This window comes from Vigna unguiculata, chromosome 8 (assembly GCF_037176805.1).
Source record: "Vigna unguiculata cultivar grain cowpea cultivar isolate G323 ecotype 2 chromosome 8, ASM3717680v1, whole genome shotgun sequence".
In the NCBI taxonomy this organism is placed as follows: Eukaryota; Viridiplantae; Streptophyta; class Magnoliopsida; order Fabales; family Fabaceae; genus Vigna; species Vigna unguiculata.
Window position 1 is genome coordinate 14,674,785 of NC_140799.1, and position 72,089 is coordinate 14,746,873.

General features: G+C 35.5%; 4 protein-coding genes and 1 pseudogene across 5 annotated transcripts; 1 reads left to right on the forward strand and 4 right to left on the reverse strand.

Annotated features, from left to right (window-relative positions):
* Positions 1-25,904: 25,904 nt before the first annotated feature.
* On the reverse strand, positions 25,905-27,023 carry LOC114172509 (uncharacterized). Its single transcript, XM_028056961.2, has 3 exons — positions 26,882-27,023; positions 26,581-26,683; positions 25,905-26,490 (listed from the first exon to the last, which is right to left on the reverse strand). Exons 2-3 carry the CDS (start codon positions 26,607-26,609, stop codon positions 25,923-25,925), a joined length of 597 nt encoding a protein of 198 aa, XP_027912762.1. The 5' UTR covers positions 26,610-26,683; positions 26,882-27,023; the 3' UTR covers positions 25,905-25,922.
* Positions 26,867-27,949, reverse strand: LOC146884186 (uncharacterized). The gene is made up of 4 exons (XM_085665885.1): positions 27,823-27,949; positions 27,485-27,659; positions 27,280-27,409; positions 26,867-27,205 (listed from the first exon to the last, which is right to left on the reverse strand). Exons 1-4 carry the CDS (start codon positions 27,947-27,949, stop codon positions 26,867-26,869), a joined length of 771 nt encoding a protein of 256 aa, XP_085522011.1.
* LOC114172512 (uncharacterized) lies at positions 27,053-32,046 on the reverse strand (annotated as a pseudogene). The gene is made up of 7 exons (XR_014984060.1): positions 32,019-32,046; positions 31,367-31,535; positions 31,190-31,289; positions 29,858-31,089; positions 29,619-29,772; positions 29,474-29,524; positions 27,053-27,659 (listed from the first exon to the last, which is right to left on the reverse strand). The product of XR_014984060.1 is annotated as an uncharacterized LOC114172512 (transcript).
* A 113-nt stretch (positions 32,047-32,159) lies between these two features.
* Positions 32,160-33,931, reverse strand: LOC114172508 (uncharacterized). Its single transcript, XM_085665886.1, has 2 exons — positions 32,449-33,931; positions 32,160-32,221 (listed from the first exon to the last, which is right to left on the reverse strand). Exons 1-2 carry the CDS (start codon positions 33,929-33,931, stop codon positions 32,160-32,162), a joined length of 1,545 nt encoding a protein of 514 aa, XP_085522012.1.
* A 1,129-nt stretch (positions 33,932-35,060) lies between these two features.
* LOC146884187 (putative disease resistance protein RXW24L) lies at positions 35,061-37,875 on the forward strand. The gene is made up of 2 exons (XM_085665887.1): positions 35,061-35,202; positions 36,977-37,875. The coding sequence occupies exons 1-2, from the start codon at positions 35,061-35,063 to the stop codon at positions 37,873-37,875; spliced, it is 1,041 nt and encodes a 346-aa protein (XP_085522013.1).
* Positions 37,876-72,089: the final 34,214 nt, after the last annotated feature.

Genomic DNA, 72,089 nt, shown 5'->3' on the forward strand with positions numbered 1-72,089 from the left:
TGAAAGCTTGTTGGTAACTTGAGTTTCACCACCAATCTTTGGCTTACAACATTGTTGTTGCTTTCGTAAACGAATGCAACTAAACATGGGTGGCCTTTGATTAAACACCTTGTTCTCTACTACCTTTTCCATAATCTTTTTCTTTACTTCCTTTTCTTTTTCTTCAATTTCCCTTCCTTCTACAGTTTATATTTCTTCTTTTTCTATTCTTTCTTTTTCTATTTTCTCCTTCAACGTATGTTGATCCTTCATGGCTTGTCTTGGTGTCATCAATTTCAAATTCATTTTATTTTCCTCATGCCTCAAATAAAGGGAACGTTCATCAAGATTGAGCGTTTTAAAATGAACCCATGCCCATCTGAAAAGAGGATGACAAGAGTTCGTGGGAGCAATATCACATAATACTTTTTTCACACATTGTCCTGTACTGAATTTGATGCTTGCCTGATTCGGATGAAAGCTTGTTGGTAACTTGAGTTTCTCCACCAATGTTTGGCTTACAACATTGTTGTTGCTTTCGTAAACGAATGGAACTAAACATGGGTGGCTTTCGATTAAACACCTTGTTCTCTACTACCTTTTCCATAATCTTTTTCTTTACTTCCTTTTCTTTTGCTTCAATTTCCCTTCCTTCTGCAGTTTATTTTTCTTCTTTTTCTATTCTTTCTTTTTCTATTTTCTCCTTCAACGTATGTTGATCCTTCTTGGCTTGTCTTGGTGTCATAAATTTCAACTTCATTTCATATCCCTCATGCCTCAAATAAAGGGAACGCTCATCAAGATTGAGCACTGTAAAATGACGCCATGCCCATCTCAAAAGAAGATGACAAGGGTTCGTGGGAGCAATATCACATCATACTTCTTTCACACATTGTCTTGTACTGAATTTGATCCTTGCTTGATTCAGATGAAAGCTTGTTGGTAACTTGATTTTCTCCACTAATCTTTGGCATACAACATTGTTGTCGCTTTCGTAAACGAATGCAACTAAACATGGGTGGCCTTTGATTAACACCTTGTTCTCTACTACCTTTTCCATAATCTTTTTCTTTACTTCCTTTTCTTTTTCTTTAATTTCCCTTCCTTCTGCAGTTTATTTTTCTTCTTTTTCTATTCTTTCTTTTTCTATTTTCTCCTTCAACGTATGTGGATCCTTCTTGGCTTGTCTTGGTGTCACAAATTTCAACTTCATTTCATATCCCTCATGCCTTAAATAAAGGGAACGTTCATCAAGATTGAGCATTGTAAAATGAAGCCATGCCCATCCCCAAAGAAGATGACAAGGGTTCGTGGGAGCAATATCACATCATACTTCTTTCACACATTGTCTTGTACTGAATTTGATCCTTGGTTGATTCGGATGAAAGCTTGTTGGTAACTTAAGTTTCTCCACCAATATTTGGCTTACAACATTGTTGTCGCTTTCGTAAACGAATGCAACTAAACACGGGAGGTCTTCGATTAAACACCTTGTTCTCTACTATCTTTTCCATAATCTTTTTCTTTACTTCCTTTTCTTTTTCTTTAATTTCCCTTCCTTCTGCAGTTTATATTTCTTCTTTTTATATTCTTTTTCTTTCTATGTTCTCCTTCAACGTATGTTGGTCCTTCTTGGCTTGTCTTGGTGTCATAAATTTCAACTTCATTTCATGTCCCTCATGCCTCAAATAAAGGGAACGTTCATCAAGATTGAACGTTTTAAAATGAAGCCATGCCCATCTCAAAAGAAGATGACAGGAGTTCGTGGGAGCAATATCACACAATACTTCTTTCACAATTTGTCACGTACTGAATTTGATCCTTGCTTGATTCGGTTGAAAGCTTGTTGGTAACTTTAGTTTCTCCACCAATCTTTGGCTTACAATATTGTTGTCGCTTTCGTAAACGAATGCAACTAAACATGGGTGGCTTTCGATTAAACACCTTGTTCTTTACTACCTTTTCAATAATCTTTTTCTTTACTTCCTTTTCTTTTTCTTCAATTTCCCTTCCTTCTGCAGTTTATTTTTCTTCTTTTTCTATTCTTTCTTTTTCTATTTTCTCCTTCAACGTATGTTGATCCTTCTTGGCTTGTCTTGGTGTCATGAATTTCAAATTCATTTCATTTTCCTCATGCCTCAAATAAAGGGAACGTTCATCAAGATTGAGCGTTTTAAAATGAACCCATGCCCATCTGAAAAGAAGATGACAAGAGTTCGTGGGAGCAATATCACATAATACTTTTTTCACACATTGTCTTGTACTGAATTTGATCCTTGCTTTATTCAGATGAAAGCTTGTTGGTAACTTGAGTTTCTCCACCAATGTTTGGCTTACAACATTGTTGTTGCTTTCGTAAACGAATGCAACTGAACATGGGTGGCTTTCGATTAAACACCTTGTTCTCTACTACCTTTTCCATAATCTTTTTCTTTACTAACTTTTCTTTTTCTTCAATTTCCCTTCCTTCTACAGTTTATATTTCTTTTTTTTCTATTCTTTCTTTTTCTATTTTCTCCTTCAACGTATGTTGATCCTTCATGGCTTGTCTTGGCGTCATGAATTTCAAATTCATTTCATTTTCCTCATGCCTCAAATAAAGGGAACGTTCATCAAGATTGAGCGTTTTAAAATGAACCCATGCCCATTTGAAAAGAAGATGACAAGAGTTCGTGGGAGCAATATCACATAATACTTTTTTCACACATTGTCTTGTACTGAATTTGGTCCTTGCTTGATTCGGATGAAAGCTTGTTGGTAACTTGAGTTTCTCCACCAATGTTTGGCTTACAACATTGTTGTTGCTTTCGTAAACGAATGCAACTGAACATGGGTGGCTTTCGATTAAACACCTTGTTCTCTACTACCTTTTCCATAATCTTTTTCTTTACTTCCTTTTCTTTTTCTTCAATTTCCCTTCCTTCTGCAGTTTATTTTTCTTCTTTTTCTATTCTTTCTTTTTCTATTTTCTCCTGCAACGTATGTTGATCCTTCTTGGTTTCTCTTGGTGTCATAAATTTCAACTTCATTTCATATCCCTCATGCCTCAAATAAAGGGAACGTTCATTAAGATTGAGCGTTTTAACATGAAGCCATGCCCATCTCAAAAGAAGATGACAAGAGTTCGTGGGAGCAATATCACATAATACGTTTTTTAACACATTGTCCTGTACTGAATTTGATCCTTGCTTGATTCGGATGAAAGCTTGTTGGTAACTAGAGTTTCTCCACCAATCTTTGGCTTACAACATTGTTGTCGCTTTCGTAAACGAATGCAACTAAACATGGGTGGCCTTCGGTTAAACACCTTGTTCTCTACTACCTTTTCCATAATCTTTTTCTTTACTTCCTTTTCTTTTTCTTCAATTTCCCTTCCTTCTGCAATTTATTTTTCTTCTTTTTCTATTCTTTCTTTTTCTATTTTCTCCTTCAACGTATGTTGATCCTTCTTCGCTTGTCTTGGTGTCATGAATTTCAAATTCATTTCATGTCCCTCATTCGTCAAATAAAGGGAAGGTTCATCAAGATTGAGCGTTTTAAAATGAAGCCATGCCTATCTCAAAAGAAGATGACAAGAGTTCGTGGGAGCAATATCACATAATACTTCTTTCACACATTGTCCTGTACTGAATTTGATCCTTGCTTGATTCAGATGAAAGCTTGTTGGTAACTTGAGTTTCTCCACCAATCTTTGGCTTACAACATTGTTGTCGCTTTCGTAAATGAATGCAACTAAACATTGGTGGCCTTCGGTTAAACATGTTGTTCTCTACTACCTTTTCCATAATCTTTTTCTTTACTTCCTTTTCTTTTTCTTCATTTTCCCTTCCTTCTGCAGTTTATTTTTCTTCTTTTTCTATTCTTTCTTTTTCTATTTTCTCCTTCAACGTGTGTTGATCCTTCTTCGCTTGTCTTGGTGTCATGAATTTCAAATTCATTTCATGTCCCTCATTCGTCAAATAAAGGGATGGTTCATCAAGATTGAGCGTTCTAAAATGAACCCATGCCCATCTCAAAAGAAGATGACAAGAGTTCGTGGGAGCAATATCACATAATACTTCTTTCACACATTGTCCTGTACTGAATTTGATCCTTGCTTGATTTGGATGAAAGCTTGTTGGTAACTTGAGTTTCTCCACCAATCTTTGGCTTACAACATTGTTGTCGCTTTCGTAAACAAATGCAACTAAACATGGGTGGCTTTCGATTAAACACCTTGTTGTCTACTACCGTTTCCATAATCTTTTTCTTTACTTTCTTTTCTTTTTCTTCAATTTCCCTTCCTTCTGCAGTTTATTTTTCTTCCTTTTCTATTCTTTCTTTATCTATTTTCCCCTTCAACATATGTTGATCCTTCTTGGTTGTCTTGGTGTCATAAATTTCAACTTCATTTCATGTCCCTCATGCCTCAAATAAAGGGAACGTTCATCAAGATTGAGCATTGTAAAATGAAGCCATGCCCATCTCAAAAGAAGATGACAAGGGTTCGTGGGAGCAATATCAAATAATACTTCTTTCACAGATTGTCTTGCACTGAAGTTGATATTTGCTTGATTCGGATGAATGGCTGTTGGTAACTTGAGTTTCTCCACCAATCTTTGGCTTACAACATTGTTGTCTCGTTCGTAAAAGAATGCAACTAAACATGGGTGGCCTTCGGTTAAACACCTTGTTCTCTACTACCTTTTCCAAAATCTTTTTCTTTACTTCCTTTTCTTTTTCTTTAATTTCCCTTCCTTCTACAGTTTATATTTCTTTTTTTTCTATTTTCTCCTTCAATGGATGTTGATCCTTCTTGGCTTGTCTTGGTGTCATGAATTTCAAATTCATTTCATGTCCCTCATGCCTCAAATAAAGGGAACGTTCATTAAGATTGAGCGTTTTAAAATGAACCCGTGCCCATCTCAAAAGAAGATGACAACAGTTCGTCGGAGCAATATCACATAATACGTTTTTTAACACATTGTCCTGTACTGAATTTGATCCTTGCTTGATTCGGATGAAAGCTTGTTGGTAACTTGAGTTTCTCCACCAATCTTTGGCTTACAACATTGTTGTCGCTTTCGTAAACGAAAGCAACTAAACATGGGTGGCCTTCGGTTAAACACCTTGTTCTCTTCTACCTTTTCCATAATCTTTTTCTTGACTTCCTTTTCTTTTTCTTCAATTTCCCTTCCTTCTACAGTTTATATTTCTTCTTTTTTCTATTCTTAATTTTTCTATTTTCTCCTTCAACGTATGTTGATCCTTCTTGGCTTGTCTTGGTGTCATAAATTTCAACTTCATTTCATGTCCCTCATGCCTCAAATAAAGGGAACGTTCATCAAGATTGACCGTTTTAAAATGAAGTCATGCCCATCTCAAAAGAAGATGACAGGAGTTCGTGGGAGCAATATCACATAATACTTCTTTCACAAATTGTCACGTACTGAATTTGATCCTTGCTTGATTCGGTTGAAAGCTTGTTGCTAACTGTAGTTTCTCCACCAATCTTTGGCTTACAACATTGTTGTGGCTTTCGTAAACGAATGCAACTAAAGATGGGTGGCTTTCGATTAAACACCTTGTTCTCTACTACCTTTTCCATAATCTTTTTCTTTACTTCCTTTTCTTTTCCTTCAATTTCCCTTCCTTCTACAGGTTATATTTCTTCTTTTTCTATTCTTTCTTCTTCTATTTTCTCATTCAACGTATGTTGATCCTTCTTGGCTTGTCTTGGTGTCATGAACTTCAAATTCATTTCATGTCCCTCATGCATCAAATAAAGGGAAGGTTCATCAAGATTGAGCGTTTTAAAATGAAGCCATGCCCATCTCAAAAGAAGATGACAAGAGTTCGTGGGAGCAATATCACATAATACTTCTTTCACACATTGTCTTGCACTAAAGTTGATCTTTGCTTGATTCGGATGAAAGCTTGTTGCTAACTTGAGTTTCTCCACCAATCTTTGGCTTACAACATTGTTGTCGCTTTCGTAAAAGAATGCAACTAAAGATGGGTTGCCTTCGGTTAAACACCTTGTTCTCTACTACCTTTTCCATAATCTTTTTCTTTACTTCCTTTTCTTTTTCTTCAATTTCCCTTACTTCTACAATTTATATTTCTTCTTTTTCTATTTTCTCCTTCAATGGATGTTGATCCTTCTTGGCTTGTCTTGGTGCCATGAATTTCAAATTCATTTCATGTCCCTCATGCCTCAAATAAAGGGAACGTTCATTAAGATTGAGCGTTTTAAAATGAAGCCATGCCCATCTCAAAAGAAGATGACAAGAGTTCGTGGGAGCAATATCACATAATACGTTTTTTAACACATTGTCCTGTACTGAATTTGATCCTTGCTTGATTCGGATCAAAGCTTGTTGGTAACTTGAGTTTCTCCACCAATCTTTGGCTTACAACATTGTTGTCTCGTTCGTAAAAGAATGCAACTAAACATGGGTGGCCTTCGGTTAAACACCTTGTTCTCTACTACCTTTTCCATAATCTTTTTCTTTACTTCCTTTTCTTTTTCTTTAATTTCCCTTCCTTCTACAGTTTATATTTCTTTTTTTTTCTATTTTCTCCTTCAATGTATGTTGATCCTTCTTGGCTTGTCTTGGTGTCATGAATTTCAAATTCATTTCATGTCCCTCATGCCTCAAATAAAGGGAACGTTCATTAAGATTGAGCGTTTTAAAATGAACCCGTGCCCATCTCAGAAGAAGATGACAAGAGTTCGTGGGAGCAATATCACATAATACGTTTTTTAACACATTGTCCTGTACTGAATTTGATCCTTGCTTGATTCGGATGAAAGCTTGTTGGTAACTTGAGTTTCTCCACCAATGTTTGGCTTACAACATTGTTGTTGCTTTCGTAAACGAATGCAACTGAACATGGGTGGCTTTCGATTAAACACCTTGTTCTCTAATACCTTTTCCATAATCTTTTTCTTTACTTCCTTTTCTTTTTCTTCAATTTCCCTTCCTTCTGCAGTTTATTTTTCTTCTTTTTCTATTCTTTCTTTTTCTATTTTCTCCTGCAACGTATGTTGATCCTTCTTGGTTTCTCTTGGTGTCATAAATTTCAACTTCATTTCATATCCCTCATGCCTCAAATAAAGGGAACGTTCATTAAGATTGAGCGTTTTAAAATGAACCCGTGCCCATCTCAGAAGAAGATGACAAGAGTTCGTGGGAGCAATATCACATAATACGTTTTTTAACACATTGTCCTGTACTGAATTTGATCCTTGCTTGATTCGGATGAAAGCTTGTTGGTAACTTGAGTTTCTCCACCAATGTTTGGCTTACAACATTGTTGTTGCTTTCGTAAACGAATGCAACTGAACATGGGTGGCTTTCGATTAAACACCTTGTTCTCTAATACCTTTTCCATAATCTTTTTCTTTACTTCCTTTTCTTTTTCTTCAATTTCCCTTCCTTCTGCAGTTTATTTTTCTTCTTTTTCTATTCTTTCTTTTTCTATTTTCTCCTGCAACGTATGTTGATCCTTCTTGGTTTCTCTTGGTGTCATAAATTTCAACTTCATTTCATATCCCTCATGCCTCAAATAAAGGGAACGTTCATCAAGATTGACCGTTTTAAAATGAAGCCATGCCCATCTCAAAAGAAGATGACAGGAGTTCGTGGGAGCAATATCACATAATACTTCTTTCACAAATTGTCACGTACTGAATTTGATCCTTGCTTGATTCGGTTGAAAGCTTGTTGGTAACTGTAGTTTCTCCACCAATCTTTGGCTTACAACATTGTTGTGGCTTTCGTAAACGAATGCAACTAAAGATGGGTGGCTTTCGATTAAACACCTTGTTCTCTACTACCTTTTCCATAATCTTTTTCTTTACTTCCTTTTCTTTTCGTTCAATTTCCCTTCCTTCTACAGTTTATATTTCTTCTTTTTCTATTCTTTCTTTTTCTATTTTCTCATTCAACGTATGTTGATCCTTCTTGGCTTGTCTTGGTGTCATGAACTTCAAATTCATTTCATGTCCCTCATGCATCAAATAAAGGGAAGGTTCATCAAGATTGAGCGTTTTAAAATGAAGCCATGCCCATCTCAAAAGAAGATGACAAGAGTTCGTGGGAGCAATATCACATAATACTTCTTTCACACATTGTCCTGTACTGAATTTCATCCTTCCTTGATTCGTATGAAAGCTTGTTGGTAACTTGAGTTTCTCCACCAATCTTTGGCATACAACATTGTTGTCGCTTTCGTAAACGAATGCAACTAAACATGGGTGGGCTTCGATTAAACACCTTGTTCTCTACTATCTTTTCCATAATCTTTTTCTTTACTTCCTTTTCTTTTTCTTCAATTTCCCTTCCTTCTACAGTTTATATTTCTTCTTTTTATATTCTTTCTTTTTCTATTTTCTCCTTCAACGTATGTTGATCGTTCTTGGCTTGTCTTGGTGTCATGAATTTCAAATTCATTTCATGTCCCTTATGCGTCAAATAAAGGGAAGGTTCATCAAGATTGAGCACTTTAAAATGAAGCCATGCTCATCTCAAAAGAAGATGACAAGAGTTCGTGGGAGCAATATCACATAATACTTCTTTCACACATTGTCTTGCACTAAAGTTGATCTTTGCTTGATTCGGATGAAAGCTTGTTGCTAACTTGAGTTTCTCCACCAATCTTTGGCTTACAACATTGTTGTCGCTTTCGTAAAAGAATGCAACTAAAGATGGGTGGCCTTCGGTTAAACACCTTGTTCTCTACTACCTTTTCCATAATCTTTTTCATTACTTCCTTTTCTTTTTCTTCAATTTCCCTTCCTTCTACAGTTTATATTTCTTCTTTTTCTATTTTCTCCTTCAATGGATGTTGATCCTTCTTGGCTTGTCTTGGTGCCATGAATTTCAAATTCATTTCATGTCCCTCATGCCTCAAATAAAGGGAATGTTCATTAAGATTGAGCGTTTTAAAATGAAGCCATGCCCATCTCAAAAGAAGATGACAAGAGTTCGTGGGAGCAATATCACATAATACGTTTTTTAACACATTGTCCTGTACTGAATTTGATCCTTGCTTGATTCGGATCAAAGCTTGTTGGTAACTTGAGTTTCTCCACCAATCTTTGGCTTACAACATTGTTGTCGCTTTCGTAAACGGATGCAACTAAACATGGGTGGCCTTCGGTTCAACACCTTGTTCTCTACTACCTTTTCCATAATCTTTTTCTTTACTTGCTTTTCTTTTTCTTCAATTACCCCTCCTTCTACAGTTTATATTTCTTCTTTTTTCTATTCTTTATTTTTCTATTTTCTCCTTCAATGTATGTTGATCCTTCTTGGCTTGTCTTGGTGTCATAAATTTCAACTTCATTTCATATCCCCCATGCCTCAAATAAAGGGAACGTTCATCAAGATTGAGCATTTTAAAAAGAAGCCATGCCCATCTCAAAAGAAGATGACAAGAGTTCATGTGAGCAATATCACATATTACTTCTTTCACACATTGTCTTGTACTGAATTTGATCCTTGCTTGATTCGGATGAAAGCTTGTTGGTAACTGGAGTTTCTCCACCAATCTTTGGCTTACAACATTGTTGTCGCTTTCGTAAACGAATGCAACTAAACATGGGTGGCTTTCGATTAAACACCTTGTTCTCTACTACCTTTTCCATACTCTTTTTCTTTACTTCCTTTTCTTTTTCTTCAATTTCCCTTCCTTCTGCAGTTTATTTTTCTTCTTTTTCTATTCTTTCTTTTTCTATTTTCTCCTTCAACGTATGTTGATCCTTCTTGGCTTGTCTTGGTGTCATAAATTTCAACTTCAATTCATGTCCTTCATGCCTCAAATAAAGGGAACGTTCATCAAGATTGAGCATTGTAAAATGAAGCCATGCCCATCTCAAAAGAAGATGACAAGGGTTCATGGGAGCAATATCACATCATACTTCTTTCACACATTGTCTTGCACTGAATTTGATCCTTGCTTGATTCGGATGAAAGCTTGTTGGTAACTTGAGTTTCTCCACCAATCTTTGACTTACAACATTGTTGTCGCTTTCGTAAAAGAATGCAACTAAAGATGGGTGGCCTTCGGTTAAACACCTTTTTCTCTACTACCTTTTCCATAATCTTTTTCTTTACTTCCTTTTCTTTTTCTTCAATTTCCCTTCCTTCTATAGTTTATATTTCTTCTTTTCTATTTTCTCCTTCAATGGATGTTGATCCTTCTTGGCTTGTCTTGGTGTCATGAATTTCAAATTCATTTCATGTCCCTCATGCCTCAAATAAAGGGAACGTTCATTAAGATTGAGCGTTTTAAAATGAAGCCATGCCCATCTCAAAAGAAGATGACAAGAGTTCGTGGGAGCAATATCACATAATACGTTTTTAACACATTGTCCTGTACTGAATTTGATCCTTGCTTGATTCGGATCAAAGCTTGTTGGTAACTTGAGTTTCTCCACCAATCTTTGGCTTACAACATTGTTGTCTCGTTCGTAAAAGAATGCAACTAAACATGGGTGGCCTTCGGTTAAACACCTTGTTCTCTACTACCTTTTCCATAATCTTTTTCTTTACTTCCTTTTCTTTTTCTTTAATTTCCCTTCCTTCTACAGTTTATATTTCTTTTTTTTCTATTTTCTCCTTCAATGTATGTTGATCCTTCTTGGCTTGTCTTGGTGTCATGAATTTCAAATTCATTTCATGTCCCTCATGCCTCAAATAAAGGGAACGTTCATTAAGATTGAGCGTTTTAAAATGAACCCGTGCCCATCTCAAAAGAAGATGACAAGAGTTCGTGGGAGCAATATCACATAATACATTTTTTAACACATTGTCCTGTACTGAATTTGATCCTTGCTTGATTCGGATGAAAGCTTGTTGGTAACTTGAGTCTCTCCACCAATCTTTGGCCTACAACATTGTTGTCGCTTTCGTAAACGAATGCAACTAAACATGGGTGGCCTTCGGTTAAACACCTTGTTCTCTACTACCTTTTCCCTAATCTTTTTCTTGACTTCCTTTTCTTTTTCTTCAATTTCCCTTCCTTCTACAGTTTATATTTCTTCTTTTTTCTATTCTTAATTTTTCTATTTTCTCCTTCAACGTATGTTGATCTTTCTTGGCTTGTCTTGGTGTCATAAATTTCAACTTCATTTCATGTCCTTCATGCCTCAAATAAAGGGAACGTTCATCAAGATTGACCGTTTTAAAATGAAGCCATGCCCATATCAAAAGAAGATGACAGGAGTTCGTGGGAGCAATATCACATAATACTTCTTTCACAAATTGTCACGTACTGAATTTGATCCTTGCTTGATTCGGTTGAAAGCTTGTTGGTAACTGTAGTTTCTCCACCAATCTTTGGCTTACAACATTGTTGTGGCTTTCGTAAACGAATGCAACTAAAGATGGGTGGCTTTCGATTAAACACCTTGTTCTCTACTACCTTTTCCATAATCTTTTTCTTTACTTCCTTTTCTTTTCCTTCAATTTCCCTTCCTTCTACAGTTTATATTTCTTCTTTTTCTATTCTTTCTTTTTCTATTTTCTCATTCAACGTATGTTGATCCTTCTTGGCTTGTCTTGGTGTCATGAACTTCAAATTCATTTCATGTCCCTCATGCATCAAATAAAGGGAAGGTTCATCAAGATTGAGCGTTTTAAAATGAAGCCATGCCCATCTCAAAAGAAGATGACAAGAGTTCGTGGGAGCAATATCACATAATACTTCTTTCACACATTGTCCTGTACTGAATTTCATCCTTCCTTGATTCGTATGAAAGCTTGTTGGTAACTTGAGTTTCTCCACCAATCTTTGGCATACAACATTGTTGTCGCTTTCGTAAACGAATGCAACTAAACATGGGTGGGCTTCGATTAAACACCTTGTTCTCTACTATCTTTTCCATAATCTTTTTCTTTACTTCCTTTTCTTTTTCTTCAATTTCCCTTCCTTCTACAGTTTATATTTCTTCTTTTTATATTCTTTCTTTTTCTATTTTCTCCTTCAACGTATGTTGATCGTTCTTGGCTTGTCTTGGTGTCATGAATTTCAAATTCATTTCATGTCCCTCATGCGTCAAATAAAGGGAAGGTTCATCAAGATTGAGCACTTTAAAATGAAGCCATGCTCATCTCAAAAGAAGATGACAAGAGTTCGTGGGAGCAATATCACATAATACTTCTTTCACAGATTGTCTTGCACTAAAGTTGATCTTTGCTTGATTCGGATGAAAGCTTGTTGCTAACTTGAGTTTCTCCACCAATCTTTGGCTTACAACATTGTTGTCGCTTTCGTAAAAGAATGCAACTAAAGATGGGTGGCCTTCGGTTAAACACCTTGTTCTCTACTACCTTTTCCATAATCTTTTTCTTTACTTCCTTTTCTTTTTCTTCAATTTCCCTTCCTTCTACAGTTTATATTTCTTCTTTTTTCTATTCTTTATTTTTCTATTTTCTCCTTCAATGTATGTTGATCCTTCTTGGCTTGTCTTGGTGTCATAAATTTCAACTTCATTTCATATCCCCCATGCCTCAAATAAAGGGAACGTTCATCAAGATTGAGCATTTTAAAAAGAAGCCATGCCCATCTCAAAAGAAGATGACAAGAGTTCGTGGGAGCAATATCACATAATACGTTTTTTAACACATTGTCCTGTACTGAATTTGATCCTTGCTTGATTCGGATCAAAGCTTGTTGGTAACTTGAGTTTCTCCACCAATCTTTGGCTTACAACATTGTTGTCGCTTTCGTAAACGAATGCAACTAAACATGGGTGGCCTTCGGTTCAACACCTTGTTCTCTACTACCTTTTCCATAATCTTTTTCTTTACTTCCTTTTCTTTTTCTTCAATTTCCCCTCCTTCTACAGTTTATATTTCTTCTTTTTTCTATTCTTTATTTTTCTATTTTCTCCTTCAATGTATGTTGATGCTTCTTGGCTTGTCTTGGTGTCATAAATTTCAACTTCATTTCATATCCCCCATGCCTCAAATAAAGGGAACGTTCATCAAGATTGAGCATTTTAAAAAGAAGCCATGCCCATCTCAAAAGAAGATGACAAGAGTTCATGTGAGCAATATCACATAATACTTCTTTCACACATTGTCCTGTACTGAATTTGATCCTTGCTTGATTCGGATGAAAGCTTGTTGGTAACTTGAGTTTCTCCACCAATCTTTGGCTTACAACATTGTTGTCGCTTTCGTAAACGAATGCAACTAAACATGGGTGGCTTTCGATTAAACACCTTGTTCTCTACTACCTTTTCCATAATCTTTTTCTTTACTTCCTTTTCTTTTTCTTCAATTTCCCTTCCTTCTGCAGCTTATTTTTCTTCTTTTTCTATTCTTTCTTTTTCTATTTTCTCCTTCAACGTATGTTGATCCTTCTTGGCTTTTCTTGGTGTCATAAATTTCAACTTCAATTCATGTCCCTCATGCCTCAAATAAAGGGAACGTTCATCAAGATTGAGCATTGTAAAATGAAGCCATGCCCATCTCAAAAGAAGATGACAAGGGTTCATGGGAGCAATATCACATAATACTTCTTTCACACATTGTCTTGTACTGAATTTGATCCTTGCTTGCTTCGGATGAAAGCTTGTTGGTAACTTGAGTTTCTCCACCAATCTTTGGCTTACAACATTGTTGTCGCTTTCGTAAACGAATGCAACTAAACATGGGTGGCCTTCGATTAAACACCTTGTTCTCTACTATCTTTTCCATAATCTTTTTCTTTACTTCCTTTTCTTTTTCTTCAATTTCCCTTCCTTCTACAGTTTATATTTCTTCTTTTTATATTCTTTCTTTTTCTATTTTCTCCTTCAATGTATGTTGATCCTTCTTGGCTTGTCTTGGTGTCATAAATTTCAACTTCATTTCATGTCCCTCATGCCTCAAATAAAGGGAACGTTCATCAAGATTGACCGTTTTAAAATGAAGCCATGCCCATCTCAAAAGAAGATGACAGGAGTTCGTGGGAGCAATATCACATAATACTTCTTTCACAAATTGTCACGTACTGAATTTGATCCTTGCTTGATTCAGTTGAAAGCTTGTTGGTAACTGTAGTTTCTCCACCAATCTTTGGCTTACAACATTGTTGTGGCTTTCGTAAACGAATGCAACTAAACATGGGTGGCTTTCGATTAAACACCTTGTTCTCTACTACATTTTCCATAATCTTTTTCTTTACTTCCTTTTCTTTTTCTTCAATTTCCCTTCCTTCTACAGTTTATATTTCTTCTTTTTCTATTCTTTCTTTTTCTATTTTCTCCTTCAACGTATGTTGATCCTTCTTGGCTTGTCTTGGTGTCATGAATTTCAAATTCATTTCATGTCCCTCATGCATCAAATAAAGGGAAGGTTCATCAAGATTGAGCGTTTTAAAATGAAGCCATGCCCATCTCAAAAGAAGATGACAAGAGTTCGTGGGAGCAATATCACATAATACTCCTTTCACACATTGTCATGTACTGAATTTCATCCTTCCTTGGTTCGTATGAAAGCTTGTTGGTAACTTGAGTTTCTCCACCAATCTTTGGCTTACAACATTGTTGTCGCTTTCGTAAACGAATGCAACTAAACATGGGTGGCCTTCGATTAAACACCTTGTTCTCTACTATCTTTTCCATAATATTTTTCTTTACTTCCTTTTCTTTTTCTTCAATTTCCCTTCCTTCTACAGTTTATATTTCTTCTTTTTATATTCTTTATTTTTCTATTTTCTCCTTCAACGTATGTTGATCGTTCTTGGCTTGTCTTGGTGTCATGAATTTCAAATTCATTTCATGTCCCTCATGCGTCATATAAAGGGAAGGTTCATCAAGATTGAGCATTTTAAAATGAAGCCATGCTCATCTCAAAAGAAGATGACAAGAGTTTGTGGGTGCAATATCACATAATACTTCTTTCACACATTGTCCTGTACTGAATTTCATCCTTGCTTGATTCGGATGAAAGCTTGTTGGTAACTTGACTTTCTCCACCAATCTTTGGCTTACAACATTGTTGTTGCTTTCGTAAATGAATGGAACTAAACATGGTTGGCTTTCGATTAAACACCTTGTTCTCTACTACCTTTTCCATAATCTTTTTCTTTACTTCCTTTTCTTTTTCTTCAATTTCCCTTCCTTCTGCAGTTTCTTTTTCTTTCTTTTTCTATTTTCTCCATCAACGTATGTTGATCGTTCTTGGCGTGTCTTGGTGTCATGAATTTCAAATTCATTTCATGTCCCTCATGCGTCAAATAAAGGGAAGGTTCATCAAGATTGAGCATTTTAAAATGAAGCCATGCTCATCTCAAAAGAAGATGACAAGAGTTCGTGGGTGCAATATCACATAATACTTCTTTCACACATTGTCCTGTACTGAATTTCATCCTTGCTTGATTCGGATGAAAGCTTGTTGGTAACTTGACTTTCTCCACCAATCTTTGGCTTACAACATTGTTGTTGCTTTCGTAAATGAATGGAACTAAACATGGTTGGCTTTCGATTAAACACCTTGTTCTCTACTACCTTTTCCATAATCTTTTTCTTTACTTCCTTTTCTTTTTCTTCAATTTCCCTTCCTTCTGCAGTTTCTTTTCCTTTCTTTTTCTATTTTCTCCATCAACGTATGTTGATCCTTCTTGGCTTGTCTTGGTGTCATGAATTTCAATTTCATTTCATTTTCCTCATGCCTCAAATAAAGGGAAAGTTCATCAAGATTGAGCGTTTTAAAATGATTCCATGCCCATCTGAAAAGAAGATGATAAGAGTTCGTGGGAGCAATATCACATAATACTTTTTTCACACATTGTCCTGTACTGAATTTGATCCTTGCTTGATTCGGATGAAAGCTTGTTGGTAACTTGAGTTTCTCCACCAATGTTTGGCTTACAACATTGTTGTTGCTTTCGTAAACGAATGCAACTAAACATGGGTGGCTTTCGATTAAACACCTTGTTCTCTACTACCTTTTCCATAATCTTTTTCTTTACTTCCTTTTCTTTTTCTTCAATTTCCCTTCCTTCTGCAGTTTCTTTTTCTTCTTTTTTTATTCTTTCTTTTTCTATTTTCTCCTTCAACGTATGTTGATCCTTCTTGGCTTGTCTTGGTGTCATGAATTTCGAATTCCTTTCATGTCCCTCATGCCTCAAATAAAGGGAAGGTTCATCAAGATTGAGCGTTTTAAAATGAACCCATGCCCATCTCAAAAGAAGATGACAAGAGTTCGTGGGAGCAATATCACATAATACTTTTTTCACACATTGTCCTGTACTGAATTTGATCCTTGCTTGATTCGGATGAAAGGTTGTTGGTAACTTGAGTTTCTCCACCATTCTTTGGCTTACAACATTGTTGTCGCTTTCGTAAACGAATGCAACTAAACATGGGTGGCCTTCGATTAAACACCTTGTTCTCTACTACCTTTTCAATAATCTTTTTCTTTACTTCCTTTTCTTTTTCTTCAATTTCCCTTCCTTCTGCAGTTTATTTTTCTTCTTTTTCTATTCTTTCTTTTTCTATTTTCTCCTTCAACGTATGTTGATCCTTCTTGGCTTGTCTTGGTGTCATAAATTTCAACTTCATTTCATATCCCTCATGCCTCAAATAAAGGGAACGTTCATCAAGATTGAGCATTGTAAAATGACGCCATGCCCATCTCAAAAGAACATGACAAGGGTTCGTGGGAGCAATATCACATCATACTTCTTTCACACATTGTCTTGTACTGAATTTGATCCTTGCTTGATTCAGATGAAAGCTTGTTGGTAACTTGAGTTTCTCCACCAATCTTTGGCTTAGAACATTGTTGTCGCTTTCGTAAACGAATGCAACTAAACATGGGTGGCTTTCGATTAAACACCTTGTTCTCTACTACCTTTTCAATAATCTTTTTCTTTACTTCCTTTTCTTTTTCTTCAATTTCCCTTCCTTCTGCAGTTTATTTTTCTTCTTTTTCTATTCTTTCTTTTTCTATTTTCTCCTTCAACGTGTGTTGATCCTTCTTGGCTTGTCTTGGTGTCATAAATTTCAACTTCATTTCATATCCATCATGCCTCAAATAAAGGAAACGTTCATCAAGATTGAGCATTGTAAAATGACGCCATGCCCATCTCAAAAGAAGATGACAAGGGTTCGTGGGAGCAATATCACATCATACTTCTTTCACACATTGTCTTGTACTGAATTTGATCCTTGCTTGATTCAGATCAAAGCTTGTTGGTAACTTGAGTTTCTCCACTAATCTTTGGCATACAACATTCTTCTCGCTTTCGTAAACGAATGCAACTAAACATGGGTGGCCTTTGATTAAACACCTTGTTCTCTACTACCTTTTCCATAATCTTTTTCTTTACTTTCTTCTCTTTTTTTTTCAATTTCCCTTCCTTCTACAGTTTATATTTCTTCTTTTTCTATTCTTTCTTTTTCTATTTTCTCCTTCAACGTATGTTGATCCTTCTTGGCTTGTCTTGGTGTCAAAAATTTCAATTCATTTCATATCCCTCATGCCCTAAATAAAGGGAACGTTCATCAAGATTGAGCATTGTAAAATGAAGCCATGCTCATCTCAAAAGAAGATGACAAGGGTTCGTCGGAGCAATATCACATCATACTTCTTTCACACATTGTCATGTACTGAATTTGATCCTTGCTAGATTCTGATGAAAACTTGTTGGTAACTTGAGTTTCTCCACCAATCTTTGGCTTACAACATTGTTGTCGCTTTCGTAAACGAATGCAACTAAACATGGGTGGCCTTCGATTAAACACCTTGTTCTCTACTATCTTTTCCATAATATTTTTCTTTACTTCCTTTTCTTTTTCTTCAATTTCCCTTCCTTCTACAGTTTATATTTCTTCTTTTTATATTCTTTATTTTTCTATTTTCTCCTTCAACGTATGTTGATCCTTCTTGGCTTGTCTTGGTGTCATGAATTTCAAATTCATTTGATGTCCCTCATGCGTCATATAAAGGGAAGGTTCATCAAGATTGAGCATTTTAAAATGAAGCCATGCTCATCTCAAAAGAAGATGACAAGAGTTCGTGGGTGCAATATCACATAATACTTCTTTCACACATTGTCCTGTACTGAATTTCATCCTTGCTTGATTCGGTTGAAAGCTTGTTGGTAACTTGACTTTCTCCACCAATCTTTGGCTTACAACATTGTTGTTGCTTTCGTAAATGAATGGAACTAAACATGGTTGGCTTTCGATTAAACACCTTGTTCTCTACTACCTTTTCCATAATCTTTTTCTTTACTTCCTTTTCTTTTTCTTCAATTTCCCTTCCTTCTGCAGTTTCTTTTTCTTTCTTTTTCTATTTTCTCCATCAACGTATGTTGATCGTTCTTGGCGTGTCTTGGTGTCATGAATTTCAAATTCATTTCATGTCCCTCATGCGTCAAATAAAGGGAAGGTTCATCAAGATTGAGCATTTTAAAATGAAGCCATGCTCATCTCAAAAGAAGATGACAAGAGTTCGTGGGTGCAATATCACATAATACTTCTTTCACACATTGTCCTGTACTGAATTTCATCCTTGCTTGATTCGGATGAAAGCTTGTTGGTAACTTGACTTTCTCCACCAATCTTTGGCTTACAACATTGTTGTTGCTTTCGTAAATGAATGGAACTAAACATGGTTGGCTTTCGATTAAACACCTTGTTCTCTACTACCTTTTCCATAATCTTTTTCTTTACTTCCTTTTCTTTTTCTTCAATTTCCCTTCCTTCTGCAGTTTCTTTTTCTTTCTTTTTCTATTTTCTCCATCAACGTATGTTGATCCTTCTTGGCTTGTCTTGGTGTCATGAATTTCAATTTCATTTCATTTTCCTCATGCCTCAAATAAAGGGAAAGTTCATCAAGATTGAGCGTTTTAAAATGATTCCATGCCCATCTGAAAAGAAGATGATAAGAGTTCGTGGGAGCAATATCACATAATACTTTTTTCACACATTGTCCTGTACTGAATTTGATCCTTGCTTGATTCGGATGAAAGCTTGTTGGTAACTTGAGTTTCTCCACCAATGTTTGGCTTACAACATTGTTGTTGCTTTCGTAAACGAATGCAACTAAACATGGGTGGCTTTCGATTAAACACCATGTTCTCTACTACCTTTTCCATAATCTTTTTCTTTACTTCCTTTTCTTTTTCTTCAATTTCCCTTCCTTCTGCAGTTTCTTTTTCTTCTTTTTTTATTCTTTCTTTTTCTATTTTCTCCTTCAACGTATGTTGATCCTTCTTGGCTTGTCTTGGTGTCATGAATTTCGAATTCCTTTCATGTCCCTCATGCCTCAAATAAAGGGAAGGTTCATCAAGATTGAGCGTTTTAAAATGAACCCATGCCCATCTCAAAAGAAGATGACAAGAGTTCGTGGGAGCAATATCACATAATACTTTTTTCACACATTGTCCTGTACTGAATTTGATCCTTGCTTGATTCGGATGAAAGGTTGTTGGTAACTTGAGTTTCTCCACCATTCTTTGGCTTACAACATTGTTGTCGCTTTCGTAAACGAATGCAACTAAACATGGGTGGCTTTCGATTAAACACCTTGTTCTCTACTACCTTTTCAATAATCTTTTTCTTTACTTCCTTTTCTTTTTCTTCAATTTCCCTTCCTTCTGCAGTTTATTTTTCTTCTTTTTCTATTCTTTCTTTTTCTATTTTCTCCTTCAACGTGTGTTGATCCTTCTTGGCTTGTCTTGGTGTCATAAATTTCAACTTCATTTCATATCCATCATGCCTCAAATAAAGGGAACGTTCATCAAGATTGAGCATTGTAAAATGACGCCATGCCCATCTCAAAAGAAGATGACAAGGGTTCGTGGGAGCAATATCACATCATACTTCTTTCACACATTGTCTTGTACTGAATTTGATCCTTGCTTGATTCAGATCAAAGCTTGTTGGTAACTTGAGTTTCTCCACTAATCTTTGGCATACAACATTCTTCTCGCTTTCGTAAACGAATGCAACTAAACATGGGTGGCCTTTGATTAAACACCTTGTTCTCTACTACCTTTTCCATAATCTTTTTCTTTACTTTCTTCTCTTTTTTTTCAATTTCCCTTCCTTCTACAGTTTATATTTCTTCTTTTTCTATTCTTTCTTTTTCTATTTTCTCCTTCAACGTATGTTGATCCTTCTTGGCTTGTCTTGGTGTCACAAATTTCAACTTCATTTCATATCCCTCATGCCCTAAATAAAGGGAACGTTCATCAAGATTGAGCATTGTAAAATGAAGCCATGCTCATCTCAAAAGAAGATGACAAGGGTTCGTGGGAGCAATATCACATCATACTTCTTTCACACATTGTCATGTACTGAATTTGATCCTTGCTAGATTCTGATGAAAACTTGTTGGTAACTTAAGTTTCTCCACCAATGTTTGGCTTACAACATTGTTGTCGCTTTCGTAAACGAATGCAACTAAACACGGGTGGCCTTCGATTAAACACCTTGTTCTCTACTATCTTTTCCATAATCTTTTTCTTTACTTCCTTTTCTTTTTCTTTAATTTCCCTTCCTTCTGCAGTTTATATTTCTTCTTTTTATATTCTTTTTCTTTCTATTTGCTCCTTCAACGTATGTTGGTCCTTCTTGGCTTGTCTTGGTGTCATAAATTTCAACTTCATTTCATGTCCCTCATGCCTCAAATAAAGGGAACGTTCATCAAGATTGAGCGTTTTAAAATGAAGCCATGCCCATCTCAAAAGAAGATGACAGGAGTTCGTGGGAGCAATATCACAGAATACTTCTTTCACAATTTGTCACGTACTGAATTTGATCCTTGCTTGATTCGGTTGAAAGCTTGTTTGTAACTTTAGTTTCTCCACCAATGTTTGGCTTACAACATTGTCGTTGCTTTCGTAAACGAATGCAACTAAACATGGGTGGCTTTCGATTAAACACCTTGTTCTCTACTACCTTTTCCATAATCTTTTTCTTTACTTCCTTTTCTTTTTCTTCAATTTCCCTTCCTTCTGCAGTTTCTTTTTCTTCATTTTTTATTCTTTCTTTTTTTATTTTCTCCTTCAACGTATGTTGATCCTTCTTGGCTTGTCTTGGTGTCATAAATTTCAACTTCATTTCATATCCCTCATGCCTCAAATAAAGGGAACGTTCATCAAGATTGAGCGTTGTAAAATGACGCCATGCCCATCTCAAAAGAAGATGACAAGGGTTCGTGGGAGCAATATCACATAATACTTCTTTCACAATTTCTCACGTACTGAATTTGATCCTTGCTTGATTCGGTTGAAAGCTTGTTGGTAACTGTAGTTTCTCCACCAATCTTTGGCTTACAACATTGTTGTCGCTTTCGTAAACGAATGCAACTAAACATCGGTGGCTTTCGATTAAACACCTTGTTCTCTACTACCTTTTCCATAATCTTTTTCTTTACTTCCTTTTCTTTTTCTTCAATTTCCCTTCCTTCCGCAGTTTATATTTCTTCTTTTTCTATTCTTTCTTTTTCTATTTTCTCCTTCAACGTATGTTGATCCTTCTTGGCTTGTCTTGGTGTCATAAATTTCAACTTCATTTCATGTCCCTCATGCCTCAAATAAAGGGAACGTTCATCAAGATTGAGCGTTTTAAAAAGAGGCCATGCCTATCTCAAAAGAAGATGATAAGAGTTCGTGGGAGCAATATCACATAATACTTCTTTCACAAATTGTCATGTATTGAATTTGATCCTTGCTTGATTTTGGTGAAAGCTTGTTGGTAACTGTAGTTTCTTCACCAATCTTTGGCTTACAACATTGTTGTCGCTTTCGTAAACGAATGCAACTAAACATGGGTGGCCTTCGATTAAACACCTTGTTCTCTACTACCTTTTCCCTATTCTTTTTCTTTACCTCCTTTTCTTTTTCTTCAATTTCCCTTCCTTCTACAGTTTATATTTCTTCTTTTTCTATTCTTTCTTTTTCTATTTTGTCCTTCAACGTATGTTGATCCTTTTTGGCTTATCTTGGTGTCATAAATTTCAAATTCCTTTCATGTCCCTCATGCCTCAAATAAATGGAACGTTCATCAAGATTGAGCGTTTTAAAATGAAGCCATGCCCATCTCAAAAGAAGATGACAGGAGTTCGTGGGAGCAATATCACATAATACTTCTTTCACAATTTGTCACGTACTGAATTTGATCCTTGCTCGATTCGGATGAAAGCTTGTTGGTAACTTGAGTTTCTCCACCAATATTTGGCTTACAACATTGTCGTTGCTTTCGTAAATGAATGCAACTAAACATGGGTGGCCTTCGATTAAACACCTTGTTCTCTACTACTTTTTCCATAATCTTTTTCTTTACTTCCTTTTCTTTTTCTTCAATTTCCCTTCCTTCTGCAGTTTATATTTCTTCTTTTTCTATTCTTTCTTTTTCTATTTTCTCCTTCAACGTATGTTGATCCTTCTTGGCTTGTCTTGGTGTCATGAATTTCAAATTCCTTTCATGTCCCTCATGCCTCAAATAAAGGGAACGTTCATCAAGATTGATGAAGGATTATCTTGTTCCTTTTTAATATTATTGAATATGGTGTGAATTGATTAAGAAAGCTAAGCGAAATCCCCACTGGACATTAAGATAGCAAGCTATCTAGATGTGAAGGTTCCTTTCACAAAGCTCAAGAGAAGAAGATGATGGATTGATTCAAAACAAAAAGGAAATGGAAAGCACATAAACCATAGAAAACCAAGAACAATTAAAGGAAGAAGAAAACATAAAATGGAAAGGAAAGAAATGGTAAAAATGTGAGAAGCACGCCACTACAAGGCTAGGCTAGAAGCCATGGCAACCTTGAAGATGAGTGGATATGTGCCGCCACTTGCTATGCAAGATAAGGCTTAAAAGTATTCACTCCCTAGGGAGGAAACTCTCACAAATGGTTGAGACACAAGAGTGTTTTTACTTCAAAATGTTCAACCCTTTTACATGTCTAGGAGCACCCCTTATATAGAAGAGTTTAGGGGCCTCTAAGCAAATAAAAGATACCTAAGGATGTCTCTACAAAAACCTAACCCTAGCTTCTAGAACCTAGGTCAAATAAGGTTACAAAAATGAAAGACAAAAGAGCCAACTATGGTGTGTGCAAGGCTAATTTCGTTCTAGCACAAAAAGAGACAAAGAATGTGTCTCATATGTCTCCAAAAAGTGGCCAAAGTGTGCTAAAAACAAAGGAGACCAAAGGTACATAGGTATACTTGCTTCATGCCTTTTACTTTATGCTTTATGCCTTTGCTTTACTCTCTCCTCCACATCATTTATGCTCCCCAATCACCATGCGCCACCTAGCATTGCTTTCTTACTCCTAATTAACCTACAAAGCAAATAAACATAGGTTAGCATGTTGGCTTAAGTCAAGTCAACTATAGTCAACAAGTCAAACCTAGTCAAAGGTCAACAAGTCAACTAAAGTTGATTGAACTAAGCCAACTTAGGGAATCAAAAAATAACAAACACAAATGAAAGGGATGAAGGATTAGTGAACTTCCTTTCTAAACATGCTTAGTCTTCTTAAGCATGTGCCTCCATCCTTGGTTGGGGTCAATCCTTCATCAAAGATTGAGCGTTTTAAAATGAACCCATGCCCATCTCAAAAGAAGATGACAAGAGTTCGTGGGAGCAATATCACATAATACTTCTTTCACACACTGTCTTGTACTGAATTTGATCCTTGCTTGATTCGAATGAAAGCTTGTTGGTAACTTGAGTTTCTCCACCAATCTTTGGCTTACAACATTGCCGTGGCTTTCGTAAATGAATGCAACTAAACATGGGTGGCCTTCGATTAAACACCTTGTTCTCTACTACCTTTTCCATAATCTTTTTCTTTACTTCCTTTTCTTTTTCTTCAATTTCCCTTCCTTCTGCAGTTTATATTTCTTCTTTTTCTATTCTTTCTTTTTCTATTTTCTCCTTCAACGTATGTTGATCCTTCTAGGCTTGTCTTGGTGTCATAAATTTCAACTTCATTTCATGTCCCTCATGCCTCAAATAAAGGGAACGTTCATCAAGATTGAGCGTTTTAAAAAGAAGCCATGCCCATCTCAAAAGAAGATGACAAGAGTTCGTGGGAGCAATATCACATAATACTTCTTTCACAAATTGTCATGTACTGAATTTGATCCTTGCTTGATTTGGGTGAAAGCTTGTTGGTAACTGTAGTTTCTTCACCAATCTTTGGCTTACAACATTGTTGTCGCTTTCGTAAAAGAATGCAACTAAACATGGGTGGCCTTAGATTAAACACCTTGTTCTCTACTACCTTTTCCATAATCTTTTTCTTTACTTCCTTTTCTTTTTCTTCAATTCCCTTCCTTCTACAGTTTATATTTCTTCTTTTTCTATTCTTTCTTTTTCTATTTTCTCCTTCAACGTATGTTGATCCTTCTTGGCTTGTCTTGGTGTCATGAATTTCAAATTCCTTTCATATCCCTCATGCCTCAAATAAAGGGAACGTTCATCAAGATTGAGCGTTTTAAAATGAACCCATGCCCATCTCAAAAGAAGATGACAAGAATTCATGGGAGCAATATCACATAATACTTGTTTCACAAATTGTCATGTACTGAATTTGATCCTTGCTTGATTTGGGTGAAAGCTTGTTGGTAACTGTAGTTTCTTCACCAATCTTTGGCTTACAGCATTGTTGTCGCTTTCGTAAACGAATGCAACTAAACATGGGTGGCTTTTGATTAAACACCTTGTTCTCTATTACCTTTTCCATAATCTTTTTCTTTACTTCCTTTTCTTTTTCTTCAATTTCCCTTCCTTCTGCAGTTTATTTTTCTTCTTTTTCTATTCTTTCTTTTTCTATTTTCTCCTTCAACCTATGTTGATCCTTGTTGGCTTGTCTTGGTGTCATAAATTTCAACTTTATTTCATATCCCTCATGCTTCAAATAATGGGAACGTTCATCAAGATTGAGCATTGTAAAATGAAGCCATGCCCATCTCAAAAGAAGATGACAAGGGTTCGTGGGAGCAATATCACATCATACTTCTTTCACACATTGTCTTGTACTGAATTTGACCTTGCTTGATTCAGATGAAAGCTTGTTGGTAACTTGAGTTTCTCCCACTACAAGAAAGTTATGTATTAGAGAGGGAATAATCCCTAGCAAATCCTTCGCTAATCCCTCGCAAAACGATTTAGCGAAGGATTTGCGAAAAATTAGCGAAGACATTATGGCGTAGCTAAAATATAGGTAGCTAAGTAACTAGAGAACCACTTTGTCGCTAATCCCTAGCTAATCCTTAGCTAATCCCTAGCAAACTAGTTGTAGCTAATCCCTAACTAATCCCTAGCAAAATAATTGTAGCTAATCCTTAGCAAATCCCTAGCAAATCGGTTGTAGCTAATCCCTAGCAAAGTGGTTGTAACTAATCCCTAGCTAATCCCTAGCAAAGTAGGTGTAGCTAATATCTAGCTAATCCCTAGCAAAAAAGTTGTAGCTAATCCTTAGCTAATCCCTAGCAAATCAGTTGTAGCTAATCCCTATCTAATCCCTAGCAAATAGGTTGTAGCCAATCCCTAGCAAATAGTTTGTAGCTAATCCCTAGCAAATCCCTAGCAAATAGGTTGTAGCTAATCCCTAGCAAATCCCTAGCAAAAAAGTTGTAGCTAATCCTTAGCTAATCCCTAGCAAACTGCTTGTAGCTAATCCCTAGCAAATAGGTTGTAGCTAATCCCTCGCGAATTGAATAATTTATCTCTAGCTAATCCCTAGCAAAATCATAGCAAATTGCATCATTCCAAAATATTCCATACTTTTTTACTTGTACCTTATGAAATGCATTTTAACATAAATATAAAATAAAGTAATAAATCTTGCCAAACATTTTATATGAAACATGTCAAATGTTATCACATTCAAAATACTAAAAGTAATTAGCATAATAAAAGTAGTCCTTACAATTGTCAACATACATCATTAAGTTTAAAAACAAAACAAAACAAAACATCATCATCATCTTCATATTTTGTTCTCGCCATGTTTCTTGACAGACGGTGGTGATGATATCTTTAAAGCAGGAAATATTTGTGTCTTGAAAAACTCCATCTGTGTTTGCATCTGTGTATGCATTTGTTGTTGTAAAAGTTTTTGCATTTCTACTTGTGCTTGCATTTGTGCTTGTATTTGTGCTTGGAATTGTGCTTGAAATTGTGCATGCATATCTGCTTGTGCTTTCAACTGAGCTTGCACCTGTTGTGCATGTGCCTCTATTTGTGCTTGTAACTCTATCTGTAGTTGCTTTTGAGATTCAGTTTGTAAATCTAACTGTGTCTGCATCTGTTGTTGCATTTGAGACATTTGTGTAGCTATTGCAGTGATTTCTTCAGTTGGAGATGCATGAGTTGGATTTGTGGAAGGACCTACAACTGATGAAGATGAACCATTCACATTGATGATGGCAAGTTCCAAGCTACGAGCGATACCGTGAATTCTACCTTTCTTATTTTCACCTCCCATTTTCATCCATACTTCAGAATCAACTTTAGGATGCTTTGATACATCTTCTCCATATTTTTCTACCATAGCACTTTTATATGATTCCCATATAGTAAATCAATCATTTTGTAATATAAGATTAAATAAGTGAATAAATTCTTACACATGTAATAATACTTACAATGAAATTTTTTGCTTTATTGGAAACATATTGACCGTCTTTTTTTTTTATGAACTTTGTTGTATAGTTCACCATAAGAAACAGACCCATTACGCTCCGCCTCCTGTAAAATAATATGTAATCCTAGATAATGAATACTATCAAAATTTATAATAAGTATGTTTATATATATGTATATATATATATATATATATATATATATATATATATATATATGATTGATGCATTAATGATATCCACCAAATGTATAAAATATATAAGTATTATTATAAAGTCATAGATATTACTAGAAAATGAATACCATCTTTTTCAAGTGTTGTCCAAAGCTTATTGACCCTCCAGTGTGCACCATAGCCTCTGGCTTGGCAGCCCTATTGTTTTTACCAGCAATAGATTTCTTTTTCCAGTCTTGTGTCATCCATATGTCAATTAAAGCGTCCCACATCTCAGTCCTTATTCCTCTTGGCCCAAAACCTTTTAAGTCTTCTATATTATTTGAGTTTGCTCTTTCTCTTGCCTTTTTTCTTGCCTTAGCTAAAGAGTCGGAATAGCGATCCATGCATGTTAAATTCCAAACCTTTCTTGCCATGCTATGATCATAATCTGATGCAAATCGGTACTTATTCTACACCAATACAAATTTATCAAAATTAATGATAAGTAAATGTAATATAAAGATAAAAGACTATAGTAACTTGCCTTAAAATCATCGAATAATATTTCTTTCATATCAGCAGAATAAGTTTTCCATTTCTCAGCTGGATTAGGCATTCTCATCAATACTTCAGATATGATATCTCGAGTCACAGAATCAGGAACAAACCTTCTTCTGCATGTTCAAATAATCATTTTACAAACCAAAAATTAGCAACATTGAATTGAATATTTGATTGGATGTACTTACGGTTTGCTAACTTTCTGTACAGATATGACAAGTCTCCTATCAATTTCATTATGAGAATATACACTTGAAGGATCTTGAGTAGGTACGTCATTAGATGTTGAATTGACATTTGATTGACCATCATCAAACACTGAGGTGGTAGGTGGTGATTGATTACCATCAATTGAAGTAGCACCTAAAAAAACATTGAAACTATAAATTGTTGACAAAGCTAATTTATTGCCTTTTTTCTTCTTTTTTTTCTCTTAATCTAAACAAAATGAATTGTCATTTGTTTTTCATGAAGATAAATGTTGTTAAATACATACAAAAATTTAGAGTGCTTTCAACAATTATACCTGGTGATTGCAAAATAGGATCTAGTTCTGAAGGACCAACATGACATTGAATAGGCCTAAGTTGACTTAGAGTGTGACTACCTTGACCTCTACCTCTTCCTCGAATAGTCATTTCAGTTCCTGTCATGGAAATATAATTGTGACATTATTTATAGCTAAAGAATTGATCCACCTAGCCTGAAAACTTATCTACTTCTTATTGAATATATAAAATAAATTTTTATTGTCAACTAAATGATTAAATAAAATCACCATGAGTTCATTACCAACTTGCCTTCTTAAGTCTATATACACATTCATACACATAAAAGCAATCATTGAAGACCAACTTGTAAAATGCTGAATCGGTTAACTTGGTCCCTAATCTGTTTTCATGATTTAATTTGTGTTTCCATTGCATAATTCACATTTCAATTCAGAGTTCTCATTTGTTCATCATGGTGGGTAATATAGTTATGGTAGTTAATATAGTTGATCTTTTATTTTCAGATTTTATCACTGGTTCTGCATATTAGATTTCAATTTCTGAATTCATTTTACAGTTCTATGCATTGTTTAAGTTTAGTTTCATCATTTGAATCTTGTTCATAACTTTAATTCAGTTTTGATTGCATATTTCAGTTTTTACCCCATTTTAGAAAGTTAGGTTTATTAGTTTAGTTACTTTTCCCCATTTTAGAAATCTAATTTTGTACTTGTTCTTAGTATCAATTCTCGGTTTTAGTTTTCAATTAGTATGATTTTTGAATAAATTGCATGTTGTGTTCATGATTCAAACCATTTTATTGCATCTTAATTTAGTTTTGCATATCAATCTTCACAATGTCTATTTTTCAGTCACATACACTACTCACTAGTTTCATTTTAGTTTGCTGTCTAACTATGTTTACTGGTTTCAGTTTGTTGTTTAAGTTTAGATTTCTGATTCTGAAGTCGTTAATTACATTGATGTATTGATTCAAGTGTGTTCCAATTGTTGTCATAATCTATTTCATATCTTAGTTTCGCTTAGGAATTTTATCCTACAAATTTGTCAAGTTTTCATATTTTCACTCAGACATTCTATCAAAATTACTGATGAAAAATTTCCTCTACCAAATAGGATGTGCAGTATAAAATTAAGGCATACTATTTTGTGCACCAAGGAGTTGATTTAGAGTGTCAAGAAAAATCTTAAAGAGAGTGCAGAAAATGAGCAAAGCAGGTTTCTTGGACACAATGGCCAAACGACTTACAATTAGTTACTTTAGAAATATATATAATAGTAATTCCTTCAAAAGACAAATTACATGATGGCATTCACTACACCAATACTCTTTTCCTAATTTAATGCATTTTCAATATAGTACACTATTCCATTCCAAGGATCTATTTGAACAAGTTTCACCATATGTCCTCCCAGGAGAGAAAAATAAGAAGAAAAAAAATGAAATTAAGTTTTCCATAAGCTAAAATTAGCTCATGTACAAGTCAAAAATAATAATTAAAAGAAGCTAGAAAGAGCTTCTACAAATTAGCTTATGCATTTTAGCTTATGTAAAAGTTCGTCCAAAAGTAAATAAAGATAAGCATGCTCACTTATAAAATTATGGAACAAGTGTGCATTTAAGGAGGGTCAGTATGACAAAAAAAAGGAAATCTTAAGACAAACCTTGATTGTGGCTTTTCCTCTTCCTTCATGAGAGTGATCGACTTTAAGAACCTGATGAGGTTTGCATCACGAAAGAAAGTGTGGGATAACAAGATTGAATGGATCCTATTTGGCAATAAATTGATTGAGTAGTAATAGTATGTACCTCGTAAATGCGCCCTGGAAGCAAGCACGACCAACACAATAAGAATGCAAAATGAATCTGTTAGAAAGCATACATGTTGAATTGAAACCACAGTAAAATTCAATAACCCAAGAGCATAGGAACCTTGTTTTCCAATGATATTTCCCACTCTAATCTGCATCGCAAAAGACAGTGAAGAAGCAGCTATAAAAAACTTGACCAAAAGTCCAATAAAATAGTCAAAGTTAAAAGACGCATACATCAGAACCAGATACTTTGATTCCCCGACGTTGAGAGGAAGACCACGAAGATGTGAAGAAGTTGGTTGCGGTGGAGGAAGCACGAGACGATGTCAATAGTGAGATAAAATCCAATGGTGTACGAAATGTCTTAGTTTATCCCAAACATGTCTTAGTTTATCTATTTCACTTTTCTCACTACACAAGATGAAGATTTAAATTTAGGTAACTAACAAATGTTTCAAATTCGGGTTAAAATTGTGAATGGAAAAAAAGAGAGGATAAAAGCAATTGATAATCAAAGTCAAGTGTAACGTAACAAAATAAATGTCAAAATTAACAATGACTAATGAAAGAGTATAATTCCACAATCTTCTTACAAGGCTTGAAAAATATAAAAGAAATAAAGCAGGTTCCAGAATCTAAATTACTAGGAAGAATATTAAGGTAATGAAATGGAAAAGAATCAATCATAACCATTCTTCATCAGATTCATCTAACTCCATATTTGAATCATCTAAATCATCTAACTTCTCATCTTCATCCATGAACCCATCATCCTCATTGTGTTCATTGTTGACCTCATCATGATTTACATTTTCAATTGAACTTTGTATATCATCCATATTTACTTCTTCCATTGGAGCATGTGCGTCAAATAGTTGTATGATCTCATTGTCAATAAGAATAGTACTCATTCTCGTGGACTCTTCATCTTGAAAATAATCAATAGCAATGTGCTCATTTGAAAAATCTTCTTCATTATTCAGTGTCTCAACTATAAACAATTTTGCTCTAACCTTGCAAGCTGCCCACCAATCACTAGTATTTTTAGTCCCACTTTGAGGATATTTTGTATAATAGACTTGTTGAGCTTGTCCAGCTAATACAAATGGCTCATTTGTTTGAAGCTTTGATTTATGATTGATATCAACCAACCCATAGACATTATCAACTTTAACACCATTGACAGGGTCAAACCAGTGACAATGTAGAATAACCACTTTGTTTTCAAATCCAACATATGATAATTCTAGTATCTCCTCAACAATACCATAATAGTCCAAATCATTTTCACCATATATGTTTCCTCGAACACATATCCCACTATTCATGGTGGACTTATTATGTCCATAATCCTTTGTATGGAATCTATATCCATTAACAATCAAACCATTATAAGAAGTCACAACCTTCAATGGGCCATAACTAATCTCTCGAATCTTTTAATCTTGGACATGACCTGTACTAACCTATGAATTATTGGAAAAGTGAAAACACATAATTATATTATTATTATAATTAATAAATATTAAATTGTACATTATAAAGAGTATGGGAGAGACTACTTACTTGTTGTTTCAACCATCTACTAAAATCTCTATCTCGAGCTATGAGTATTTCATCCTCAGATATATTAGGATTTCTTTCCTTTAGTGAATCCTCGAATTGTCTAACAATACGATAATTAATAACATAACTAATATAATTATAAAATGCATAAACATATAAATGAAAAAGAAAACTTACTGAAGATAAGATTCTGATTCTTTACAATTCACCAAGATATATGTCTCAGCAATATGAAGTTCTTCATCTGTTAAGAATCTATGTTGACCTTTGCCAATAGGGCGACATGGATGTTTAAAAATAGACAATTTATCATCCAGTTTTTGTTCACCACCATCATCATTACGAGGAACATTAGTGTACCTTGTTTGAATGCTTGGATCAAAATATAAAGAAGCAAAGTTAGAAATTTCTTCCAAAATATATGCTTCACAAATAGATCCTTCAACTTTTGCCTTATTTCGAACCTTCCTTTTCAAGTACAACATACATCTCTCAAATGGATACATCCATCTATATTGCACAGGTCCTCCAACCTTAACTTCATATGGGAGATGTATTACCAAAATGTTCCATTGAGTCAAAAAATGCTGGTGGAAAAATCTTCTCAAGCTTGCAAATTGTTTCAATGATGGAAAATATGACATTGTCCATGACAGAAACACGTATTCCAATTGCACAAATCTCTTTGAAGAACAAACTCAGTTCAGTTAAAACTTTCCATATTGGCCTTGGCAACATGTCACGAAATGCCAAAGGAATAAGTCTTTGCATAAAAACATGGCAATCGTGACTCTTCATTCCGTATATTTTTCCTTCATCTAGATTAATGCAACGTGATAGGTTAGATGAGTACCCATCCGGAAACTTCAGTTGTTTTATCCATTCACACACCTTCTTTCTTTGATCCAAATTCAAGGCATATGTTGCCTTTGGTTTTTTACACTTTTCATTCTCAACTATTAACTCTAACTTAGGACGTTTGCATATCAACTTCAAATCTTGTCTTGCATTTGCATTGTCTTTTGTCTTGTCCTTTATGTCCATAACAGTGTTGAACACATTGTCAAACACATTCTTTTCAACATGCATAACATCCAAATTATGTCGAATTAGATTGGTGGACCAATAAGGAAATTCCCAAAATATGCTTTTCTTTACCCAGTTATGAGTTCTACCAAAGCCGGGCTGCTTTATCTTGGTTGATTTCAAGCCAAAGTTAATTTCTTGAAGTTGATTCACTTTGTTTAAGATATCTATACCACTCAAGTGTTCTGGAGGTAAAGAGTTTTCTACTACAGACTTCTTAAAGGAGTATCGATCATGACGAAAAGGATGATCAATAGGCAAATGTTGACGATGACAATCAAACCAACAAGGCTTTCTACCATACTTCAAACCAAATGATTTACTATTCTCCATACAATATGGACAAGCAAGTCTCCCATGAGTGCTCCACCCGGACAACATTGCATATGCTGGAAAATCACTTATTGTCCACAACAATGCTGCTTTCATAATGAAATTTTGTTTTTTCCATGTATCAAAAGTGTTTACCCCAATATCCCATAACATCTTTAATTCATCAACTAAAGGTCGGAGATACACATCTAAACTTTTACCAGGTGACTTTGGTCCAAGAATCACAAGTGTAAGAAATATGTATTCCTTTTTCATACACATACTTGGTGGAAGATTATACGATGTGACAAAAACAGGCCAACATGAATATGGGGTACCTGTATTGCTAAATGGATTAAAATCATCTGTGCAAAGCCCAAGCCTAACATTCCGAGAATCTTGTGAGAATGTAGGATGTGTACGATTAAATTGCTTCCAAGCCTCTGCATTAGATGGATGTGTCATCACTGATTCATCTTGACGTACTGCATCTGCATGCCAACGCATGTATTTTGAAGTATTCTTAGACATGTATAGGCGTTGAAGTCTTGGAACAAGGGGAAAATATCTCAATATCGAGCAAGGAACATCCTTCTTATTTGTAGATGTCTTAATCTTAAATCGTGGTTCTTTACAAATCGAACAAACCTTCTTGTCACTATTTTCCTTGTAATACAACATGCAATGATTAGGACATGCATCTATCTTCTCATATCCTAATCCCAACTCACTAACCATTTTCTTTGATCTATACAAATTTTCAGGCAACCTTTCTGACTCTGGAAGCATGCTTTTAATTATGGAAATCATTCGATCATAACAATTTACACTCATGTTAAACTCTGACTTCAAGTTTAGGAGTTGTGTTGTAGCTGACAATTTTGAATGTTTTTTGCAACCATCCCATAAAGGTTCATCAACATCCCTTAATAAGTTGTAAAACTTTGCAGCTGAAGGATTTGGATCTTCTTCCACTTCAGAATTGATTCTACCCAAAGAAGCATCAATAATCATATCTACATATGGCCTTTTGCTCTCATCAATAGAATCTTGGATGACAGATGTTGATGACTTATCTTCCCATTTCTTCTCACCATGAAGAGTCCAATTTACATAACCATCAACAAATCCATGATGATACAAATGTTTCTCCACATTAAATGATGTCTCCCAATAACGATTTCTACACCTTGTACAAGGACAAGGAATGCGTCCTGTTACATCTGGAATTGTTGGGTCTCTAGTAGCTATTTGAATGAAATCATCAACTCCATCTCTAAATTCTCCACTTATCATGCCAGATTGATCCTTTCTTTGTAACATCCATGTTCTATTAGGTCTCATGACTTGTCACTGGTGTGATACATTAAAACAATAATTATTTCAATTAAGCTAGCAATTAAAACAAATTGAATACCTAACCAAAATGGTACCACATTCTAGAAAAGATAAAGAAGAAGTGAAACTAACTATGGATGGAATACCATCAACCAAATCAGAAATATATAAATGTAGAGTATGCAGATTTTGGTACTAAAAACAACTTATTATGATTAACAATTCCTATGATGTACAAATATGATTATAAATGTGTTAACCGTGACAAAAAAAAAAGATCTTATTCTGCTGTGTATATTTTAATTATAAAAATATCAATAATTATGTTCTCGTTGTTTATTGATTAAATCAATTTGTTATTAATATATAAATTTTAAAAATATTAAATTTAAGAAAAATAGACAACTCGTTATTATTTTTTTATATAGAAATATTTTATATATTTATAATAGAGCATTTGAGATATCTTAAAATTAAAGTTTGTAGACAATTAAAATAAGTACTGTATATTTTATCAGAATAACTAGTCAACAATATAAAATATTTACACACAATAAATTCAAATTATTGTTTGTAGAGAATGAAAATAAATACTATATATATATATATATATATATATATATATATATATATTACCAAAACAACATAGATAAAACAGAGCATAAAAAATAAGTGAAGCATAATCAATAAAAAACAATAATTATTTATCACAGCAAAATATATAACTTAAATTTGTTATCATGTATACCATAATCAACTTTGTTAATAATTTTATTATTCCTATATCACCAACGAGTAGAATAAATTTGCTAACCTTGTACTTCAATCTTCCCCTAGATGAACAAGTATATATGGCCTCATATCAACAACCAATAGACACCGCAAGTTTCGAAACCTCTGTTGCAACAATATAATAAGGAAATCGAGAATAAGAAACTATAAAATTTAAATATGATTTGTATCACACAATAAAAAGAAAAAGGTGATGAGAAAGAAAAAGAAAAAGAAAAAACATCTTATAAACAATTATAAGGTTAACAACCACAATTATACCAATAACAATAACAAGCAAACGAAATTGAACCAGCAGAAGAAGAAACACAAGAAGGATTTCGACTTTTGTGTATGGATAACCATGCCTCGAACTCAAGCTGATTCTTTTTACCCAATAAGGCAAATTAAAGAAAACATACTTTTGGTAGATCCTCCTGGATCAACTTCATTGAGGAATGCAACAATGGAGGATCTTGCACAAAAATTGAGAGAATACCTCACAGGTAAGACATGCCTCATTGTGTTAGAATACCTCACAAAAATTTCAATATTTTCATTTTAAATATTATATATATATATATATATATATATATATATATATATATATATATTAACTACCTAAATTTTCATATTTTCAATTAAACTTTAATGTTTTCATTAATTAAGTGATATGATTGTTTCTATTATTATCTAAAGAATAATCATAAAACCTACTCGTCAATTTTATATTCATCATAATATCTTTTTTTTTATATTAACCGGTACATAATTATCACGTGAAAAGAGAGAAGTAAACAAGACGAGACAATATAAAAATTAAATAATAAAAACTTAATTAAAAATATAAAAAAATTGAATACCCAGTAAATTAAAAATTAATAAAATTTTAATTAAAAACATTCAAATTTATCATCGAATTAAACTATCTTGAGTGTGTACGTAACACTTCAAATATATAGTAATATTTACCCAAAACATTCAATAAAACTCAACAACAAATACAATCTCATCTCTTGCATGATCAACGTCATATTTTTTCTGGCAGCAGATGTTCCGTTCTATTATTTATTATCGAAAACGCTTTAGCCACTTGGTTCATAGTTAAGCACATGCGAATTCTATGTTATAGTGACAACTTTTATAAATAAATACATATACAAGTGTTGAATTTATGGATGTTGAATAAAGCCTATTAACGCAATTGTCACAAAAAATACACAATTATATTCAAACAGACACATGTACACGTAAGAGTATCACATAAAGAAACACGCCCCAACAATTTTAGATTACCAGTATTATAGAGGAACAGAACAGATTTCATAACTACGAAAAATAAGAGATGCAAAAAGAGACAGACACAATAGTTAGACAAAGATAAACAACTAAACTTAGACAAATCAAAACACAAAGAATAGAGACATCTAAGATTGACGATAATCAACAAGAAGAAATGATGCAAAACTAATCTTTAACCACTAACTCAACAATTTGATAAATATATAACATTATGCATTGAAGTACATAGTAAACTTCTAGTAAAATAATGAGAAAACTCGCCAAAATGTTTCAACAAATTTATAATGGAAAACAGTCTAGTACAATCATAAGAAATAAACACGCCATTCCAAACCGATTCAACAATTTAATAGAACCTAAAATTTGAGGCCACTTCTGATGAGGAAGGATCAAATATCATGATAATTCTCATAAAACTTATCAGTGAATGCAAATATCTAACCAAAAATAAGAAAAACAAGAATTAGCTACTGAAGAAAAAAAAATCCTAGAATCCTTCATGGAGCTTAGAAGGATTTATTGACCCTAAAGACCCCTCACCCACCCACCCCAAATATGATCGTAATGCAACTAGTGCACTGTCAAAAAATTAGCATTTTAGTGCAATTCAAACACAGATATCCATTCCCATAACAAACACATTCATCAGCTGAAATAGTTAACTAAATCAATGAAACTTAGAACAATTACTTTTCTGTTCAAATTACATGTAGTAAAAAAGAGTTACTTTTCACACTTCTTTGCAAGCAAAAGATCCAATCCACCAGTATTCTTAAATCTTAGGAAGAAGCACGTCAAACATGCTCAAGTGGTTCCCCTACTTAATATGATACAATTGTAAAGGACATGTAATGTGATTGAATTGCTTTCAATTATATAAATTTAAAAAATGGCATGAACTATAGAAATTCAGATGGCGAATTGGCATCAGGTTTTACATTATACCTAAACCAGCTCCATGATGCAAAACCTGAGGAGGCAATGCCCCTAATCCATTACTCAATCTATTATTTGGAGATGAATACCCGGCTGAACTAATTTGCAGAGGCTTGCTTCATGGTTCAAGACTTGATTTTGATGGAAGACCTAGAAGTTGTCACGTGTATAACCTCATGCACGAGACCATAGCTAGGATTTGTGAAGATCAGATGTTTTGTCATGTGATGGAAGATGCAAGCACACCAGTGAACTCCAACATGGATTTCCTTCATAGGCGTTTATCAGTTATAAGGAAGAATGATTCTGCTACCATGGAAAGAGACCATAAGTGTGGAAAAGTGAGGTCTTGTTTTGTTTTCGATGATGCTAAGAAGTTTCAGGTGAACAACCATTTTTTCTCTAGTTTTGAGTTTTTGATTCGATTAGACTTGTCTGATGCATGTCTATCTGTTGATGTTCTTCCTGAACAAGTTGGAAATCTATTCAACTTGAAATACTTGAGCCTAAGGAACACCAACATAAAGTCACTTCCGAAGTCCATTGGAAACCTAGAGAATCTGCAAACTCTAGACCTAAAACAAACTAAAGTGCATGAAGTGAAGATCAATAAGCTTGTCAAGTTACGCCATCTCCTAGCTTACTATGTCAGTGATCAAAGTTTAGAATTGTACTGTTTAGAAGGACTAAGGATAAGTGAAGGAGTTCAAAATCTAGAATCACTGCAGAATCTATCATATTTAGATGTAACTGGTGGTAGCATAATAAATGCACTGCAAAAATTAACCAAGTTAAGGAAGTTGGGAATTATAAAGCTAGAAGCACAACAGGGTGAAGCATTGTGCAATTCTATAGAGCACATGATGAATCTATCTATAATAGGTGAGGAAGATAGTTGTTTGTGGACCCTAGTGGATGGATTCCACAACCAGAGACTTTGACAACACTCCAAAATTATGAAACCCCTGCAGGAACCTCGGATTCGGACATCATAAGGTTTTGGGGGCAAAAAGTTGAGGTTTAATACAGCAGAAGCAGAGTCATCGTAAAGGGGTGCATTGAAGTCTATGGATCGGACTTCGGGAGCTGAAGGCTCGAAGAACACAAGTCTCTCTGTGCGTGTGGCAATTTGTTCAAAATGTGAGAGAAAAGTGTGAATCAGAGATCAGGGAGAGCCATGACTTACACACACACACACTTGAATCGAACAAGAGACTTCACCGGCAACCTTAACAAGATTTTAATGATCAATTCTTGTGGCAAATGTCATGTATTCTTTGTTCTACGACATTATGTCTTCATTTTAGTACACTTGATTCCCAAAACTCAGCGTATATATTTGTAGGACTGTGATACGAATTATTTCTTATGCCTTTTAAACGTATATGTAGCAAAGTGTAATTCAATGCTTGCAATTTTTGTTTTATACATCGTCATTTCTTTAACCTTTTAGCATAAGAATTTTGTAAAATCATAAAGAACAGCACCACTCAAATAGCTAAGAATAATTAATAGGCCCACAAAGGTATCATAGAAAAAAGGTATCATAGGAGATTCTCTCAAAGTTATTTAGTCAATATAATTAATATCAGTAGGAAAAGAAAACTATAATCACCATCATGTAAGTAGTGATGATAGGAATTGATTTCATAAGAGAGATAAAAATGAAGAAAAAGGTTGAGGGGTCCAGTGCTTGAAATGAAATAGAACAAACGAAAAAGCTAAGATGACAGTTTCTACAACAATTGTCTCTTAGCTACTTTTAGAACTCAAAAACATTATTTGGAGAGAGAAACAACATCTATGTATGACTACAATTGATGAAGGATTATCTTGTTTTCTTTTAAGATTATTGAATATCGTGTGAGTTGATTAAGAAAGCTAAGTGAAATCCCCACTGGACATTAAGATAGCAAGCTATCTAGATGTGAAGGTTCCTTTCACAAAGCTCAAGAGAAAAAGATGATGGATTGATTCAAAACAAAAAGGAAATGGAAAAACATAAACCATAGAAAACCAAGAACAATTAAAGGAAGAAGAAAACATAAAATGGAAAGAAAAGGAATGGTAAAAATGTGAGAAGCACGCCACTACAAGGCTAGGCTAGAAGCCATGGCAACCTTGAAGATGAGTGGATGTGTGCCGCCACTTGCTATGTAAGATAAGGTTTAAAAGTATTCACTCCCTAGGGAGGAAACTCTCACAAATGGTTGAGACACAAGAGTGTTTTTACTTCAAAATGTTCAACCCCTTTTACATGTTTAGGAGCACCCCTTATATAGAAGAGTTTAGGGGCCTCTAAGAAAATAAAAGATACCTAAGGATGTCTCTACAAAAACCTAACCCTAGCTTCTAGAAACTAGGTCAAATAAGGTTTCAAAAATGAGAGACAAAAGAGCCAACTATGGTGTGTGCAAGGCTAATTTCGTTCTAGCACAAAAGGAGACAAAGAATGTGTCTCATATGTCTCCAAAAAGTGGCTAAAGTGTGCTAAATTCAAAGGAGACCAAAGGTACATAGGTACACTCTCTTTATGCCTTTTTCTTTATGCTTTATGCCTTTGCTTTACTCTCTCCTCCACATCATTTATGCTCCCCAATCACCATGCGCCACCTAGCATTGCGTTCTTACTCCTAATTAACCTACAAAGCAAATAAACATAGATTAGCATGTTGGCTTAAGTCAAGTCAACTATAGTCAACAAGTCAAACCTAGTCAAAGGTCAACAAGTCAACTAAAGTTGATTCAACTAAGTCAACTTAGGGAATAAAAAAATAACAAACACAAATGAAAGGGATGAAGGATTAGTGAACTTCCTTTCTAAACATGCTTAGTCTTCTTAAGCATGTGCCTCCATCCTTGGTTGGGGTTAATCCTTCATCATCCTCCCCTTCTTGGAGAGAATTTGACCATAAATTCTTTAAGCCTTTGTGGATGGAACTTGACTTGATTTGGGGGAGGATTTTTGTCTCCCTTTTAAGAGCTTTTGTTCCATCCTTTCTAAGGCTATGACCCCTAGCTTTGGTTGGGCCATCTTTATTTTCTAGACTACTCTTCCTCTCTTGCTTATGCTTTGGGCCTTCCTTTTTGGCTTGGGAAGAGAAGGACGAGTGATGCTCATCTTGCTTTGGAAGAATTTTTTTGTAGGCAAGTAACACCTTGGTGAAAGCTTGCTCCTTTTCTTTTTCTTCTTTATCATTTCTTATTATATTTCTATCCTTATTAACTTCTTGAGGTGATAGAGGTAGTAAAGTTGTCTTTTTCCCATTTTTGAAGAAAATGTATTGGTTGGTATGGCCATCATGTAAAGTTTGTTTATCAAATTGCCATGGCCTACCTAGTAAGATATGTGTGACTTCCATGGGAACAACATCACATAGCACCTCATCTTTGTAGCTTCCTATAGAAAAGTTAATTAGGACTAGTTTATTGACATCTATTTCTCCCTCTTTACTTATCCAAGCAAGCTTGTAGGGCTTAGCATGAGGAATGGTCTCTAAGCTAAGCTTTTCCACCAACCTTGTGCTAGCTACATTGGTACTACTCCACCAAACCCATTTGTTAATTTTGCATCTAGATTGAAAAATATTTTCTCTTTGAGTTGGCTCAAGCTCACTTTGATCTTGACCTATCATGCACCTTAATAACATAGGGTCTTTCTCAAAAATTTTAGTTTTACTAGATGAAGAAGGTTCTTTTGAAAGAGAATGGGGAGATGAGTGTTCACTTTCAACATCATTACTCTTCTTTAAGATCATGGTCCTTTTCGTTGGGCAATTTAAAGCAATGTGATTATAACCCAAACATTTAAAACATTTAATGGAACTTGATCTTTGAGAAGTGGAATGGTGAATGTGATCACTTGGTGACTTACTTTTACTTGGTGGTTCTTAATGAGAGTTAGAAGGGAACTTATCATGTTTCTTTTTATCCTTTCCCTTCCATGAGTGACTAAAGTAGTGGTTGGGTGAGTAACTCTTCCTTGCCCTTCTTTTTCTTTTCAATTGAATTTCAATCCCAAGGGCAAGTGTGAAAACATTTTCAAGAGTGGAGTACTCATACAACTCTACTTGGTCTTGTATGTCTCTCCTAAGACCACTCACAAATCTTTTTATTTTCTCTTTGTTAGTTTCTTTATTTCAACCTACGCATTTGAGACTCTAATTCTATAAAGTACTCACTCACACTCATAGAACCTTGGTGAAGCCTTTGGAGCTTCAAAAGAAGTTCCTTCCTATAGGAGGGAGGAACAAATCTAGCGCGCATAAGAGTTTTAATGTCCATCCAAGAAGCCGCGGGTGGCCCTTGGTCATAATTCTTACAAAGTTTATGCCACCAAGTATTGGCATACTCCAAAAATCCTAAAACTACTAGATCAACTTGTGCTTGATCCTTTACATGATTTTCATTGAAAATTTGATCAACTTTAGCTTCCCAATCAAGGAAGACTTTGGGATCACTTCCTCCATAGAACTTAGGAATCTTTGGAGTTTCCTTCTCTTGTGATGGGTTGCGCCTAGAATGCCCTCTTTTCCTAGCCTCTCTTTCTTGCTCTTTAGCTTCAAGCCTTTGAATGTGCTCTTGGATTCTTAGGTCACTTTGCTCCTTGTCTTTTCTCAATTGTTCAAAGGACTCCTTCCTAGACAACTCCAAATCCCGAAGCAATCTTATCAATGTATTGTTTATGTTTGGAGTAGGTGCATTTGATGAACTTGCCGTGATTCCTACAACAAAAACACTCAAATCCGAGACAAAATAAATGGATTAGAGGTTAGAAAACATGAAAACCGAGACCAAATCCAACCCAAAATTGTAACCCAAGTGTTTAGATCACTCTCCCAAAGTAACAAGGCAAGGCTAGCACTCAAAATCCACCAAAGGAGTGAAGCAAACACTTTTAAAAACTTGTTCAAAACCTTTCAAATGCAAGACAAGTGATTCGGCCACAACATCCCAAGAGTTTCAAGAAAAGAAAACTACTAAGACACAACAAAGAATACCTAGTGACAAGCAAGAAAAGCACAAAAACAAGAAAGTTTAACTTCTAAGGAAATTTTGTTTTAAAGACAAAACTTGAACAAGACTAAAGCAATGAAAAACACTTTTAAAGACTCTATGGAAAGCATTTGAACAAGCCAAGATTATACCTCAAATTATGCATACACCAAGAAAGATCATAACCAAGTTAAAGCATGGAACTAATTTGCCAATATCACCCAAAATCCAAGTATAAAATTTGGTAGCATAACACCTAGTAAAAATGGCCAAATGGATTCACCAAGCAACACATTAGCTCTCGGCCAAACTGTTTTTGGTCATGAAAATAATTTTTCTTTTCAAAACTAGGTACTTAAGATGATGAGAAGGATATTTTAGGGTGTCTTGAACACTTAGTTCCTTAAAAATTAGGTCAAAATCAATTTCAAGGAGCATGCTACAACAAAAGGCATAGATCTCATGCAATAGCTCAAATACTTAGAAACAAGAATAAGAAAACTCAAAGAAGCATATGACATATGACTCAAGCAAAAGTTAGACACATTTAAAGACTCAACATGACATACACAAAGACACAAACATGTAGCTATCACGCATTTAAACTTATGGATTTGAGGATCAAAGACTAAGCATCAAAAGACATGTTATCCAACCACATTTAGGAGAAAAAGAGTCACAAAACCGAAGCCAAAATTGCCACAACATAACTTGAAAACGTTGTTTTTCGTATTCTCCGCAGCTCTGACCTTTGCTCACTCATTTGATCATAACTCTCTCCACAGAACTCCAAATGCATTAATTCTTTTTTTGTTGGAAACTAGACTCAAAGAGATTTCTTTTGATATAAAGAACGTTACTTTTGGACCACTGAGCTACCTGCAGTATTTTTTTCAAAAACGCACACGTTGCTGCCAGCACTGTTTTTATGTGGACCATTCCAAGATAGCTACACAAGACAAGGTTAGAACATAAAAACACTATATTCAAGGACAACCAAAGCTCTAGATACCAAATGATGAAGGATTATCTTGTTTTCTTTTAAGATTATTGAATATCGTGTGAGTTGATTAAGAAAGCTAAGTGAAATCCCCACTGGACATTAAGATAGCAAGCTATCTAGATGTGAAGGTTCCTTTCACAAAGCTCAAGAGAAAAAGATGATGGATTGATTCAAAACAAAAAGGAAATGGAAAAACATAAACCATAGAAAACCAAGAACAATTAAAGGAAGAAGAAAACATAAAATGGAAAGAAAAGAAATGGTAAAAATGTGAGAAGCACGCCACTACAAGGCTAGGCTAGAAGCCATGGCAACCTTGAAGATGAGTGGATGTGTGCCGCCACTTGCTATGCAAGATAAGGTTTAAAAGTATTCACTCCCTAGGGAGGAAACTCTCACAAATGGTTGAGACACAAGAGTGTTTTTACTTCAAAATGTTCAACCCCTTTTACATGTTTAGGAGCACCCCTTATATAGAAGAGTTTAGGGGCCTCTAAGAAAATAAAAGATACCTAAGGATGTCTCTACAAAAACCTAACCCTAGCTTCTAGAAACTAGGTCAAATAAGGTTTCAAAAATGAGAGACAAAAGAGCCAACTATGGTGTGTGCAAGGCTAATTTCGTTCTAGCACAAAAGGAGACAAAGAATGTGTCTCATATGTCTCCAAAAAGTGGCTAAAGTGTGCTAAATTCAAAGGAGACCAAAGGTACATAGGTACACTCTCTTTATGCCTTTTTCTTTATGCTTTATGCCTTTGCTTTACTCTCTCCTCCACATCATTTATGCTCCCCAATCACCATGCGCCACCTAGCATTGCGTTCTTACTCCTAATTAACCTACAAAGCAAATAAACATAGATTAGCATGTTGGCTTAAGTCAAGTCAACTATAGTCAACAAGTCAAACCTAGTCAAAGGTCAACAAGTCAACTAAAGTTGATTCAACTAAGTCAACTTAGGGAATAAAAAAATAACAAACACAAATGAAAGGGATGAAGGATTAGTGAACTTCCTTTCTAAACATGCTTAGTCTTCTTAAGCATGTGCCTCCATCCTTGGTTAGGGTTAATCCTTCATCAACAATTCAAGTACAACTCTGTGTTATATTGAGACAACGGGAGAGTCGGTCCTGGAACAAATTAAGGAGGGTAGACTAGTAGAGCGAGGATTTGGCAGATAAATCAGTGATTGAATATTATGATTCATGGTTACTCTAGATTGAATTTTCAGAAAATATAACCTTTTTCTTTTCCATCTTTTCTTTTGGGGTTCAGTTACTTCCTATAAATCTCAAACCACACCTTCATATCTGCTATATCAACAACCAAACCTTCATATCTGCCTCTCCCACTTAAGAATTTTCATGACTCCAATCAAACACCTTCCACAACCCTTTTAACTTGTGAGCCAACATCTGAATTTAGGTCCCGTTTGTCATTGCAACAGCAGCAACAACAACGACACCAACAACAGCAGTAGACTTTGGATTGGCAAAGGCATTTGAAATTGGACAGAACCAAGCAAATACAAAGCGAATAATGGGCACCTAGTGAGTCCTACTTATACCAAACATAACTTAAAAGTAGGACTTTTGAATGCTTATTTCAGAGTTTAATTATTGAAAAAAAGATGAAATTCCTTGTTATAAACTTGAAATAAGAGAAATTAACAAAGCTTTATTGACTTGCATCAATGGATACATGGCTCCTGAGTATGCTATGCAAGGATTCTTTTTAGTGAAATCTGATGTTTTCAGCTTTGGAGTTCTAGTTCTTGAAACCATTCGTGGAAGAAAAAATAATGGATTCTATGTGTCAGAACATGATGAAACTCTTCTTTTACATGTGAGTAATCCCTATGGTCTTATTAACAAATTATAATCAATACTTAGCAGAAGTATAACAGTATCATTCAATACATGAGTATAGGAACCAATCTCTCTACTTTTCAATCATTTTACTCTCAATGTGATATATAAATCAAAGTATGGTAAAAAGTAATTTGACAACATCAAAAATTAAAAACGCAAATAAGAAGACCAAGTCACATTTTAGGCTAATTCTATATTTGCATTTTGATAAAATAAGTAGTATTTTGTTGTGTCTGTAGTGCAGCAAATAACAGTTAGTGCTCTAACCTCTAACAGGTGAAGAAATGGCAAGCTGGTAGAGAACCAATCGATCAATCTATCACTCCAAATAATCGTTTTGAGCTCGATGACGTTGTTGTAACCTCCTAAACCTGGATCTCTTCAAAATAGTTAATACATTAGGAAACCTTATTCTCCAAACAAACTTTAAAGAAGGTGAACAAGAAATGATAGAGGTCAAGCTAATTAACCTGGTTTTAGGAATCGACGAACTCGACGATGCTGCCTTCCTGATATCGCTGTCGTTAGGCGATCAAATTACCACTACTTTAGCAACTTCAGTATTGCCAGTTTGTAGTGAAGAAAATAGTTAGGGTTAAGATAACCCTGAGTCGTCTCACAACGAATACGGAATTGATCTCAAATATTTGATTCTCAAAAATGCAATTTAAACTAGCAACTATAAAAATAGGGGGGTTTTGATATGCAAAGAAAATGACACGGAAGATTGTAAACACAGTAATAGTAAATAGGTCAATTCCACTGCTTTTTCTAAATAAGATTCTTCATTGGTTATCTAGAGATTATTGTTAAATTAATTATTGTTGTTGATTTACAAATCAATCAATGTAAAGACTCAATTCATTTGTTGGCATCCTCACTTTTAATCAAAGTACAGTCTCAATTAAAAGTGAGAATTGTTTAGATTGTCCATAGTAAATTTAATCAAAGTACTCACCCCCACACTTTATTTCTCAACCAATCTCAACATAATCCACTAGCTTCTTCTTTCTCCCTAAGGTAAGGAAAAACATGGTCTTTTTCTTTTTAAGGTTTAGTAATATGCTCAAAACAAGGAAAAAAGGTTTAAGCTGAAGGGGCTACCAATGGATCAATGTCATGGTTAGCTTATTTGGCCAAGTAGCTAAAAACAAGAAATGCCTCAGTCATATCAAATCATGCATGTTCACCTAAGATGCAAAACAACAGAATCAAGCTAAACATTTGAGTACCAACAAGACATGAGCAAATCACACAAGAAAAATAGGAATGACACATGGTAGTTCATCCTTACAATAAAGCTCAAAACTCACAAGGTCAAAAACTCTTTCACAAAAGATTTATTCCAGAAACTCTCAAATCAACTCAATCATGTAAATCACAGAAAACAATCCACTCATAGCACATGACTTTTATTTTCCCAGAATTATGACCGTTCCAATTAGTAAATCAAATCCAAAAATCCAATGTCAATATGTTTTATTGAAAACAGAAACAAATAGAAAACAAAAACAGAAAAGGGGGAAATCTCCCCACACCCCCACACTTTATCCATGCATTGTCCTCAATGTATTCAATATGTATAAAATGCAAAGAAAAAGTATGAAGTGTACTTACCTCCTCAAGGTGGAAGGTATGAGGGAGAAGTCAAGTTCATCCCATCCATCGTCTTGTTCAGCATATCTTGATTTTCATTGAATATCCGAAGACGATGCCCATTAACTTTAAAAGTTCTTGCTGAAGATTCTTCCTTGATCTCCACTGCTCCATAAGGGAAGACTTCTGTAACAATGTATGGTCCTTCCCAAGTAGAACGCAACTTACCACTCATGTGACCAAGCTTGGATTTGTATAGTAACACCTTCTGGCCTACCTTGAAATCCTTTCTAGCCACAAGCTTTTGGTCATGGAACTTCTTGGTTTTCTCTTTGTAGAACTTTGAATTTTCATAGGCTGCAAGCCTAATCTCCTCTAGTTCTTGCAATTGAAGTTTTCGCTCATTTCCTGCTTCTTCCAAATCCAAGTTGCATGCTTTCACGGCCCAATAGGCCCGATGTTCAATCTCCACAGGTAGATGACAAGCCTTTCCAAAAACCACCCTGAAAGGTGACATACCTATAGGTGTTTTGTAGGCTGTCCTGTGTGCCCAAAGTGCTTCATCCAATCTTGTGGCCCAATCCTTTCGACTAGGCTTCACTACTTTCTACTTTCTCTAGTATCTTTTTAATCTCTCTGTTAGAGATCTCTGCTTGCCCATTAGTGTGGGGGTGATATGGTGTAGCAATGCGATGTGTCACCCCATACTTCTTCAACATGTTCTCAAGTATCCTATTACAGAAATGAGTCCCCTGGTCACTGATGATGGCTCGTGGTATCCCAAATCTGCAGAAAATGTTAGACCTGACAAAACTCATATCGACTCGAGAATCATTAGTCCTTGTAGATATGGCTTCCACCTATTTGGAGACATAGTCTACAGCAAGCAAAATATAAGAAAACCCAAAAGAAGGAGGAAAAGGACCCATAAAATCAATACCCCAAATATCAAATACCTCACAATATAGCATGGGTTGTTGAGGCATTTCATCCCTTCTTGTAATGGATCTGGCTGCCCTTTGGCACTGCTCACAATTTTCATATACCCTCTGTGCATCTTTGAAAATAGTAGGCCAATATAATCCACAATCCAACACCTTCCTACCTGTTCTTTGTGTGCCATAATGTCCACCAAAAGGAGATGAATGACAGAACTCAAGCACATGAGGTATCTCGATATCTGGAACACACCTCCTTATGACTTGGTCACTACCAATGCGCCATAAAATTGGGTCTTCCCAGATATAGTACTTTGCCTCACTTTTTAGCTTGATTCTTTCATATTTGGAGAAGGAAGGAGGAATAGCAGAAACAACCAAATAATTAACAATGTCAGCAAACCAAGGTTCAGGAAACATACCTTTCACAGCAGTCAATGCTAGGAGGACTTCATCAGGAAAGTCATCCTTAATAGGAATGTTATCTTCTCCATTTTCAATCCTGCTAACATGATCGGCTACTAAGTTATGTGCTCCACTTCTGTCTAGAATCTCAATGTCAAACTCTTGGAGCAGTAGCATCAATCTGATCAACCTTGGTTTCGAATCTGCTTTCTTCAGAAGGAATTTTAATGCTGCATGATCAGTATAAACAATTACCTTGGAACCAAGTATATACGGTCTGAATTTGTCCAAGGCAAACACAACAGCCAATAATTCCTTCTCAGTCGTGGTGTAGTTAGCCTGCGCTGTGTCTAACGTTCTGGAAGCATAATATATCACATGTGATAGCTTCCCATCTTTTTTGTACAAGCACCGCTCCTACTGCAAAGTTTGATGCATCACACATCAACTCAAATGGTAATGTCCAGTCAGGTGGCTGGATGATAGGAGTGGTGGTAAGCGCCTTTTTCAATGTATCAAACGCATCTTTGCACCTCTCTCCAAAGTCAAATACTATATCCTTTTGCAACAAATTGGAGAGAGGGTTGGCTATCTTGTTGAAGTCCTTGATAAACCTCCTGTAAAATCCTGCATGTCCAAGAAAAGATCGAACCTCTTTCACAGAAGAGGGGTAAGGCAATTGTGAAATAATATCAATTTTAGCAGGATCTACAGATATACCATTCTTGGAAACAACGTGGCCTAAAACTATACCTTGTTCCACCATAAAATGACATTTTTCAAAATTTAGAACAAGGTTAGTTTCTTCACATCTCTCCAAGACTCTAGCAAGATTAGACAAGCAATGATCAAAAGATGAACCATATACACTAAAATCATCCATAAAAACCTCAATACAATGCTCCAACAAATCTGTAAAAATACTCATCATACATCGTTGAAAGGTTCCAGGAGCATTGCAAAGGCCAAATGGCATTTTCCTATAAGCATATGTACCGAATGGACAAGTAAAGGTAGTTTTATGTTGATCCTCTGGGGCAATACAAATCTGAAAATACCCAGAGAATCCATCAAGAAAACAGTAATGAGACTTACCTGCCAATCGATCTAGCATCTGGTCCATGAATGGTAAAGGAAAGTGGTCCTTCCTGGTGGCCTGGTTTAGTCTTCTATAATCAATACAGACCCTCAAGCTATTCTGAATACGAGTAGGAATCAACTCGTTCTTCTCATTCTTGACCACGGTGATCCCAGATTTCTTGGGGACCACATGTACAGGACTCACCCAAGTGCTGTCAGAAATAGGATATATAATACCTGCTTGTAGCAACTTGGTGACTTCTTTCTTCATAACCTCCATCAGTTGAGGATTCAGTCTCCTCTGAGGTTGCCTCACTGGCTTAGCATCCTCCTCCAAGAGTATTCTGTGCATGCAGAAAGAAAGACTAATACCAGGAATATCTGCTAAAGTCCAGCCTATTGCTCGCTTGTGATCTTTGATAACCTGCAATAGCTTTTGTTCCTACTCGTCAGTAAGCAAGGCAGATATAATAACAGGGAGTTTCCCATCCCTCTCAAGATAAACATATTTCAAATGAGATGGTAAAGGTTTCAACTCCAAAATGGGTGGCTGTTCCACAGATGGCAACATTTTATTGCCTAAGGTAATTTCAGCCACCTCAGCATCACACTTGGACGCCACAGAGGTATCAAATAGTGACACCGTGTCCTCAACATCACCTGTTTTAAAATTTTCTCTTTCGTCTAAAATTGAGCCCGAAACATTCGAAAAAGAAAAATCCAAAGAAGAAGAAAAACCAGATAAAACGTCCAAAAGTCCAAAAGCATAATTGTTCACTACATTACTCAATAAATCAATACAAAACAAAGAATGGTCTTCAATTGGGTGTTTCATGGCTTCTAGCACGTTGAACTGCACCTTCTCATCTTCTATCTCCATAGTCAAGGATCCTGCATGCACGTCTATCTTGGTACGTGCTGTCATCATGAATGGTCTTTCCAAGATGATTGTGGTTGAACTCATTCCTTCATCATCCTTCATGTCCAAGATATAGAAATCTGCAGGAAAAATTAACTTGTCCACACGGACAAGCACATCTTCTAGCACACCTGCAGGGTTAACTGTGCTACGGTTGGCCAATTGAATGACCACACCAGTAGACTTAAGAGGTCCAAGATGAAGTGAAGTAAAAATAGATAAAGGCATTACATTAATGGAAGCTCCTAAATCTAACATAGCATTATCAAACTTAGTACTTCCTATGATGCAGGGAACAGAAAACATACCTGGATCCTTACACTTTTGCGGCATTCTGACTGCAGGCTTCTTAATTAAGCTAGAGACGTTTCTTCCTATGTTCACTACCTCTTTGTCCATAATACGCCTTTTATGTGTACATAATTCTTTGAGAAACTTGGCGTATTTAGGAATTTGTCTCACAGCATCCAACAAAGGAATGTTTATCTCCACTTTCTTGAAAGTATTCAGGATTTCTTTGTCTAACTCCTCCATCTTTTTAGTTTTTGGTTTCAAACGGTTTGGATAGGGAGGAGGAGGAGAATAAGGAGAAGGATTTTCAGAGGAAGTATTAGGGGATACCAACCTTGAGTTATCACTGGGTGCAGGTATTTCTGATGTTGCTTGTGTTGCTTCATCTGATCTTCCTTTTTCATCATTAGGTACAACTTCATTGTCCTTATCTTCATCTTCTTGGGCATCCCCAAGGCCTTGTATTTGCTTACCCGATCTTAAAGTAATAGCACTTACATTTCGCGGGTTGATTACAGTTTGTGCAGGCAAATTGCTCGAGCCTTGTTGAGACTTCATCTGATTTAACTCATTTGCCATTTGTCCAATCTGATTTTGCAAATTTTGATTGGTTGCTTCCATCGTCTATTTCAACTCATTGATTTGTCCCTTCATCATGTCAGCCATCATTTTCATCATTGCCTCCATGTTTGAATCACCAGAGGTTGCCGCTGGTTGTGGTTGTTGCCTCTGTTGAGGTGGAACATAGACTTGTTGGTGTTGAGGCTGTTGATTTCCCCATTTCTGGCTGGGATATTCCTTCCAATCTGGGTTGTACTTGTTGGAGGACAAATCATGGTTGTATTGCTGCCGAGGTGGTCTATTATTGCCATAGATGTTTGCAGCATATGCCTGAGGTTGTTCATTGTCTAACGTCCCTGTCTCTTTTAACATAGAACAAGCCTCTGTAGGATGATTAGTAGAAGCACAAATTCCACATAAAGTAGAAGGGATAGGATTTTTCTGTAAGTCTGTCAAGGTCCTTAACATGGCTGCTAAGTCATCCAACTTCCCTTCTAATTTCTTGTGATCTGCAACATACGAAGCTTCTACTCCATGGGTTCCCTTCAATAGAGTTATAGAATTACTCCTTGTGGAAAATTGTTGATGGTTCGACGCCATAGTTTCAATCAATTGTCTTGCATTTGTTGGCGTTTTGTCCACCAATGACCCTCCACTTGCAGCATCTATCATTTGTCTATCCATGATACTCAATCCCTCATAAAAGTATTGAATGAGGAGATGCTCGTTTATTTGGTGATGAGGACAGGAAGCACACAACTTTTTGAATCTCTCCCAATACTCGTGAAGACTTTCTCTTTCTTGTTGCCTTATCCCATAAATATCTTTGCGAATAGCAGCAACTCTAGATGCTGGAAAAAACTTTTCCAGAAATAATCTTTTCAGAGTCTCCCAAGTATTGATGGATCCTGGCGGAAGGCAGTATAACCAATTCTTAGCGGCATCTTGCAATGAGAATGGAAAAGCCTTAAGCTTGATATGTTCCTCTGTCACTGTTGTAGGTCTCATGGATGAACAAACAACATGAAATTCCTTCAAATGATGGTACGGGTCTTCTCCTGCTAATCCATGGAATTTGGGTAAAAGATGGATTAACCCAGACTTAAGCTCACATTCTCCATCTGGATATTGGATGCACATGTTTTGTGTAATTGCTGCATCCGGTGAAGCCAATTCTCTTATTGTTCTTTCTTCCATTCTATCTTCTTGAATTTCTGGTTCAGGTGATGGATCAGAAGATATGTTAATCACCGGAGGTGATTCTAGCGGTACACTTTCAGTGGTAGGTTCAGATGATGATGGTGCTCCTTCAGTAGAACACCTGAGTTCAAGTCTCCTACGTGATTTACGCAAGTTCCTTTCAAGTTCTGAATCAAGTTGATAAAATTGACCCGGATTGGCCCGAGTCATGCACTATGCAGTCCACCTGAAAGTGAAAGTGTTTCCCTGTGTGTTTTTTTTTTCTTCCTATTCTTGTTTTGGAGAAAGATTTCAAGAAAGAAATGAGTTAATATGTCGTTAGGTCTACTCCCAAGAAAGAGAGGTGCGTCACAGTGGACAACTTAAATACCAAGTCTTTCCTAGACAGAGTTTTCCAAACTAGTCTCAAAAATTTCTTAAAAGAAATTCTTAATCAAAACAAAAATAGAACTTTGCTTGGAGTATATTAACAGAAAACTAGATACTACAAAATAACAAACTATATCAAACGTATATGCGTAAAATAAATAATAAATAAAAATAAAAATAAAAAATAAAATAAAATAAAATAAAATAAAATAAATAAAATAAATAAAAACAGAATCGAAATAAAAGAAATACTAACCGTATTCCCCGGCAATGGCGCCAAATTTGATATCGCTGTCGTTAGGCGATCAAATTACCACTACTTTAGCAACTTCAGTATTGCCAGTTTGTAGTGAAGAAAATAGTTAGGGTTAAGATAACCCTGAGTCGTCTCACAACGAATACGGAATTGATCTCAAATATTTGATTCTCAAAAATGCAATTTAAACTAGCAACTATAAAACTAGGGGGGTTTTGATATGCAAAGAAAATGACACGGAAGATTGTAAACACAGTAATAGTAAATAGGTAAATTCCACTACTTTTTCTAAATAAGATTCTTCATTGGTTATCTAGAGATTATTGTTAAATTAATTATTGTTGTTGATTTACAAATAAATCAATGTAAAGATTCAATTCATTTGTTGGCATCCTCACTTTTAATCAAAGTACAGTCTCAATTAAAAGTGAGAATTGTTTAGATTGTCCATAGTAAATTTAATCAAAGTACAGTCTCAATTAATTTTACTATGCCTAATCATGTCTATTCCTTTGTTTCTTTACCAAATAGAAAACTTAATTAATCAAAGTAAAGTCTTGACTAATTTTAGTTAAAGTAATTACCTCTAATCAAATTAAAGTCTCAATTATTGGCAAAATCTTATTTAATCAAATGAAAGTTTCTAAACAAAATCAAAGTAAAGTCTCAATTTAATTTAAAAACCTTTTAACTCATATGATTAGCATGCATGTAGATTTAAAATCATTATTTTCTATTCAATTAAGAAGCAAAGGACATAGATAAACAAAAACCACAACAATAATCAAAATAACAAAACATATAAATTCATCTAACCTCAGAATCCATTTAAGAAATTACAGTGGAATCAACCCTAAAAGCTTAGCCCTCCATGGCTTTGATGAAATACATGATGATATGAAGGAAATAAAATAAAAGAAAGAATGAGAGATGTGGTGGAGACGGTATCTGCCAAAACCAGAGAGTTCTAAGTGTCTAAGCTGTAAGCTGTCAGTCGTAAATTGTCAGTCCCCTTTCTGCTCCCTTAAGTCTCTTTATATAGGCTTCCACTGGACTTTGGGCTTTATCTGTTAGTTGCTAAAATCATTTATTTTTATTTAATTAATTAGCAACTTAATTCCTGTCCAATTTCCAATTCTGCCCCTCTTATTTAACCATATTTGCAGTTTTGACCAGAGTTGACTGCTGACTTGGACCAGTTGACCAGAGTTGACCAGTTGACCAATTTGACTGTCCTATCAGATGCTGACACGTGGCGCAGAGTACTCTCTCTCCAGAATTAGGGTTTCACTCTCACACTCTTCTCCCTCCCTCGTGACGGCGCGGCTGACAGCGCGGCGGTCAGATTTCCGGTGTGGTGGCTGCTCCGACGAGCTCTTCTCCTCCGATCTGGTGCGGAGGCCATGGTGGTGGAGCTTCTCCTCTCCTCTAGTTTTGCTAAACTCGTGGTGGTCGTGGCTGGTAGATGCTCGCGTTCGCTGCTACCATGGAGAAGATGGAGAGGCATGGTGGTTGCGGCGTGTCGGCGCTGCAATGCGTGAAGGAAGAAGATGCGCGGTGGTCGTGAATCCGAAGGTGGCTTCGAGGCTGGTGCAATGGTGACGGAACTGCGCTGCCGTGACGACGAAGAAGATGATGGAGAGAAAATGGAGGTCCTGCATCGCGGTGGTTCTGCAGTGTTTTCCTGCGAGGACAGGTGAGGAAGATGGTGGCGCAAGGTGCAGATTCGTGGTGGTGGCGAGAACGGTGGCGCCGCCGTTGCTGCGCGAATGGAGGAAGATGGTGGTCGGAAAAAGCTTCCATGGTGGCTGACGGAGATGGCGGCGGCGGCTGCCGTGGAGGGTGGTAGGGAAACTAGGGTTAGGGTTTCATGTGTGAGATGGAGGAGATGATGACGTGGCAAGATCTGAGTGGTCAATTGGGTGAGTGGAGGATTATGACACGTGGCGGCTTATGGTTGGCTAATTTTAAAAGGTGAGGATTGCCACATGGCATGATCTGGTTGAGTGGAGTTTAAATGGTAGGAGGGGTGCAACTTAGTGAAAACTGGGGGTGCAGAACAGGTTTTTGTGGTCCACTTGAGGAAGGAGTGTGCAAATAAAAACTGGGGGTGCATTTAGCTCCTGATTTATTCTTTTTCCAGAATTTCTTGATTTTGGACTTATTTTGTAACTTTGAATATTTCAAAATCACACTATTAATTGACCAAAAATAAATTCCAGCTGCATTAACAAACGTTAGAATATCCAATAATATTTTATGCAACTAAAATCAATTTTTACGCCACTTTTACCAAACTTACTCAATAAATCCAATAATCATAAATCCTAATTAAATCAATCTTTAAGCACAGAAAATTCAATTAAATCCCCAAATTTAAATATTAAATGAGGGCAAAAATTTGAACTCATCACTTCCCCACTTCACAGTACAGTTTCCGTGCTGATCAAAACCCTAATGGTCGCACTTCGTTACTATACACACTCCGACAACCTTTGTAGAGCGAGCTTCAGTGCCTGTGAGCTTCTCAGTACTGTTTCCGCGCTGATCAAAACCCTAACGGTCGCACTTTGCCACTGTACACACTCCGACAACCTTCGTAGAGCGAGCTTTAGTGCTTGTGAGCTTCTCAGTACTGTTTTCGCGCTGATCAAAACCCTAATGGTCGCACTTCGTCACTGTACGAACTCCGACAACCTCCGTAGAGCTTCAGTGCTTGTGAGTGTTGCGAACTCCGACAACCTCCGTAGAGCTTCAGTGCTTGTGAGTGTTGCGAGCTTCAGTGTCTATGAGCTTTAGTACTGTGAGGTGATCTTCGGAGCGAGCTTCAATGCTTGTGAGTCTTACAAGCTTCAATGTCTGTAAGCTTTAGTACTTTGAGGTGATCTTGGGAGGTTTTGTTCGAACTTAGAAAATTTTTGAAAAACAGTAACATGACTTTGTTGGAGCTTAGAAGGTTTTTGAAAAAACAGTAATGTTTCAAATAGTTTGATTATTTTAAGGTTTCAAAAGATTAAATTTTACATTTTATGTTTTTCATTTATTAATTTTTATATTACATTTAATATCATTCTCTTTCATTTACGGTATATATTATATTAATAATTATTTTAAAAAAATTAATTCTTCTAATATAAATATTTAAATTTTAAATGAATTTTAAGTGTATAATTAAATTAAATTAAATATTCATATTTTATAAATAAAATACATACATACAATTTATTTTTATATATAATGTATCAGAAATAATTTATTTCATATTTAAAATGTTTAAAAAAATGAAAAATATAAAAAAATTATACCATAAATATAATAATATATAACGATGTAAATTAATTAATAATCCTTTTATTTGAATAAATTAACATATAAAATAAAGAAAAGAAGCGTAAAAGATAGTAAATAATTATCAAAATAATAATTAATCATTTCAATTTAAATATAATTAATAAGAATATATATATAATTTATCAAAATATATTGTATTAGTTATTATGTTAATATATATATATATATATATATATATATATATATATATATATATATATATAATAATTAACAAATAAAAGATTAATTTATATAATAATAAAATATATTTTTATAATTTGTTAATACATTGATAGTTTTTAAAAATTTATTTAACAAATTTATATTTTGAAAAACAATTTTCATATTATTTTTTTTAATTAGAAATTCTATTTATTAACTTTGAATTAGTAACAAAATCATTAATCATAATTAATTAGCTACAACTTAGCTACCATATTATGTTGTGTTTAATTCCTAACTAATTAGCTACAACTTAGCTACAATATTTATGTTGTGTTTAATTCCAAACTAATTAGCTACAACTTAGCTACCCTATTATATTGTGTATAATTCATAACTAATTAGCTACAACTTAGCTCCAATATTTATGTTGTGTTTAATTCCTAACTAATTAGCTATAATTTAGCTACCATATTAGGTTGTGTCTAATCCCTAACTAATTAACTACAACTTAGCTACCATATATTGTGTTGTGCTTAATCCCTAACTAAATAGCTACAACTTAGCTACCATATTATGATTTGTATAATCCCTAACTAATTAGCTACAACTTAGCTACCATATTATATTGTGTATAATTCCTAACTAATTAGCTACAACTTAGCTACAATATTTATGTTGTGTTTAATCCTTAACTAATTAGCTATAATTTAGCTACCATAATAGGTTGTGTCTAATCTCTAACTAATGAACTACAACTTAGCTACCATATATTGTGTTGTGCTTAATCCCTAACTAATTAGCTACAACTTAGCTATCATATTATGTTTTGTATAATCCCTAACTAATTAGGTACAATTTAGCTACAATTTTACTTTCTCGCTAATCCTTCGCTAATTAGCGACAAATTAGCGAGCAAAAATTTTCCTCGCTAATTTCCCTCGCAAATTAGCAAATTTCTTGTAGTGTCCACCAATCTTTGGCATACAACATTGTTGTCGCTATCATAAACGAATGCAACTAAACATGGGTGGCCTTCGATTAAACACCTTGTTCTCTATTACCTTTTCCGTACTCTTTTTCTTTACCTCCTTTTCTTCTTCTTCAATTTCCCTTCCTTCTGCAGTTTATATTTCTTCTTTTTCTATTCTTTCTTTTTCTATTTTCTCCTTCAACGTATGTTGATCGTTCTTGGCTTGTCTTGGTGTCATAAATTTCAACTTCAATTCATGTCCCTCATGCCTCAAATAAAGGGAACGTTCATCAAGATCGAGCATTGTAAAATGAAGCCATGCCCATCCTTTAAAGAAGATGACAAGGGTTCATGGGAGCAATATCACATAATACTTCTTTCACACATTGTCTTGTACTGAATTTGATCCTTGCTTGATTCGGATGAAAGCTTGTTGGTAACTTGAGTTTCTCCACCAATCTTTGGCTTACAACATTGTTGTCGCTTTCATAAACGAATGCAACTAAACATGGGTGGCCTTCGATTAAACACCTTGTTCTCTACTACCTTTTCCATAATCTTTTTCTTTACTTCCTTTTCTTTTTCTTCAATTTCCCTTCCTTCTGCAGTTTATATTTCTTCTTTTTCTATTCTTTCTTTTTCTATTTTCTCCTTCAACGTATGTTGATCCTTCTTGGCTTGTCTTGGTATCATGAATTTCAAATTCATTTCATTTCCCTCATGCCTCAAATAAAGGGAACGTTCATCAAGATTGAGGGTTTTAAAATGAACCCATGCCCATCTCAAAAGAAGATGACAAGAGTTCGTGGGAGCAATATCACATAATACTTTTTTCACACATTCTCCTATACTGAATTTGATCCTTGCTTGATTCGGATGAAAGCTTGTTGGTAACTTGAGTTTCTCCACCAATCTTTGGCTTACAGCATTGTTGTCGATTTCGTAAACGAATGCAACTAAACATGGGTGGCTTTCGATTAAACACCTTGTTCTCTATTGCCTTTTCCATAATCTTTTTCTTTACTTCCTTTTCTTTTTCTTCAATTTCCCTTCCTTCTGCAGTTTATTTTTCTTCTTTTTCTATTCTTTCTTTTTCTATTTTCTCCTTCAACGTATGTTGATCCTTCTGGGCTTGTCTTGGTGTCATAAATTTCAACTTCATTTCATATCCCTCATGCCGCAAATAAAGGGAACGTTCATCAAGATTGAGCATTGCAAAATGAAGCCATGCCCATCTCAAAAGAAGATGACTAGGGTTCGTGGGAGCAATATCACATCATACTTCTTTCACACATTGTCTTGTACTGAATTTGATCCTTGCTTGATTCAGATGAAAGCTTGTTGGTAACTTGAGTTTCTCCACCAATCTTTGGCTTACAACATTGTTGTCGCTTTCATAAACGAATGCAACTAAACATGGGTGGCGTTCGATTAAACACCTTGTTCTCTACTACGTTTTCCATAATCTTTTTCTTTACTTCCTTTTCTTTTTCTTCAATTTCCCTTCCTTCTACAGTTTATATTTCTTCTTTTTCTATTCTTTCTTTTTCTATTTTCTCCTTCAACGTGTGTTGATCCTTCTTGGCTTGTCTTGGTGTCATGAATTTCAAATTCATTTCATGTCCCTCATGCGTCAAATAATAGGAAGGTTCATAAAGATTGAGCGTTTTAAAATGAACCCATGCCCATCTCAAAAGAAGATCACAAGAGTTCGTGGGAGCAATATCACATCATACTTCTTTCGCACATTGTCTTGTACTGAATTTGATCCTTGCTTGATTCAGATAAAAGCTTGTTGGTAACTTGAGTTTCTCCACCAATCTTTGGCTTACAACATTGTTGTCGCTTTCATAAACGAATGCAACTAAACATGGGTGGCCTTCGATTAAACACCTTGTTCTCTACTACCTTTTCCATAATCTTTTTCTTTACTTCCTTTTCTTTTTCTTCAATTTCCCTTCCTTCTGCACTTTATATTTCTTCTTTTTCTATTCTTTCTTTTTCTATTTTCTCCTTCAACGTATGTTGATCCTTCTTGACTTGTCTTGGTGTCATAAATTTCAACTTCATTTCATATCCCTCATGCCGCAAATAAAGGGAACGTTCATTAAGATTGAGCATTGTAAAATGAAGCCATGCCCATCTCAAAAGAAGATGACAAGGGTTCGTGGGAGCAATATCACATCATACTTCTTTCACACATTGTCTTGTACTGAATTTGATCCTTGCTTGATTCAGATGAAAGCTTGTTGGTAACTTGAGTTTCTCCACCAATCTTTGGCTTACAACATTGTTGTCGCTTTCATAAACGAATGCAACTAAACATGGGTGGCCTTCGATTAAACACCTTGTTCTCTACTACCTTTTCCATAATCTTTTTCTTTACTTCCTTTTCTTTTTCTTCAATTTCCCTTCCTTCTGCAGTTTATATTTCTTCTTTTTACATTCTTTCTTTTTCTATTTTCTCCTTCAACGTATGTTGATCCTTCTTGGCTTGTCTTGGTATCATAAATTTCAACTTCATTTCATGTCCCTCATGCCTCAAATAAAGGGAACGTTCATCAAGATTGAGCGTTTTAAAATGAAGCCGTGCCCATCTCAAAAGAAGATGACAAGAGTTCGTGGGAGCAATATCACATAATACTTCTTTCACAAATTGTCATGTATTGAATTTGATCCTTCCTTGATTCGGGTGAAAGCTTGTTGGTAACTGTAGTTTCTCCACTAATCTTTGGCTTACAACATTGTTGTCGCTTTCGTAAAAGAATGCAACTAAACATGGGTGGCCTTCGATTAAACACCTTGTTCTCTACTACCTTTTCCATAATCTTTTTCTTTACTTCCTTTTCTTTTTCTTCAATTTCCCTTCCTTCTACAGTTTATATTTCTTCTTTTTCTATTCTTTCTTTTTCTATTTTCTCCTTCAACGTATGTTGATCCTTCTTGGCTTGTCTTGGTGTCATGAATTTCAAATTCATTTCATGTGCGTTATAGCTCAAATAAAGGGAACGCTCATCAAGATTGAGCGTTTTAAAATGAACCCATGCCCATCTCAAAAGAAGATGACAAGAGTTTGTGGGAGCAATATCACATAATACTTTTTTCACACATTGTCCTGTACTGAATTTGATCCTTGCTTGATTCGGATAAAATCTTGTTGGTAACTTGAGTTTCTCCACCAATCTTTGGCTTACAACATTGTTGTCGCTTTCGTAAATGAATGCAACTAAACATGGGTGGCCTTCGATTAAACACCTTATTCTCTACTACCTTTTCCATAATCTTTTTCTTTACTTCCTTTTCTTCTTCTTCAATTTCCCTTCCTTCTACAGTTTGTATTTCTTCTTTTTCTATTCTTTCTTTTTCTATTTTCTCCTTCAACGTATGTTGATCCTTCTTGGCTTGTCTTGGTGTCATGAATTTCAAATTCATTTCATGTCCCTCATGCGTCAAATAATAGGAAGGTTCATAAAGATTGAGCGTTTTAAAATGATCCCATGCTCATCTCAAAAGAAGATCACAAGAGTTCGTGGGAGCAATATCACATAGTACTTTTTTCACACATTGTCCTGTACTGAATTTGATCCTTGCTTGATTCGGATGAAAGCTTGTTGGTAACTTGAGTTTCTCCACCAATCTTTGGCTTACAACATTGTTGTCGCTTTCGTAAACGAATGCAACCAAACATGGGTGGCTTTCGATTAAACACCTTGTTCTCTACTACCTTTTCCATAATCTTTTTCTTTACTTCCTTTTCTTTTTCTTCAATTTCCCTTCCTTCTGCAATTTATATTGCTTCTTTTTCTATTCTTTCTTTTTCTATTTTCTCCTTCAACGTATGTTGATCCTTCTTGACTTGTCTTGGTGTCATAAATTTCAACTTCATTTCATATCCCTCATGCCGCAAATAAAGGGAACGTTCATTAAGATTGAGCATTGTAAAATGAAGCCATGCCCATCTCAAAAGAAGATGACAAGGGTTCGTGGGAGCAATATCACATCATACTTCTTTCGCACATTGTCTTGTACTGAATTTGATCCTTGCTTGATTCAGATAAAAGCTTGTTGGTAACTTGAGTTTCTCCACCAATCTTTGGCTTACAACATTGTTGTCGCTTTCATAAACGAATGCAACTAAACATGGGTGGCCTTCGATTAAACACCTTGTTCTCTACTACCTTTTCCATAATCTTTTTCTTTACTTCCTTTTCTTTTTCTTCAATTTCCCTTCCTTCTGCACTTTATATTTCTTCTTTTTCTATTCTTTCTTTTTCTATTTTCTCCTTCAACGTATGTTGATCCTTCTTGACTTGTCTTGGTGTCATAAATTTCAACTTCATTTCATATCCCTCATGCCGCAAATAAAGGGAACGTTCATTAAGATTGAGCATTGTAAAATGAAGCCATGCCCATCTCAAAAGAAGATGACAAGGGTTCGTGGGAGCAATATCACATCATACTTCTTTCACACATTGTCTTGTACTGAATTTGATCCTTGCTTCATTCAGATGAAAGCTTGTTGGTAACTTGAGTTTCTCCACCAATCTTTGGCTTACAACATTGTTGTCGCTTTCATAAACGAATGCAACTAAACATGGGTGGCCTTCGATTAAACACCTTGTTCTCTACTACCTTTTCCATAATCTTTTTCTTTACTTCCTTTTCTTTTTCTTCAATTTCCCTTCCTTCTGCAGTTTATATTTCTTCTTTTTACATTCTTTCTTTTTCTATTTTCTCCTTCAACGTATGTTGATCCTTCTTGACTTGTCTTGGTGTCATAAATTTCAACTTCATTTCATATCCCTCATGCCGCAAATAAAGGGAACGTTCATTAAGATTGAGCATTGTAAAATGAAGCCATGCCCATCTCAAAAGAAGATGACAAGGGTTCGTGGGAGCAATATCACATCATACTTCTTTCACACATTGTCTTGTACTGAATTTGATCCTTGCTTGATTCAGATGAAAGCTTGTTGGTAACTTGAGTTTCTCCACCAATCTTTGGCTTACAACATTGTTGTCGCTTTCATAAACGAATGCAACTAAACATGGGTGGCCTTCGATTAAACACCTTGTTCTCTACTACCTTTTCCATAATCTTTTTCTTTACTTCCTTTTCTTTTTCTTCAATTTCCCTTCCTTCTGCAGTTTATATTTCTTCTTTTTACATTCTTTCTTTTTCTATTTTCTCCTTCAACGTATGTTGATCCTTCTTGACTTGTCTTGGTGTCATAAATTTCAACTTCATTTCATATCCCTCATGCCGCAAATAAAGGGAACGTTCATTAAGATTGAGCATTGTAAAATGAAGCCATGCCCATCTCAAAAGAAGATGACAAGGGTTCGTGGGAGCAATATCACATCATACTTCTTTCACACATTGTCTTGTACTGAATTTGATCCTTGCTTGATTCAGATGAAAGCTTGTTGGTAACTTGAGTTTCTCCACCAATCTTTGGCTTACAACATTGTTGTCGCTTTCATAAACGAATGCAACTAAACATGGGTGGCCTTCGATTAAACACCTTGTTCTCTACTACCTTTTCCATAATCTTTTTCTTTACTTCCTTTTCTTTTTCTTCAATTTCCCTTCCTTCTGCAGTTTATATTTCTTCTTTTTACATTCTTTCTTTTTCTATTTTCTCCTTCAACGTATGTTGATCCTTCTTGGCTTGTCTTGGTATCATAAATTTCAACTTCATTTCATGTCCCTCATGCCTCAAATAAAGGGAACGTTCATCAAGATTGAGCGTTTTAAAATGAAGCCGTGCCCATCTCAAAAGAAGATGACAAGAGTTCGTGGGAGCAATATCACATAATACTTCTTTCACAAATTGTCATGTATTGAATTTGATCCTTCCTTGATTCGGGTGAAAGCTTGTTGGTAACTTGAGTTTCTCCACCAATCTTTGGCTTACAACATTGTTGTCGCTTTCATAAACGAATGCAACTAAACATGGGTGGCCTTCGATTAAACACCTTGTTCTCTACTACCTTTTCCATAATCTTTTTCTTTACTTCCTTTTCTTTTTCTTCAATTTCCCTTCCTTCTGCAGTTTATATTTCTTCTTTTTACATTCTTTCTTTTTCTATTTTCTCCTTCAACGTATGTTGATCCTTCTTGGCTTGTCTTGGTATCATAAATTTCAACTTCATTTCATGTCCCTCATGCCTCAAATAAAGGGAACGTTCATCAAGATTGAGCGTTTTAAAATGAAGCCGTGCCCATCTCAAAAGAAGATGACAAGAGTTCGTGGGAGCAATATCACATAATACTTCTTTCACAAATTGTCATGTATTGAATTTGATCCTTCCTTGATTCGGGTGAAAGCTTGTTGGTAACTGTAGTTTCTCCACTAATCTTTGGCTTACAACATTGTTGTCGCTTTCGTAAAAGAATGCAACTAAACATGGGTGGCCTTCGATTAAACACCTTGTTCTCTACTACCTTTTCCATAATCTTTTTCTTTACTTCCTTTTCTTTTTCTTCAATTTCCCTTCCTTCTACAGTTTATATTTCTTCTTTTTCTATTCTTTCTTTTTCTATTTTCTCCTTCAACGTATGTTGATCCTTCTTGGCTTGTCTTGGTGTCATGAATTTCAAATTCATTTCATGTGCGTTATAGCTCAAATAAAGGGAACGCTCATCAAGATTGAGCGTTTTAAAATGAACCCATGCCCATCTCAAAAGAAGATGACAAGAGTTTGTGGGAGCAATATCACATAATACTTTTTTCACACATTGTCCTGTACTGAATTTGATCCTTGCTTGATTCGGATAAAATCTTGTTGGTAACTTGAGTTTCTCCACCAATCTTTGGCTTACAACATTGTTGTCGCTTTCGTAAATGAATGCAACTAAACATGGGTGGCCTTCGATTAAACACCTTATTCTCTACTACCTTTTCCATAATCTTTTTCTTTACTTCCTTTTCTTCTTCTTCAATTTCCCTTCCTTCTACAGTTTGTATTTCTTCTTTTTCTATTCTTTCTTTTTCTATTTTCTCCTTCAACGTACGTTGATCCTTCTTGGCTTGTCTTGGTGTCATGAATTTCAAATTCATTTCATGTCCCTCATGCGTCAAATAATAGGAAGGTTCATAAAGATTGAGCGTTTTAAAATGATCCCATGCTCATCTCAAAAGAAGATCACAAGAGTTCGTGGGAGCAATATCACATAGTACTTTTTTCACACATTGTCCTGTACTGAATTTGATCCTTGCTTGATTCGGATGAAAGCTTGTTGGTAAGTTGAGTTTCTCCACCAATCTTTGGCTTACAACATTGTTGTCGCTTTCGTAAACGAATGCAACCAAACATGGGTGGCTTTCGATTAAACACCTTGTTCTCTACTACCTTTTCCATAATCTATTTCTTTACTTCCTTTTCTTTTTCTTCAATTTCCCTTCCTTCTGCAGTTTATTTTTGTTCTTTTTCTATTCTTTCTTTTTCTATTTTCTCCTTCAACGTATGTTGATCCTTCTTGGCTTGTCTTGGTGTCATAAATTTCAAGTTCATTCCATATCCCTCATGCCGCAAATAAAGGGAACGTTCATTAAGATTGAGCATTGTAAAATGAAGCCATGCCCATCTCAAAAGAAGATGACAAGGGTTCGTGGGAGCAATATCACATCATACTTCTTTCACACATTGTCTTGTACTGAATTTGATCCTTGCTTGATTCAGATGAAAGCTTGTTGGTAACTTGAGTTTCTCCACCAATCTTTGGCTTACAACATTGTTGTCGCTTTCATAAACGAATGCAACTAAACATGGGTGGCCTTCGATTAAACACCTTGTTCTCTACTACCTTTTCCATAATCTTTTTCTTTACTTCCTTTTCTTTTTCTTCAATTTCCCTTCCTTCTGCAGTTTATATTTCTTCTTTTTACATTCTTTCTTTTTCTATTTTCTCCTTCAACGTATGTTGATCCTTCTTGGCTTGTCTTGGTATCATAAATTTCAACTTCATTTCATGTCCCTCATGCCTCAAATAAAGGGAACGTTCATCAAGATTGAGCGTTTTAAAATGAAGCCGTGCCCATCTCAAAAGAAGATGACAAGAGTTCGTGGGAGCAATATCACATAATACTTCTTTCACAAATTGTCATGTATTGAATTTGATCCTTCCTTGATTCGGGTGAAAGCTTGTTGGTAACTGTAGTTTCTCCACTAATCTTTGGCTTACAACATTGTTGTCGCTTTCGTAAAAGAATGCAACTAAACATGGGTGGCCTTCGATTAAACACCTTGTTCTCTACTACCTTTTCCATAATCTTTTTCTTTACTTCCTTTTCTTTTTCTTCAATTTCCCTTCCTTCTACAGTTTATATTTCTTCTTTTTCTATTCTTTCTTTTTCTATTTTCTCCTTCAACGTATGTTGATCCTTCTTGGCTTGTCTTGGTGTCATGAATTTCAAATTCATTTCATGTGCGTTATAGCTCAAATAAAGGGAACGCTCATCAAGATTGAGCGTTTTAAAATGAACCCATGCCCATCTCAAAAGAAGATGACAAGAGTTTGTGGGAGCAATATCACATAATACTTTTTTCACACATTGTCCTGTACTGAATTTGATCCTTGCTTGATTCGGATAAAATCTTGTTGGTAACTTGAGTTTCTCCACCAATCTTTGGCTTACAACATTGTTGTCGCTTTCGTAAATGAATGCAACTAAACATGGGTGGCCTTCGATTAAACACCTTATTCTCTACTACCTTTTCCATAATCTTTTTCTTTACTTCCTTTTCTTCTTCTTCAATTTCCCTTCCTTCTACAGTTTGTATTTCTTCTTTTTCTATTCTTTCTTTTTCTATTTTCTCCTTCAACGTACGTTGATCCTTCTTGGCTTGTCTTGGTGTCATGAATTTCAAATTCATTTCATGTCCCTCATGCGTCAAATAATAGGAAGGTTCATAAAGATTGAGCGTTTTAAAATGATCCCATGCTCATCTCAAAAGAAGATCACAAGAGTTCGTGGGAGCAATATCACATAGTACTTTTTTCACACATTGTCCTGTACTGAATTTGATCCTTGCTTGATTCGGATGAAAGCTTGTTGGTAACTTGAGTTTCTCCACCAATCTTTGGCTTACAACATTGTTGTCGCTTTCGTAAACGAATGCAACCAAACATGGGTTGCTTTCGATTAAACACCTTGTTCTCTACTACCTTTTCCATAATCTATTTCTTTACTTCCTTTTCTTTTTCTTCAATTTCCCTTCCTTCTGCAGTTTATTTTTGTTCTTTTTCTATTCTTTCTTTTTCTATTTTCTCCTTCAACGTATGTTGACCCTTATTGGCTTGTCTTGGTGTCATAAATTTCAACTTCATTTCATATCCCTCGTGCCTCAAATAAAGGGACCGTTCATCAAGATTGAGCATTGTAAAATGAAGCCATGCCCATCTCAAAAGAAGATGACAGGGGTTCGTGGGAGCAATATCACATAATAATTCTTTCACACATTGTCTTGTACTGAATTTGATCCTTGCTTGATGTGGATGAAAGCTTGTTGGTAACTTGAGTTTCTCCACCAATCTTTGGCTTACAACATTGTTGTCGCTTTCGTAAACGAATGAAACTAAACATGGGTGGACTTCGATTAAACACCTTGTTCTCTACTATCTTTTCCATAATCTTTTTCTTTACTTCCTTTTCTTTTTCTTCAATTTACCTTCCTTCTACAGTTTATATTTCTTCTTTTTATATTCTTTCTTTTTCTATTTTCTCCTTCAACGTATGTTGATCCTTCTTGGGTTGTCTTGGTGTCATGAATTTCAACTTCATTTCATGTCCCTCATGCCTGAAATAAAGGGAACGTTCATCAAGATTGACGTTTTAAAATGAAGCCATGCCCATCTCAAAAGAAGATGACAGGAGTTCGTGGGAGCAATATCACATAATACTTCTTTCACAAATTGTCACGTACTAAATTTGATCCTTGCTTGATTCGGTTGAAAGCTTGTTGGTAACTGTAGATTCTCTACCAATCTTTGGCTTACAACATTGTTGTCGCTTTCGTAAACGAATGCAACTAAACATGGGTGGCTTTCGATTAAACACCTTGTTCTCTACTACCTTTTCCATAATCTTTTTCTTTACTTCCTTTTCTTTTTCTTCAATTTCCTTTCCTGTTGCAGTTTATTTTTCTTCTTTTTCTATTCTTTCTTTTTTTATTTTCTCCTTGAACGTATGTTGATCCTTCTTGGCTTGTCTTGGTGTCATAAATTTCAACTTCATTTCATGTCCCTCATGCCTCAAATAAAGGGAATATTCATCAAGATTGAGCGTTTTAAAATGAAACCATGCCCATCTCAAAAGAAGATGACAAGCGTTCGTGGGAGCAATATCACATAATACTTCTTTCACACATTGTCCTGTACTGAATTTCATCCTTGCTTGATTCGGATGAAAGCCTGTTGGTAACTTGAGTTTCTCCACCAATCTTTGGCTTACAGCATTGTTGTCGCTTTCTTAAACGAATGCAACTAAACTTGGGTGGCTTTTGATTAAACACCTTGTTCCCTACTACCTTTTCCATAATCTTTTTCTTTACTTCCTTTTCTTTTTCTTCAATTTCCTTTCCTGCGGCAGTTTATTTTTCTTCTTTTTCTATTCTTTCTTTTTTTATTTTCTCCTTCAACGTATGTTGATCCTTCTTGGCTTGTCTTGGTGTCATAAATTTCAACTTCATTTCATGTCCCTCATGCCTCAAATAAAGGAAACGTTGATGAAGATTGAGCATTGTAAAATGAAGCCATGCCCATCTCAAAAGAAGATGACAAGGGTTCGTAGGAGCAATATCACATCATACTTCTTTCACACATTGTCTTGTACTGAATTTGATCCTTGCTTGATTCAGATGAAAGCTTATTGGTAACTTGAGTTTCTCTACCAATCTTTGGCTTACAACATTGTTGTCGCTTTCATAAACGAATGCAACTAAACATGGGTGGCCTTCGATTAAACACCTTGTTCTCTACTATCTTTTCCATAATCTTTTTCTTTACTTCCTTTTCTTTTTCTTCAATTTCCCTTCCTTCTACAGTTTATATTTCTTCTTTTTATATTCTTTCTTTTTCTATTTTCTCCTTCAACGTAAGTTGATCCTTCTTGGGTTGTCTTGGTGTCATGAATTTCAACTTCATTTCATGTCCCTCATGCCTGAAATAAAGGGAACGTTCATCAAGATTGACGTTTTAAAATGAAGCCATGCCCATCTAAAAAGAAGATGACAAGAGTTCGTGGGAGCAATATCACATAATACTTCTTTCACAAATTGTCACGTACTGAATTTGATCCTTGCTTGATTCGGTTGAAAGCTTGTTGGTAACTGTAGATTCTCTACCAATCTTTGGCTTACAACATTGTTGTCGCTTTCGTAAACGAATGCAACTAAACATGGGTGGCTTTCGATTAAACACCTTGTTCTCTACTACCTTTTCCATAATCTTTTTCTTTACTTCCTTTCCTTTTTCTTCAATTTCCCCTGCTTCTACAGTTTACATTTCTTCTTTTTCTGTTCTTTCTTTTTCTATTTTCTCCTTCAACGTATGTTGATCCTTCTTGGCTTGTCTTGGTGTCATGAATTTCAACTTCATTTCATGTCCCTCATGCCTCAAATAAAGGGAATATTCATCAAGATTGAGCGTTTTAAAATGAAACCATGCCCATCTCAAAAGAAGATGACAAGCGTTCGTGGGAGCAATATCACATAATACTACTTTCACACATTGTCCTATACTGAATTTGATCCTTGCTTGATTCGGATGAAAGCTTGTTGGTAACTTGAGTTTCTCCACCAATCTTTGGCTTACAGCATTGTTGTCGCTTTCTTAAACGAATGCAACTAAACTTGGGTGGCTTTTGATTAAACACCTTGTTCTCTACTACCTTTTCCATAATCTTTTTCTTTACTTCCTTTTCTTTTTCTTCAATTTCCTTTCCTGCTGCAGTTTATTTTTCTTCTTTTTCTATTCTTTCTTTTTTTATTTTCTCCTTCAACGTATGTTGATCCTTCTTGGCTTGTCTTGGTGTCATAAATTTCAACTTCATTTCATGTCCCTCATGCCTCAAATAAAGGGAACGTTCATGCAGATTGAGCATTGTAAAATGAAGCCATGCCCATCTCAAAAGAAGATGACAAGGGTTCGTAGGAGTAAGATCACATCATACTTCTTTCACACATTGTCCTGTACTGAATTTGATCCTTGCTTGATTCGGATGAAAGCTTGTTGGTAACTTGAGTTTCTCCACAATTCTTTGGCTTACAACATTATTATCGCTTTCTTAAACGAATGCAACTAAACTTGGGTGGCTTTTGATTAAACACCTTGTTCTCTACTACCTTTTCCATAATCTTTTTCTTTACTTCCTTTTTTTTTTCTTCAATTTCCTTTCCTTCTGCAGTTTATTTTTCTTCTTTTTCTACTTTCTCCTTCAACGAATATTGATCCTTCTTGGCTTGTCTTGGTGTCATAAATTTCATCTTCATTTCATGTCCCTCATGCCTCAAATAAAGGGAACATTCATCAAGATTGAGCATTGTAAAATGAAGCCATGCTGACTAATTTTAGTTAAAGTAATTACCTCTAATCAAATTAAAGTCTCAATTATTGGCAAAAACTTATTTAATCAAATGAAAGTTTCTAAACAAAATCAAAGTAAAGTCTCAATTTAATTTAAAAACCTTTTAACTCATATGATTAGCATGCATGTAGATTTAAAATCATTATTTTCTATTCAATTAAGAAGCAAAGGACATAGATAAACAAAAACCACAACAATAATCAAAATAACAAAACATATAAATTCATCTAACCTTAGAATCCATTTAAGAAATTACAGTGGAATCAACCCTTAAAGCTTAGCCCTCCATGGCTTTGATGGAATACATGATAATATGATGAAGGAAAATAAAAGAAAGAATGAGAGATGTGGTGGAGACGGTATCTGCCAAAACCAGAGAGTTCTATGTGTTTAAGCTGTCAGCTGTAAATTGTCAGTCCCCCGTTTCTGCTCCCTTAAGTCTCTTTATATAGGCTTCCACTGGACTTTGGGCTTTATCTGTCAGTTGCTAAAATCTTTTATTTTTATTTAATTAATTAGCAACTTAATTTCTGTCCAAGTTCCAATTTTTCCCCTCTTATTTAAGAATTTTTACCAAATTGACCAGAATTTGACCAGAGTTTGACCAGTTTGACCAGAGTTTGACCAGTTGATTGCCTATCAGATGCTGACACGTGGCAGTGCAGATTCTCTCTCCAGAATTAGGGTTTCACTCTCACACTCCTCTCCCTCCCTCGTGACAGCGCGGCTGACGGCGTGGTGGCACGACGCGGTGGTGCTGCTGCAGTGGTGGCTGACGCGCGTTTCACTGGTGCAGGTTCGTCTTCTTCTCCGGTGAAGAGTGCTGCTGCGGTGGCTGCGATGGCGTTCTTGCAGGTGAAGGTGGCTGCGCGATTCGTAGTGAGCGCGAGGTTCTGTGACGGCCGCGAATGGAGGAAGATGGTGGTGGCGCGGCGAGGAGATGTGTGTGCTGCAACTGTGGCGTGCGAAGGTCGTAGATCTGGTGCGGAGGTCGTGGCTGAACGCTCGCGGGAAGAAGGAAATGGCGTCGCGATGCTGTTGCGGTGGTGCTGTTCCGATCTGTTCCTCGCTGCTAGTGGTGGCGTGGTGGATGCTCGCGTTCGCTGCTGCCATGGAGAAGAAGGTGCGTTGCTGTTCGTGGTGCGGAGAAGGTGGCGGCGCTTCGCGGTGGTTCGTCGTGGTGGAGTTATGGTGCAGATTCCGGCGAGTGGACGGTGGAAGGGGCTGCCATGGCTGAAGCACGAGGAAGAAGAACTCGCTCCATGGCTGCTGCGTGATCTGTGGTGGCCGGAAAAGGTGATGGCGGCGGCGGCTGCCATGGTGGGTGGAAGGAGAGGAGAAAATTAGGGTTAGGGTTTTGGGAGATGAAGATGATGACGTGGCAGAATCTGATTGGTTAATTTGGTGAGGTGGGGATTTGATTGGTTAGCTCCTGATTTATTCTTTTTCAGAATTTCTTGATTTTGGACTTATTTTGTAACTTTGAATATTTTAAAATCATACTATTAATTGACCAAAAATAAATTCCAGCTGCATTAACAAACGTTAGAATATCCAATAATATTTTATGCAACTAAAATCAATTTTTACGCCACTTTTACCAAACTTACTCAATAAATCCAATAATCACAAATCCTAATTAAATCAATCTTTAAGCACAGAAAATTCAATTAAATCCCCAAATTTAAATATTAAATGAGGGCAAAAATTTGAACTCATCACACACCCACACTTATCCTTTTGCACTCCTGGGCAAAATTGAACAATTTCAAAACTTTATTCTGAGGTCTTTTATTCCATATTTTCAGTGGATTAAAGAAATGAATACCAATGGAAACAGATCAATCTTCTAGAAATCATGTTGTCACGCACAAACAAATGGATAAAATTCTATTTTTCACACATGAGTTAATCTTTTGAGTTTACAAGATAATCAAATATGAAAGAGAAACACTCAAGTCAAATGTATATTTTCTCACCAAGATTCGCTCAAGTGTTTTGGCTTGTGTTTTCACTCAAAATACCCATGCAAGTAAACACTCTCAATGCTTAGCAAGACTCTAATATCACAACTTTCAGAAAACATGCATTCAAAAATCATGAGGACTTTTCACAGGTTATAATGAGGCCAAGGCAAAGGTAGGAAAAACTTTAGGATTTGTGTGTTTTTGAAATAGAAAGGAAGAAAGAGTTATGGAGCATAGTTTCAAAAACAATCTCTCTTCTTTTCTTTTTTTTTTCTTTTACCCTTTGTTGCTCTTTTTCAGACAGCAATCATTTTTCATTTCAACACTCTGTCATCAACAATTATTTTCCTTTTGCCACTTTTACAACTTTGTGGGGGAAATACACACCCCCACACTTTATTCCTCAACCAATCTCAACATAATCCACTAGCTCCTTCTTTCTCCCTAAGGTAAGGAAAAACATGGTCTTTTTCTTTTTAAGGTTTAGTAATATGCTCAAAACAAGAAAAAGAGGTTTAAGCTCAAGGGGCTACCAATGGATCAATGTTATGGTTAGCTTATTTGGCCAAGTAGCTAAAAACAAGAAATGCCTCAGTCATATCAAATCATGCATGTTCACCTAAGATGCAAAACAGCAGAATCAAGCTAAAC

Coding starts and splice junctions, on each gene's coding strand:
- LOC146884187 (XM_085665887.1), top strand. CDS start 35,061: ATGCCTCGAACTCAAGCTGATTCTTTTTACCCAATAAGGCAAATTAAA. Junction 35,203..36,976: donor ATTGAGAGAATACCTCACAG/GTAAGACATGCC, acceptor AAACCTGAGGAG/GCAATGCCCCTAATCCATTA.
- LOC114172509 (XM_028056961.2), bottom strand. CDS start 26,609: ATGTTTCCAATAAAGCAAAAAATTTCATT. Junction 26,491..26,580: donor ATAAAGCAAAAAATTTCATT/GTAAGTATTATT, acceptor ATCATATAAAAG/TGCTATGGTAGAAAAATATG.
- LOC114172508 (XM_085665886.1), bottom strand. CDS start 33,931: ATGAGACCTAATAGAACATGGATGTTACAAAGAAAGGATCAATCTGGC. Junction 32,222..32,448: donor ACCTCCAGAACACTTGAGTG/GTATAGATATCT, acceptor ATGGACATAAAG/GACAAGACAAAAGACAATGC.
- LOC146884186 (XM_085665885.1), bottom strand. CDS start 27,949: ATGACAGGAACTGAAATGACTATTCGAGGAAGAGGTAGAGGTCAAGGT. Junction 27,660..27,822: donor TCCTATTTTGCAATCACCAG/GTATAATTGTTG, acceptor ATGTTTTTTTAG/GTGCTACTTCAATTGATGGT. Junction 27,206..27,279: donor TATTATTCGATGATTTTAAG/GCAAGTTACTAT, acceptor GTATTGGTGTAG/AATAAGTACCGATTTGCATC.